This window comes from Triticum aestivum, chromosome 4B (assembly GCF_018294505.1).
Source record: "Triticum aestivum cultivar Chinese Spring chromosome 4B, IWGSC CS RefSeq v2.1, whole genome shotgun sequence".
NCBI lineage: Eukaryota > Viridiplantae > Streptophyta > Magnoliopsida > Poales > Poaceae > Triticum > Triticum aestivum.
In genome coordinates, this window is record NC_057804.1 from 399572673 (window position 1) to 399644513 (window position 71841).

The 71841-nt window shown below is 45.8% G+C and overlaps 3 protein-coding genes and 1 long non-coding RNA gene across 6 annotated transcripts; 3 read left to right on the forward strand and 1 right to left on the reverse strand.

Annotated features, from left to right (window-relative positions):
* Nucleotides 1–5270: 5270 nt before the first annotated feature.
* Nucleotides 5271–13312, reverse strand: LOC123092347 (collagen alpha-1(I) chain). Of its 3 annotated transcripts, none has more exons than XM_044514114.1 (2): nucleotides 12402–13312; nucleotides 5271–5516 (listed from the first exon to the last, which is right to left on the reverse strand). In XM_044514114.1, the coding sequence occupies exons 1-2, from the start codon at nucleotides 12923–12925 to the stop codon at nucleotides 5486–5488; spliced, it is 555 nt and encodes a 184-aa protein (XP_044370049.1). In that variant the 5' UTR covers nucleotides 12926–13312; the 3' UTR covers nucleotides 5271–5485. The 3 variants fall into 3 exon arrangements, with proteins under 3 accessions (XP_044370049.1, XP_044370048.1, XP_044370047.1); XM_044514113.1 differs by lacking the exon at nucleotides 5271–5516 and adding an exon at nucleotides 7334–7732 and having other exon boundaries at nucleotides 12402–13207; XM_044514112.1 differs by lacking the exon at nucleotides 5271–5516 and adding an exon at nucleotides 9867–10173.
* A 126-nt stretch (nucleotides 13313–13438) lies between these two features.
* LOC123092348 (uncharacterized) lies at nucleotides 13439–18321 on the forward strand. The gene is made up of 3 exons (XR_006444486.1): nucleotides 13439–15911; nucleotides 15986–16138; nucleotides 17870–18321. It is a non-coding gene; the product is annotated as an uncharacterized lncRNA (long non-coding RNA).
* Nucleotides 18322–19113: 792 nt separating this feature from the next.
* Nucleotides 19114–24531, forward strand: LOC123092349 (GDSL esterase/lipase At4g16230). Its single transcript, XM_044514116.1, has 7 exons — nucleotides 19114–19848; nucleotides 19934–20064; nucleotides 20408–20653; nucleotides 20783–21050; nucleotides 21158–22461; nucleotides 22873–23155; nucleotides 24313–24531. The coding sequence occupies exons 1-5, from the start codon at nucleotides 19593–19595 to the stop codon at nucleotides 21385–21387; spliced, it is 1131 nt and encodes a 376-aa protein (XP_044370051.1). The 5' UTR covers nucleotides 19114–19592; the 3' UTR covers nucleotides 21388–22461; nucleotides 22873–23155; nucleotides 24313–24531.
* LOC123092350 (probable enoyl-CoA hydratase 1, peroxisomal) lies at nucleotides 22040–24531 on the forward strand. The gene is made up of 3 exons (XM_044514117.1): nucleotides 22040–22461; nucleotides 22873–23155; nucleotides 24313–24531. The coding sequence occupies exons 1-3, from the start codon at nucleotides 22040–22042 to the stop codon at nucleotides 24412–24414; spliced, it is 807 nt and encodes a 268-aa protein (XP_044370052.1). The 3' UTR covers nucleotides 24415–24531.
* Nucleotides 24532–71841: the final 47310 nt, after the last annotated feature.

Sequence of the window (71841 nt, forward strand, 5' to 3'; positions counted from 1 at the left end):
ACGAGAAGTGACCTCAACTCCAAGAAAGTAGTGAAGCTTCCCAAGATCTTTGACCGCAAAATCAGCACCAAGAGAGCAGACAAGAGCATCAGCAGCATACTGAGAAGAGCTGACAAGGATAATATCATCAACATATACCAAAAGATACATAGTGACTTCTGGCTTCTGTAGAAGAAATAACGAAGTGTCAGCAGTAGACGGCACAAACCCATGAGCACGAAGGGCAGAGGCAAGGCGGGCATGCCAGGCACGAGGAGCTTGCTTCAAACCATATAGTGCTTTGGAAAGACGACAGATATAGTCAGGACGATCAGGATCAGAGAAACCAGGCGGCTGTTTCATATAAACCTCTTCCTCCAAAAATCCATGTAGAAAAGCATTCTGCACATCAAGTTGACGAAGTGACCAACCACGAGAAACAGCAATGGAGAGAAGAAGCCGAATAGTGGTAGGCTTGACGACAGGACTGAAGGTGTCCTCATAGTCAAGACCATGACGCTGCCGAAAACCGCGAGCAACAAGTCGCGCTTTGTAACGCTCAATAGATCCATCCGAATGCTTCTTCACTTTGAATACCCATTTTGAGTCAATAACATTTACCCGTGGTGGTGGAGGAACGAGAGTCCATGTCTTGTTACGAAGAAGAGCATGAAACTCCTGCTCCATAGCCTCTCGCCAATGTGGAATGCGCAGGGCAGCCTGATATGAGCGAGGCTCAGAAGATGGATCCGCAACAGCAGCAGCCAAACAAGCAGCCAACCAAGCAACCGTACCATCCTTACGTTCCTTAGGTTTGAAAATGCCACTGCGACTGCGTGTATGTGGTCGGGACACAGGAACCACCGAGGTCGACGGAGCAGCCTGCAACGGGCTGGAGGACGGCGACGTTGACGAGTCAGCCGGTGACGAGGAGCCAGTCACGGTAGCCTCGGACTCGGTTGGCGAAGAAGGCCGACCCACCGGCGAAACCGGCAGAGCAGACGAAGCAGCTGGCGACTCCGGCATCACAGACCGGGCCGATGGCGAGCTCGGCATAGTGGGCCGTGGCGCGGCCGGTGCCGCGGGCCGATCCGCTGATGAAGGCGACGTGAGGACCCGAGCCGCGGGCGAAGACGGCGTGACGGGCCGAGCCGCAGGCGAAGACGGCGTGACGGGCCGAGCCGCGGGCGACTCTGCGGCCGCTGGCGAAACGGACCGAGCAGTGGAGATGCTCGGCGCGACGGGCTCGTCGGGTGACCATGCATGGGCACGCGAATCGATGCCATGCAACATAGGGCGATCGACGTGCCCACCAGAAGACGACGATGATGATGGTGAATCCTCCAACAGCTCCAAACGAGCTCCACGTCCGGTTCCTGCACCATGGTTAGGTAACAGCAAAGGAGAGTATGCAACATCATCAAATTGGTCAGAAGCAACAGATGATGAATGCAGGGATGGTGGTTCGACAGTGGACACAGGAAGGTTGGCAAAGGGAAAAACATGCTCATCAAACACGACGTCCCGAGATATATAGACACGATTAGTGGGAACATGAAGACATTTGTAACCTTTATGAAGAGAGCTATAGCCAAGAAAAACACACTTCTTAGAACGAAACTCAAGCTTGCGCTTGTTATATGGACGAAGATGCGGCCAGCAAGCACACCCAAATACCTTGAGAAAGGTATAATCAGGTTGTTCATTAAGGAGAACCTCAATGGGAGTCTTCATGTTTAAAACACGAGTAGGAGTACGGTTGATGAGAAAGCATGCAGTGGTGAAAGCATCACTCCAAAACCGAAACGGAACAGATGCATGGGCCAAAAGAGTAAGACCAGCTTCAACAATATGATGATGCTTACGTTCGACTGAACCATTCTGCTGATGTGTATGTGGACATGCTAAACGATGAGCTATCCCAAGCGACTGAAAGAAAGAGTTGAGGTTGCGATACTCGCCCCCCAGTCTGACTGGACATGAACAATTTTGTGCTTGAGAAGACGTTCAACATGTTTTTGAAACTGAACAAAAATATCAAACACATCAGATTTGCGCTTAATAAGGTAAAGCCAGGTAAAGCGACTATAAGCATCAACGAAACTGATATAGTAATTATGACCACTGACAGAAGTTTGAGCAGGACCCCATACATCTGAAAACACAAGTTCTAAAGGATGTTTCACCTCACGACTGGACTCCGAAAAAGGAAGTTGATGACTCTTCCCCTGCTGACAAGCATCACACACTGCTACATCTTTATGACTAGACAAACTAGGAAGCTCATGACGATGCAAAATATGACGGACAATAGGTGTGGCCGGGTGACCAAGACGAGCATGCCACTGTGACGGAGAGACCCGAACTCCACTGAAAACACGAGCGACACCAGGATGCTCCAGACGGTAGAGGCCCTGGCACAACCGCCCACTAAGAAGAATGTCCCTCGTGCCCCGATCCTTAATAAAAAGATCAAAAGGGTGAAATTCACAAAGAACATTATTATCACGTGTGAGTTTAGGAACTGAAAGAAGATTACGGGTCACAGATGGAACTCGAAGAACATTGCGAAGCTGAAGACTCCTATTGGCATGTCTAGTGAGAAGAGATGCTTGACCAATATGAGAGATGTGCATACCTGCTCCATTGGCGGTGTGGATCTTGTCGGAGCCATGATAGGGTTCACGAGTGTGAAGCTTCCCCATCTCGCTGGTTAGATGCTCTGTCACCCCAGAGTCCATGTACCAGTGTGGATCGATGGAGTAGGACTGAGTGTGTCCCTGTTGCTTCTGCGGCGCGGGACGATCAGCCATGGCGACCTGACGGGCATTGTTGCGTGTATCTTTGTCGTCATTGCCAAGATCAAGAAAGCTTCGCTGGAAGCGCTTATGACACTTGGAGGCCCAGTGCCCATCGCGGCCACAAAGCTGACACACACGTGGACCGCCAGCCCCCGGTAAGGTCGCAGTAGGTGGGGGGGCCGAGGCGGGCGACGGTGGCAGCCCCAAGGGAGACCGGGGTGATGAAGAAGAGCGGCCACCCTTGGTGGCGGCGTTGGCCGAGAGGGAGCCAGTGCCCCTGGTGCGGCGAGTCTCGACCCGTTGCTCAGTGAGAAGGAGCCGAGAGAAAACCTCGTGTGCCAGCATGGGTGTCGAGTTGCCCCGCTCGTTGATGATCTCGACTAAGGCATCATACTCCTCATCAAGACCATTGACAATAAACGAGTTGAACTCGGAGTCGGTGAGGGGCTGTCCAATGGAGGCCAATGTGTCGGCGAGGCCCTTGACCTTGTTGTAGAACTCAGTGGCAGTGGAGTCAAGCTTCTGACACTCTCCAAGCTGACGACGGAGTGCAGAGACACGAGCCTGGGACTGCGCTGCAAAGGTGCGCTCAAGGATGGTCCAGGCCTCATGAGACGTCTTCGCGAAGACAACAAGGCCGGCAACTGCCGGCGAGAGCGACCCCTGGATGGAGGAGAGGTTCGCCTGGTCCTGCCCCGTCCAGACGCGATGGGCCGGATTGTAGACCGGACCGTGCATGCTATCTACCAGCGCGGGTGGGCAGGGAAGCGATCCGTCGACGTAGCCTAGCAGGTAGTGACTCCCCAAGAGCGGGAGAACCTGCGCACGCCAGAAGATGTAGTTGTCGGCGGAGAGCTTGATGGTGATGAGATGACCGAAGTGAAACGGCGGCGGCGAAGACAATCCCATCGAGGAGGCTGCCTGGGGTGCAAACACCATGGAGGCAGCCGGAGGCACCGAAGCCGATGCGGGAGGAGGTGGGACCGCAGCCAGGGCGGGCGCCGCAAAGCTCGCGGCCGGTGCGGACGCCGCAAGGCCCGCGGCCGGGGCGGACGCCGCCAACCCCGCCAGCGGGGCAGTGTGATCCGCTTGCGGCAGGAGCGGCGGGACGACGCCTGCGGAGTCCGCAGCGGACGGCGGCGCCGCGGTGTGGACCACGAGGTCACGCCCAAGCGAGGGCGCCGGCGGCGTGGAGAAGACGGAGCCGATGCTCCTTGTCCCGATCGGAGCCGGAACAGAGACGACATCGAGCGGGAGGTTGAGCAGAGCCGCAAGAGAGGCCGGGAGGAAGCCCGCAGCAGTGGAACCGGTGGTGGCGGCGCTCGACATGGCGGCGGCGCGATTGGTGGCGCGGCGGCGGCGGTGAAGGCGGCGGCGGCTGCGGCGGCGGTGCGGGTATTAGGGTTTAGAAGCGGAAGCGATCGTAACCTAGCGTGATACCATGTAAGACAATAAGTTTTGGGGAACCAGCACACAACCCTCTAGGGGTGGCTTATCTCATTATATATAATGGTTGTGTTACAATATGTACCATATACGTACATAGGTACAGAAGCTATACATAGTCTAACAAATGGCTTGGTCTCCGGGATCACTACTTTCTCCCTGCATGCAAGGCAAACACGCCTGTGAAAACCCATCCAGAGCCTGCGAAGGGATCGTGCATTCTTCTTGCTGTGTTTAACTAAACACCGCTCGCAACTGGCACACGTACGCGTAGACGGGGAGCGGAGATGGACGATGATCCACTCCGAGTTCCCGGCAGGCACGGCGTCGATAGCGGACTGGATGGTCTTGAACTCGTCGTTCGGGCCGACGATCACTGTGCGCTTGGCGTCGAGCTTGGAGGTGAGGAGGCGGCCGTTGACAACGTCGTTGCTCTTCTTGGCGAATTTGGAGTGAGCGTCGCAGATCGGCAACAAGAAAACATCCGCCGCTACGAGGAGGCAGGAGAGGATGGGGAGGCTATGCCAGATCATCATTGGATGCGTGGGTTCTACAAGAATAGCTAAGCTATTTCTTAGGGCAAGGGGAGGAGGCTCTTAACATGGTGCTCTGTTTATGGCCACTCGCTGCTCGATAGGCAATGAATCGGCTAGGAGGGAAGGCGGGGACATTTTTGAAGCTATGCATGGTTATTAAAACTGAAAAGAGAAACTGGCTTTCGTTGGGACGGGCTTGTCCATCTATTATCTATCCTACTATCCTTATAAAAAACTCTCAAAAAAACCTACCCCTACAAAAGCATGAAAGAGGAGATCCAACTCAGCTTTTCAACCGTCTAATCTAAAATCTAACGCTCCAAAGCATCCTAATGTTGAGTACTAGGGGCATTTCTAACCAATCCCCTAAAAATAGTAGAGTATCCAGCCGAGTAAAATCTTAGTGGAGCATATATACACCACTAAAATTTTGCCAGACCTAGTCGATCCCTTATATATAACGGAGTAATTTTTTTTATTTCCATTTCATTTTCGGCCACCGAAACACACTTCTTTACTTCTTTATTTCATTCAATTGCATTGGAGTACACAATTCACCAATTCTTCGCCACGAGAGCAAGACCAAAGAAAAACAAGAACCAAAAATAGACATATTGAAGGATACCCAATTTCCCTAACTGCTCCCACTAGTTGGATTAATAATTTATATATATGTCTTATAGAAAAATCTTCTCTATGTCTTCATTGTTGATCTGCAACTTCTCAAACTTGAACACTTCTTTCTTCTTCGATCCTAAAGAAGTAGAAGTTACTTCGCATCAGATCTCTTGTCTCATCTCTAGCTTGAGTTCTAGCAACGAGTGCATGAACATCTATCAATTTTCGTGCTATCAATAGATTGATTTATTCTTCCTCCCAATAACAAAACTTGCATTCATCCTAGACACACTTTGAGCAAACAATGAGCTACCGAAATTGCGCCAAATCTGACGGAAAAAAGAATCAAAACAAGCATATACCCCATCATTTGTGCACTTGAAGAACACCCATCTGGGATGTTGCGGCATCATAGAAACTCGGCGCACCACCTGCCGTGGGCAGTCGTCGCATTGTATGACCGACAACCGCAGACCGACGAGCTGCTGGGCCAGCCCAAGCCCGGGCGATGGCCGGGGCCTGCCTCTGCCGGCGAGCCGCCGACGGGAGAGATTTGAGTGGCTAGAGGAGGAGCCGGTACCTGCATGCGGCTCGGAGGCATTGTCAGGGTTGTGCGGTCCGCTTCCTGACCAATCCATGGCAAGGCGCAGCAGCCGCTGGCCGGAAACGCCAAATTCGGCGGCGACAGGAGCAGTCGTAGATCCATCAGTTCTTCGCTGGCTACCGGACGAGGAGGCACAAATCGAAGTGGTAGAGAACAGCGGCAAAGCCTATAGAGCATCCGTAGCGGCGAGCAGGTGCTGGCGAGGGGTGGAAGGGGCGACGCTGGCATAGATGCAGCGCGTGAAGGAGAAGGAGGCAATGGAGGAGGGACGCGGCTTTTACTCATCCGCCGAGTGGTGGAGTACATATATGACGAAAGTTAGTGCCGGAGTGAAAATTATATGGAGTTTAAGGGATCGGCTAGATTTCTGTTAGAAGAGTAAAACCGTATTTTTAAAGCCTGTTCGGAGACTCTCCGTTCTCCAAGTCTGCTTCAGGAGTTGATGGAGCTGTAGCTAAAAATGACAGAGCAGTGAAAAAGGAGCTTCACAGATTCTGAGATTTCAGGAAACTGGAGGACCGCCGAACAGCTCCTTACTCCGGCGACGTTTCGTTGGTGCTCAATGCGGTTTCTATGTTGGGGACGCCGCTCAACGCGCCTCCGCCCATGCGGTTGCGGCCGGTCCAGGCGACGCCACCGGCAGAGTGAGACCGCCAGCCCCGCCTATGCACGCGACGTTGCCGCTCCCCGCCGCCTCCCCACTCGACGCTGCCGCTCCCGACGCGCCTTCGCCCACGTGGTTGCGGCCGCCCCACAGGACACCACTGGCACGACGAGACCGCCGCCCCCCGCCGCCAGCCTCGCCTATCAACGTGACGCTGCCACTCCCCACGCGCGGCTCTCTAGCGCCGGCTGTGTCCCACTACGGGGAAGATGCACCCGACGCGGGATCTGGATGCGCTGGCTGCCGAGGTCGACCCTCAGCCACAAGCGCCTCGACGAGGACACTGAAATCTCTCCTGTGAGCAATCATCAATCTCCCACTATGTTCTTATTCCTCCATTGTCAATGATATGCCACGGTTTAGAAATTTGGCTGGTTCATGTATGGTGTAGCTGTGTTGTTGTGTATGACCAAAAAGAAGAGTCGTATAACCTTGTGAAATCCCTATGCACTTGTCTGTACAACCTAATCGTTTCTAATTACCTGTTTTCGAAGTGCAAAACGCAGGACATCCAAAGTTCAGTATTCTGAACTGAAACTCGGCAGTCTTACTAGAAAGAAATTCACACATAATTATATAGAAACAAGTTATACAAAAGAAGTCACCAGCAAGATCAGCTACAGTTTTAGTGAAAATCTTGCATGTGGGTATTATGGATAGAATTCTTCTTGGCAGAGACCGAGTACTTGGCAGTGTAAATAAATAAATGGGTAAGCGTTGAGAAGGTTTCATACAATTTTTTTTTGGAACGAAGACGCCAACGGCATCCGGCTTTAAATTAATAAAGCCAACAGGCAGCACCAAAGTTCACATAGGTAGTCAAACGACAGGCCAACATATCGACCAAAAGATAAAGCGAGATAGTTCAGACAACATCAGCACGCAGGCTGGCAGGTCCTCAGCACGCAGGCTCGCATAATGGAGAGGAAACTAGCTACTAGGGATTAACAAAAGGGCCGAGGAAGATGGCGATACTTCAATCAGGTCCAGCCGCTTGTCTAGCTTCCATCTGGATGTCGCGGATCTTTTTCATCGTCTGGGTCATACGCTCCTCATCACGTGGTTTCCCCAACGGAGCCCAAGTCTTCAAGAAAAGATAGCATTTGTACAGAATATCAGCAGGGTGAGAAGGGAACTTCTTCTCAATCGTCATCTTGTTACAGATAGTCCAAATGGACCAGAGTAGCGCCCCAACGCGTCTCCAAGCTATCCGGGCACTAGAGCCGTGTTGCGAACCTAAGATATGTAAGAGGTCGGCACCCGAAGCCGGGTTCCAATTCTGTTGAAAGGCAGTACGCACTGCGCTCCACGTGAATCTGGCTAGGTGGCAGTGGAAAAAAGCGTGGTTAGCGTCCTCAGTGCTATTGCACAACACACAAGATCCATCGGATGGGCCATTGCGAATCGCCACATTATCCGCCGTTGGGAGGCGGTTCTGAAACATCTGCCAAAGGAAGATTTTTATTTTCAACGGGATTCCGGCCTTCCACAACCCCCGAGCTATGTCCAGCACGTCCCCCTCGGTAAGCTTGGTGTACAGAGACTTAACCGAGAACGATCCCGAGGAAGAGAGCTTCCAAAATACCACGTCCGCACCCTGGCTAGTGGTATGCTGTCCAATCATGTCCAAAATCTCATTCCACTTGACTTCCTCGTGAAGGAGAAGCGCTCGGAGAAAGTTAACTGAAGGGGGTGAGGTCCGGAGTGCCTCACCCACCATCAGCTCCATGTTTGCTGCAACTTGGAAAGCTGCGGGGTGGCTCTGCCACAGCGGAGAGGTACCAAGCCAGGAGTCCAGCCAGAAACAGGTGGACTGACCGTCTTGGACCTGAAACTTTGCTCCCAAGGTAAACGCTGGTCGCACTGCTTGGATCCCGTTCCAGGATGGGGAGCCGGAGCGTTTGGCCGAGAAAACGGTGCTAGTCAGAAAATACTTAGCTTTCAGGAGATCAGCCCAGAGACCCGACTCATTTTGGGTTAGTCTCCACCACCAACGTGACAGGAGGGCTACATTCATGAGTTTGGAATTTAGGATCCCCAAACCGCCGAATTTCTTTGGACGACAAACCGAGGCCCATTTGACAAGGTGGTATTTCCGCTTGATTCCCGTTCCTTCCCAAAAGAAGCGGGAGCGGGGCGTGTCTAATTTAGCGGGAACCCCATCCGCTAACAAGAACATGCCCATGGTAAACATTGGAAGAGATGATAAGCTAGCATTGGTGAGAATAAGTCGCGCCGCGGAGGACATGAACCTCCCATGCCACGGGCTCACTCTGCCCGCGACCTTTCCATATAAAGGTTCCCACTCCTTAATGGAAAGCCGGCTATGCAACACTGGCAGGCCTAGATATTTGATTGGTAAGCTCCCTAGCTTGCAATTTAGATCGATATTTGATTGGCAAGCTCCCTAGCTTGCAATTTAGAAGATTTGCCACTCTCACACTCTCATGGTCGTCCATCCCCATGGTTATGACCTCGCTCTTAAGGAAATTGATTTTGAGCCCGGATAGAAGTTCAAAGGCAAGCAACAGCAGCTTGATTGAGGCTATGTTGTTGTTGTCAGGCTCAAAAAGAAGCATCGTGTCGTCGGCGTACTGAAGGTGCGTGACCCCTCCCGAAATCAGGTGAGACACCAACCCTTTGATGTGCCCTGCCAAGCGAGCCTTATGCACCATCGCAGATAGAGCATCCGCAACAAAATTAAAAACGATCGGGGACAAGGGGTCTCCTTGTCTGAGGCCTTTTTTGTTGCGGAAGAATCTACCCACCTCCCCATTGATAGAGACAGACGTTTGTCCACAATTGATCAGGTTCATAATACGGTGGACAAAACCAGCGTCGTAACCTTTTTTAAGGAGGACCTCCCGTATAAACTCCCAGTTTACACGGTTGTAGGCTTTCTCAAAATCGAGCTTGAGCAGCACCCCTTGCTGTTTTTTCAGTTTAAGCTCATGGACGATCTCGTGAAGGGCGATAGGGCCCTCTAGGATGTTTCGTCCTTTGAGAAAAGCCGTTTGGCTTCTAAGGATGACCCTCTGCGCCACGGGTGCCAGGCGGGTCGCATAGGCCTTGGCACAGATCTTAAAAGGCACGTTAATCAGCGTGATTGGTCGAAAAAGTTTGACGCAATCAGCCCCTTTAACCTTTGGAATAAGGCTAATAAGCAACCGTTCCTAGCGCAAACCCATTCACGATTTCAAGGAAAATGGGCCGGAGCATTACCGAAAAAGGCTTTCGCCCCGCTTTATAGATAAAGCAAACCGCCATAGAGCACACATACAGACTCAGGTCCACACACACACACCCAAGTCTCACAACAAGGTACAAAGGTTCTGCTGAGGGCAGAGCTCAACAAGCCCAGAAATAAAAAACCAGAAAAAGCCGGAAGAAGGAAGCCCCTAGTCTGGTTTCGGGGGCGGCGGCGGGGGCGGCGGCGACAGACGAACAGCCATCGAGCGAAGGTCGGCGATGAAGGCGGAGATGGCGTCGCGGTCGGGGGAGGGGGGGGCTAAGCGGCCGCCAAAGCTGCAAGAAACCCGAAAGTTTGAAGAGAGTGTCAGTAGCCCGCGAAGAGGAGTGCGCTGAATCACAAGCTTATTGCGGATCGTCCAGAGGGTCCAGGCGAGGACCCCAATCTCAAGCCACCTAATGTGGCGAGAAGACAAGGGGGACATCTGGAGTTCGGCAAATAAGTCTGGGAAGTTGGTGTGGCACCAATTTCCACCGACCGCTTCGCGAAAGTAGCTCCAGAGGAACTGATCGGACACGCAGGAGAAGAAAATGTGGTTCGAGTCTTCGGGGACCCCACAAAGCGGGCAGATGCCAGTACCCGGGCCATTTCGCTTGCGCACCTCCACCCCGGACGGGACCCGACCGCGAATCCGTTGCCACATGAAGATACGGATCTTCAAGGGCAGGTGGATAGACCACACCGTCAATAGGGGGAGGGGGCGGAAGAGGGGGCAGAAGAGGGGGCGAAGCATTGGCCAAAATTTACAGAAGAATTCGACAGGCCAGCCGTCAGGGCCGGGGGCTGTGCCTTTCTTCATGCCCATCAGGGCGGCGTCAACTTCTTCCGGGAGAAAAGAGAGCGCCCAGCTCTCATTCTCCTGCGGATCCCACAAATCCTCCCGGATGCAGAGTTTTTTCTCATCAGTCGTACCCAACAGACCAACAAAATACTCATAAATGTGGCAGGCAATGTCTCCCTGAGAGAGGAGGAGGCCCTGGTCGGACTGAAGGCGAAGGATCGAACTCTTACGCTTCCTACCGTTAGCATAGGCATGGAAATAGGCCGTGTTAGCGTCACCCTTGGTCACCCACTTTATGCCGCCCCTACGACGCCAATATTCTTCTTCCACACGCAGAATCGCGAGTACCTTGTGCTCAAGATCTTATCTATGAGCCCACTCAGCTTCCGAAAACTGTCTAGCATCGGCTTGAGCATCTAGGGCCGCTATCTCCTCGATCAGCCTGCCGCGCTCACGCTTTGAGTGACTACCAAAATTGGCACCCCACCCACGCAGGAAAGTGCGCAAAGCAGCCCCTGCCGCCGACCAGCACTCTACTGATCCCCTTTGGGGTCCCTGCCGGGCCAGGATCTTGGCCCAACGGTCTTGCACCATCTGGGTGAAGCCCTCTGCTTCAAACCAGGCAGATTCAAAAAAGAAATGTTTACTACGCTGGGCTCTCTCCTCCCCTGAAGAGAAGATAAGTGGAACATGGTCCTATCCCATACGAGTTTCTGCCACTAACGTACACAAAGAAAAAAGGATCTCCCATTCAGGGGTGAAAAACACCCGGTCCAGCACGCTACGAACCGGGGCTAACTGCTTGTTGGTCCACGTGAACCTGGCCCCCGTCCGGGCCGCTTCACGTAAGGCAGCAGCCGCAATGGCATTGTTGAACATGGACACACTTGTCCAGTCCACCCGGTCGTTGTTCTTATCCGCACCCGAGTGGATCAAATTAAAGTCACCGCCCACCACCAATGGCAGGTTAATCGCGCGCTTGGCCCCAACCAAGGCCGTAACTTCATCCAAAAAAATCACCGATCGAGCGTGATCAGCAGGGCCATACACACAAACCACTACCCAAATAATTCTAGAAACGGAGTGCCTAATCATGGCGGCGACAAAAAACGAGCCCTGATCCCATGACAACACCTCACAAATATCCTTGTTACAGCCCATCCCACCCGAGTGACCAGAAGATGCGAGCCAATGCCAATCAAAACGATTGAGTGGGTCGAAAGCTAACAGGTCACGATAAGAAAAATCCGCTTTGATAGTCTCTTGTAGCGCAACCACATCGATTCGTTCTTTAGCCATGTATTCCCTAAGCTGTGTTCGACGTCCCTCGTGACCACAGCCTCTAATGTTCCAGAAAAGGTATCGCATTGGATCAGATTATACGATTACGTAAACGGACCCCCCGAGAGGTTACCGCCTTGGCCACCCGTTTCCGAGCCGGAGCACGGCTGGAAGAGGGAAGCATTGAAGCATCCCTAGCTTCTGCTTCCTCAACGGGGCAAGAGGTGGGTCCATCCCCTGTTGGATCCACCCCTGACGAGGGCGCAAGCACGCAGCGAGCCGCCGCCGCTGCCAGAGCCGCTTGCACCTCCTCTCGCGCACGGACTAAAGATAGAATCTCACCATGGGGGAGAGAAGAGGCCACCCCACTTTCATCCAAAATTCGCGACAAATGTGCATCTGAGAAAGCGTTCAGAATTTTGTAGGAGGGAAAAGGATTACCTGAGACCTCCAGGTTCTTGTCGGCGATGCGGAGCTGAGCGCTCTCCAGGGAAGAAAGATCTCCCAGCTTGGCCTTGGACCGAGCGCTCGGGGCGTTGTGGCACCGGGGTCGCCTTGGAGCGCTTCGCCTTCGCGCCCGCTCCCACCGACACCAGCACCTCACCCAGGTCGCCCCGCAGCTCCTCCGATGCCGCGGCCGCACACGCCTTGGCCGCCGGCTTCCGCCCCGCCGGCTTCTTGGGGGGTCTGCCCGAGCCGCCCGAGCCGTGGCGCCCAAAGGGAGGGGTCGGGGCCGAGTCGACGTTGAGCACACATCCCGCCTCCCCGCCTCCGTTTGCCACCGGAGAGGCCATGAAAGCACCCCCCAAGTCACCAGAGAGCTCCGGCTCCACCATGGTAGCCAGGGATGGCGAACCGAGGTGAGAGCCGTACTCATCAAAAGAGGCAGCAAGCGTCCTGACCAGCGGAGAGACACTAACAGTAGTGTCATGTGTAGCCACGGCCCGCGCGCCCTCACCAAGCATCCCCCAGTTTGTCCCAAGTCTCTGTATCACAGGAAGTGTTGTGCATGCTTTCGTCCAGATCTTCTTCTTGGCCGCCCATCACCGTGTCCTTGGTCACTACCGCTCCGCGCGTACCGCCTGCCCGCTGCTTGGATGGCACAATACCACCCCCAGCCAAATTGGGGCCAGAGGCTGCATCCCGCGGGCGCCCCGACTGATCTGAGGGAGGGGGAGGGGGATTCTTGTCAGATGGGCCAGCTCCCCTCGGGCCGCCTTCCCAGTTCTTTTTGGTAGTCGTTCCACCTCTACCTTGATTTGGTAGCCCTCCCCGTTGAACCACACCTCGACGAAGCCATTGAGCTTGTCAGGCGACTTGCATGCTAGCTTCATCCTCACTGGCCCCAGCCTTATGAGGGATAGCTCATCCACAACAATGGGACGACCCAGCATCTTAAGGCCTTCCATCAGACGCTCCACACTGCGATGTTTCCTGGGGATGCCATGGAGCCGAACCCACGTCTCTGGCATGCATATAGGCTCCACCTCCTCATACAGAGACTCCCGCACCCGAGCGGTTATGTCATTGATAGAGAGGAAAAGTTTGCCGCTGGATTTGGCCATATGGAGCAGATCAGCCGAGGGGAAGACAACTGAGAAGTCATTGTCCCCAACCTGGGCCACCTGCCAGTCCCAATCCCCGGCGACCATATGCTTAAGCTCTTGTTTGAGGACACGGGGCGTGAGCAGGCCCGGATCCGCTGAGATGATGGCTGAATTGTCTGGCTTCAGATCCGCACCTTCGACCAACTCCTCGTCCTCCTCGAACTGTAGGCAAAAGAAGCCCTCCCCCGAGATGGCACTTCCCATGATCTGGAGGTTCAGGGCCTTCCCCATCGTCGGGCACGCAACCGAGACGTGGCCCTCCTCCTTACACAGCACACAAAGTGGGTCAAACTTGCACTTGGACTGGTAATGGCCCAGGCGACCACACTTGAAGCATTCCACATCAGGGATCTCTTCCACCAGAATGGGCGCATCGGCCGAGCCTTTGGGGCCAGCCGGCAGGGCCACCGCGAGCGGCGCAGTGCTGGCGCGAGGCTTCTTGGCCAGTGGGTCGCCATGGTTGGGGAGCGGCGCAGATTTCTGCTCCAACTCTCTGCGCCTGCGCCCTTCCTTCTTCAAACGCTTCCGCTCTTATTGCTGGATCCACCAAGGGGGAGGGGACCCCAATCCCCCTCACTCCCTCCTTGCGCGGCCGCGGATCCGCGTGCATCACGCGCCTCACGGCCGTCGCGACCACCCTGCCGGCCACCCATGGCGCTGTTGGCCTTCTCACGGAGCGCTTTCTCCCGCCGCAGCTCCGCGTCTTGCTCCCCCGCCACCATTGGACGCTTGTCCGCTCGTCGATCCCCCATCACCGCCGCCGCAAAGGAAATGGAAAGAGGAGGGGGAGGGGAAAGAATGCGAATGGATCTCGCAGTGTGAGACAGGCGCCGCACCTCGCGAGTAGATGCGGGAAACCCTAAAGACAGGTCGCTGCATCCCTTGCGGAGCCATATATAGCCCCGGCGCACACGAGGTACACGGGCTGTCCCAGGCCCACTTGGGCCCTCCCCGCATGCCCTCGGAGGCCCACTAGAAGGGACCGGGCCATACTGACCCCGAGACGGCACCACAGCGAGCGGCCCAGTTGAGCCCACCTGGTTCCCAGGCCCACCCGCGGAAACCCTAGGCGACGCAGACCCCGATCCCGTCGCCCGGACGCCCTCCGCCGTGGGCGGCGCCGCCGCCGCCACCGCGCGGGAGGGAGGAGGGGGGCCAAGGCCGGCCACTCCTCCACGGCCCCAACCCCAAAGACGGGCTCGCCAGTGCTGCCGCAGTGCGCGCACGGATAGCACCAGCCGCCACCCCCGCCGAGTCCCTGCTCTGCGGAGAGCCCGTCAGCGGGCACCAGACCTGAGACGCCACCGCACGCGAACCACCTCCACCAGGAGCGAAACACCGGCGCCGCCCTGCGTCCCCAGACGACAACCCTGCAAAAGCAACAAAATCACTTACCTTGGGACCCGATGGTGCCGCCAGGACGCCGCTCTCGACCACCTCATCCTCACTGTCCGAGCACTCCGAAGCGAGCGCCCAGAACCTTCCACCACTCACGACCGGCTCCACGCGGAGAAAAGGAGCCGCCCGCCTTGCGGGTGACCGCTTGGGGGCCCGCCGGACCACCTGCCACCCCGCCGCCGGAGAGACCGCGTCGGGCCGCGCCTCGTCGCCCTCCCTGTCGCCAGAGCCACCGCGTAACGGTTCACTCATTTCAAATCTCTAATAATATGGAAAAATGAAATAACACCACCCTCTCTCCGTTTCATACAATTGCAATGTGCAGAAGCACTGTTCAAGAAAAAGGGAACCCAACTGCCTATAGTTCAGGCCAGCCTCTGATATGTCTTTTTGCTTGAGTTAACTGGCACCGGAATCTGGATGTTTTTCAAAGAGTTATCGTTGTCCAGCTCATTCAGAGATTGTGTTTCTACTGCAGCAAACTTCCTATCTTCTGTACTTCCAAGCTCCAATATTTCTGAACTAGACAATTAGCTGCTAAGTGTGCTGCACTTGCAATATTTATTCTCAAACTAAAATTCTACACCAATGTCATTTTGTGTTTTTTTTCCAAATTATGATGCTATTGTTTCAGCCATTAATATTGAAATGTGTTCCCAAAGCATATTTGATATTTAACTGTGCTTTGGTAAGGTGCCAACTGCTACTGGACAAGTTGATACAGAGATACTTATCAGTGATGGTCAACAGCAAATAAGAGAATTGTTTCCATCTCGTGCCATATATTTGCGTTGTATCAGTATCTAAACTGCTCCTTTGTGCAGGTAACATAGGCAAAAATTCAAGTATCAAAGGAACCTATGGCTTTTGGTATTCTGTTAGGAAAATTCTCTTTTGTAAGAAGGCCAAATCTTTTCCCAGGATTTTGTGACCATGTATAGTACTGGTAATGTTGGTATATGTGCAGTCTTATATCTTTATAATGTTTGGTTAACATTTTTGTAGGGCACCATTTTGCAGGATATTGAAGTAAAGGACAACTTACCGCTTCCGGCCACCCCACACACCGCAGATTGCCCCGACAACTCATCCCCACGCAAGAGCCGCCCTCGGCCGCAAGCGGAACATCCCTCAATACCAAGCGACTCGACGAGGACACGGAGGTCCTTTCATGTGAGCAACCTGCAATCTCCTACTATGTGCTTATGTTCTAGCATGCATTGTGATTGATATGCTATGGTATATAAATTTGATTGGTTGATAGGCATAGTTGTGTTATTCTGGAAAAGGTTACATTGCATCGGATTGCTAAGAATCAGTAATCTCAACAATTATAAGCTCCTTGTCGATGTTGTCCTGGAGGGCCAAACTCAGCAACCTGGTGTATGACCAAAAGAAGAGGATAAACTTGTGAAAATCCCTATCGATTTACCTGCAAGAATATGGCATTTCAAATGTTCAACATATGGTAACAATAGAACTGCTGATGGTCTGTAACTTCTGCACACTGGCATGTGACTTTGTGCTCCTGCAGGGACATAATTAAGCTTTCTATAGTCCTCTGAGGGGGCAACATTTAACTATTTCTCTAGTCCGGATTAATCTGAACCTCCCTGGAGAGGTTCTCCCAGCGAAAGTTTTGCTTCGCTCGATCCTCCCTTCCTAGTGATTGAATCGTTTGCTATGAGGGGTCCTCCACATATGAAGTTAGGCTCATATTGGCGTTCATTTTCTTAATTATCCACTGTTGATATGTATTGAGATCTTCAAATCTTTCAAAGGGGGTGTACCGAAGCATAACCCCTTACATATAAAGGGAAAATAATTTTACTTTGTGCCTGTGTGATTAGCATTCCTGCATATCTTATGTCTGTGATCAAATTCCCAAAATGGGTGATCGATGCTATCAATTCTCAAATGGCCCACTTCTTGTGGGGGAATTTGGGTGATCAACACAAATACCATTTGGCCAACTGGGGGTTGATTACTAGGAAGAAAGAATTTGGGGGGTTAGGGATCCCCAACATAAAAGAATTTAATATGGCCTTGCTAGCTTCATGGGGAAAAAGATATTTGGATAACTCTAAAACAGGTTGGAAGAAAATAATTTTACATAAATACAGAGTGAATTCTCCTAATCTCCTCTGGGCAAAAGGTAAGGTGGGCTCTACCTTCTGGAAGAGTGTCATCTGGGCCTTGTCTGCGGCCAAAACCTTTTACAGGTGGAAATTAGGAAATGGTGAACTCATCAGTTTCTGGCATGACACGTGGGCAGGGGATTGTTCCCTTAAGGTGCAATTCTGGAACTTATTTAAGATATGTAACCAGACTGAATGCACCGTTGCCCAAGTGTGGGACGGTAGTGATATGAAAATGACGTTTAGAAGATGTGTTGATCAGGCGGGTATGGATCTCTGGGAGGAGTTAATTACATTGATTAAACAATACCCTCTGCTAGATGGAGTAGATACACCAATCTGGTCTCTAGAACCTAATGGTTTCTACTCGGTCAAATCGTTTATACACGGATTAACTTTGGTGGGATAGCTTCTGCTATCGGTGACAAAATGTGGAAGATTCTGCGCCCACAGAAGATCCATGTCTTTCTTTGCCTGTGTGTTTATAACAAGATTCTTACTAGGGACAACTTAGCAAAAAGGAGGCAGGTGGATGACCCCTCTTGTTTATTTTGTGCTGAAAATGAATTTGTCCAACATCTTTTATTTGATTGTGTTGTGGCTCATCAAGTGTGGGAGTTTATCTCTGAATTCTTTGAGATTGAGAGGACTTCTAGTTTTGAAGTTATCTTTGCTTTCTGGACATAAGAAAAATGCAGTGTTGAATTTGGTGATATCTCCATCCTTGTGGAGCTTGTGGAGACTGAGAAATGAGTTCTGTTTTCAGGGGCGCAAATGGCGATATGTGGAATGCATTCTTGCCAAGCTAAGTTGTTATCTACATCAATGAAAAGTTCTTTGCGACGGTGCACAAGCGACACTGCTGCAGCGCTGCATCCTCCTGTTGGACAAGCGACGTGGAGAGCTACTTCGAATTGCATGGAGATGAACAAAAGGGACCAGTGAGAAAAGATGAAGACAAGTGTTTCAGTTCAGCGAAAAAAGATCATATATGCTGGCTCGTTTTTCTTGTTCTCATTTTGGCTCTGTAAACAAAGCTGGATATGTATTAGGATCTACCTGGTGGTGAGAGAACTTCTGCTTTCCTTCATGTTGGCTGTAGGAGGTAGTTAGGCCTTTCTCTGATGTGTGGTCGTCTGAACTGGATGTACTGGCCGTTTTCTGCTTCATTATATAAAATGGGGCAGGGGGGAAACCCCTTTCTTTTTTAAAAAAAAGGGGAAAATACATAACCCAAAAAGGGAAAACACCACTTGCCCTCTGAATTGGATTGCCTGCACCAAACGATGCATGTTCACCTGCGATTGACCCTCTGACAGGCCAACCTCGATGCTTCTTGCTTGGTTTGGCATACGACGTCTGCAATCGTGCATCGACTTCTCAACCCTTTGAGAGGAAAAAAACAAAAAAAATCCTCGACAACAGACGAAACTTTCCTGCCAACCAGCTTTAGAGCAAGTACAATAGAGCTTAGTCAGCGGGCTATAAGGAATAAACTAGTATATTTCTGCTTAGTTGCAAGAAAGAAAAAAGGGGAGAGAAGATAAGCGGGCTCTTCGTGAAGAACCAGCTCTAGCACGTGCTCCTAGGCACTTTATGAGAATGAAAGGTGGGCCGTATAATAAAAAAGTAGTACACTTTTTTTATCTACTATTGTATATCTTAGCTATAAGATGGGCTGTATATGACATGGCACTGGCTTATAGCCAGCAGCCGGCTATACTATTAACCATGCTCTTACAATCGATTTATCGCGGCGCATCTCGTGTGAAATCACGAGACGGGACCAATCAAGCCTCATGCCGTGACGATGCAGTGAATACCGTGGCAGCGATCTCTCAAGATTTGAGTTCCGAGGGTAGAGGTAAATGCAGCTGCAGCCTGTGTCCTGAGAAAAATGAATGCACATAGGACTAGAATTGATTGACGACACGCCACTGCAACTGCAAAGATCTAATCTCATGATATTCGCTGAACCCTGCCCAAAATACGGTGCGGCACGGACTCGTCTCCCTCTCCGGCGGCAAAAGTTTCACGGGTAGCCGCGGAGGCTTGATAAACGAGCAGCCATTCATTGCCAAGATGCAAAGGTTCATGCAAAAACAATGCCATGTGAGTTTTTTATATGTGCGAAAGCCTTCAGAGGCCACACAAATCTTCTCTCCTTGTTTATTCGTGTTTCTTGCCCTTTCTTCTCGGTTTCAAACCTCGTCCGTGGGATTGGATTTGTCATTTGCGGCCTAATTGGCACTCCAAGTCACTAATCGTGCCATTTCGCTTGATCACGGTTTTGTCGGTTCGTCTCCACTCTCTCATTCATTCATGTACTCCATCGGATTATGCCTCTCAGCGGAGTAGTATATAAAAAGGCAAGCAACGGTTATCTCCCCTCGCCATCCTCAATTGCAACATTGCCTTCAGTACTGCTGCCGTAGGATTTTTTGACATTTTCCCGCTCCTAGTCCTAGCGTGACATTGCTCGCTCACGGATGAGCCCCTCACACGAGCTGCAATCAGGCATGGCATCCCGTTTTACTCTACTGGCGTGCATCGGCGCGCTGTTTGCCGGCACCGCTGCTGTTCCGCCGGCAACATTCGTCTTCGGCGACTCGCTCGTCGACGCCGGCAACAATAACTACATCGCCACGCTGTCCCGGGCGAATTATGCCCCCAACGGCATCGATTTCGACGGCCACCAGCCCACCGGCCGGTACACCAACGGCCGGACCATCGTCGACATACTAGGTGATAAACATTTCGCATCTGAATTTTACTGTCACGCTGCCTCTCTTCTCTATTTATTAAAGAAAAAACTTTGGCACGATTTCAGGGCAAGAGATGGGGCTGGGAGGGTTTGTGCCGCCCTACATGGACCCAAACACCACCGGCGACGTCCTGTTCAGAGGCGTCAACTACGCGTCCGGCGGCGGCGGCATACTCAACCAGACCGGGAGCATCTTCGTCAGTATACTTACTACTAAACTGCTCGCTTTTTGTGTCGAGATCCTTCTTGTTTCCGCTTTTCATCAACATGCCCCGCGTAAGCTGCGATCATTGCTTCCGCATGAGGCCTTCTCCGATAGCTTGCCTTGTGCGTGATCTAGTAATAGAGACTTGTAGTTAATCCATGTCGCAGCACATTTCATAGTTGATGTAAATTTTCAGTTCCGGCAGTAATCTCTCTTTTGTGAAACGACGATTCCGGAAGGATAATCGCGTCTTAGATGATTTTTTCCCCTTGAGCGCTCAAGTACAACAAAACGCAAGGTCTTTTATCGAGTGGTAAATCGTGAAATTTGGGCAGGGTGGGCGTATAAACCTGGATGCGCAGATTGACAACTACGCCAAGAACCGGCGCGACTTGATGACACAGCGCGGGGAGGTGGCAGCGGTGAGCCGGCTGAGGGGCGCGCTCTTCTCGGTGACCATGGGCTCCAACGACTTCATCAACAACTACCTCGTCCCCGTCCTGTCCGTGCCGGAGCGCGCCGTGACGCCGCCGGAGGCCTTCATCAACGGCATGATCGCCAAGTACCGGCAGCAGCTCATCGTACGTGCATGCCATCCCATTCCCAGCCTTATTAGCTCGTTCGTCGCATGCATGCATGATCACGTCAACAGCTTCAGTTGGTCGTGATCAATTAATTAGAGTTTGCTTACATAGTCGCATTGGGCGCAGAGGCTGTACCTTCTGGACGCCCGGAAGATCGTGGTGGTGAACGTGGGGCCGATCGGCTGCATCCCGTACCTGAGGGACATCATGGCGACCGGGGCCGGGGCCGGGGCCGGGGCGTGCGCCGAGTTCCCGAACCAGCTGGCCCAGTCCTTCAACCGCAAGCTGCGCGCCGTGGTGACCGAGCTGGGCGCCGGCCTCGGCGGCTCGCGCTTCGTCTACGCCGACGTCTACCGCATCGTCTCCGACATCATCGCCAACTATAAGTCGCACGGTACCATAATATAGCCCATATGACATCAAGTCATCAAGAATGATCAGATGGAGAAACAAGGGTGTTTATATATGTGACTCGGCGTTGGGTTGATTGTCTGTGTGTAGGGTTCGAGGTGGCGGACTCGGCGTGCTGCTACGTGGGCGGGCGGTTCGGCGGGCTGGCGCCCTGCGGACCCACGTCGAGCTACTGCGCGGACAGGTCCAAGTACGTGTTCTGGGACGCGTACCACCCCAGCGACGCCGCCAACGTGCTCATAGCCAGCCGCATCCTCGACGGCGACCCGGCGGACATCTCACCTGTCAACGTGCGCCAGCTGCTCTTCGACGATGCTTAGCTTGGAACCAATCGTATAGTGCTTACTGTATCTCAGAGCTAGGTAGAAGATAGCAGCCTGACCGCGCGCTGTCTTGGAAGGTCTCGGTCCTATTTGTTCAGTTTGCCTACCCCATTCTAGCCACGCTTCATCTGCGAGGTGTGTCTGTCTACTTCTACTAATAAAAAGAAGAAGAAAAAACGAAGCCGTAGCCGTTGATGATTGCAGTATTGTCGAGCTCAATGGATAATCGATCGCGTGCGACAAATTGTGATCCGATGAAGACGTGCGGTTTAGGCTGTGACGCCGGCGTTTCCAACCAAACCGAAATTGCAGTTCTTTTTGTTTTGTTTTGAGGGAAAGAAATCAGAGTAGAAGCGAAACCATACGCACGGCACGTAACTGACACATGCCACGCCACCAACCTTATCAGTCCTTTTTTTCCTTTTTTTTAGGAAAAAAAACCTTATCAGTCCTTTTTTCCGGAGAAAACAAAAACATCCAAGTAGCACTAGTATTTATCAGAACCGCCCTGAGTCTTCAGTTCGGTGCAGCACTTCGCAATTTAGAGCAGTTCTCAAAAGTCAAAAGGTCGCTTGCACAAGCACACGGTCCCAAGCTACGATCGCTCAACCAAATCGAGACGCTAGCCCGATTTCACCCGCCCAGCTTGATGGGGGCCACTTCGCCGGACTCCGGCGACCTCATCCTGGTCGAGCCGGCGAGGCCGGGGTCCAAGGTCGCCGTGGTGACCATCAACCGCCCCGATGCGCTGAACGCGCTGACGCGCTCGATGATGATCTCCCTGGCCTCGGCGTTCCGGCGGCTGGACGCCGACGACGGCGTGGCCGCGGTGGTGCTCGCGGGCCGCGGCCGCTCCTTCTGCGCAGGGGTGGACCTCACGGCGGCGGAGGAGGTCTTCAAGGGCGACGTCAACGACCCCGCCGCTAACCCCGTCGCCCAGATGGAGCTCTGCCGGAAGCCCATCGTCGGCGCCGTCGCCGGGTTCGCGGTCACCGCGGGCTTCGAGATCGCACTCGCCTGCGATCTCCTCGTCGCTGGCCGCTCCGCCAAGTTCCTCGACACCCACGCCAAGTGAGCTACCTCTCCTCACACGCTTCTTCATCTCATTTCTGCACGGAAGTAAATCCAACTTGGCTGGTCCTCAATCTGTTCAGTTTCTCAGTAGACGGTAATTAAAACTTCGTACTACTAGTTGAGCTGGAAAATCTCACTCGAACTCAATATATCCATGCTAGTGAAATTCTTGTGTGGGCAGAGCAAATGAAACACAAGATTTGCTGCAAATATTTTGTACTCCTGCAATTCAGTATGGGGAAATTTTATACATTCGAGTTGCTAGTGTTCAACACATATGTTTGTACTACCTGAAATTGGGCGTGTCTGCACTGTCCTACAACTTACAAACCCTGCTCATGCCATTGCCGTTTCATCTGTGCGCTTTGCTTGTTGTCTTCTAATCAGCCTTTGTCCAATCTGATGTAGGTTTGGGATATTTCCTTCTTGGGGTCTTTCACAGAAGCTCTCTCGTCTCATCGGGCCAAACAGAGCACGACAAGTGTCACTTGCTTGCATGCCTGTCACTGCTGAAATGGCTGAGAAGTGGGGGCTTGCTAACCACATTGTGGAAGATAGTCAGGTGCTGAGTAAGGCCATAGAGGTCGCCGAGGCCATTGTGAAGAATAACCGCAACTTGGTGGTGCTATACAAGTCAGTTATAAATGATGGGCTTCAGCTGGACATGAAACATGCCCGAGCTCTTGAAAAGGTGCGAATTTATGAAGTGCATGACACAATTACGTATCCATGGCTTAACTTACAGCCAATATTTGTTGTTTTGATTCTCTATGGTGCTCAAATTATGAAACTCTGAGGTGATCTTGTGAATGTTAGCAACAGTGTGTTAATGAAAAACCAGGCAGAATTAGATTGATTTGGTACACTAGAAATTTGACAGAATATCCATAAAACTGCTTTACAGTCTTAAATCCTCTTTGGTATCAACGGCCATGCATTCTAGTTAATTTGTGTTCCTGATTTTGGTAGCCCTTGTTGGGATTTGAAACAGGGAAAAAGAAAATGAAATTTATTTGTTGCTATTTATGTATTCAGCTATTGCACCCTTGTTGCCATTCTTGCAGTAGAATGATATTTTATCAATCTTCTCTGGAAACCATTGTAATACATCTTTTGAACAGATAACAGACTTTAAGGTTAACCTACTACCTCCCATAATAATGATATGATTCACAAAGGACACTAGAAGTCTTCGGTCAATAGCAGGGATGCAGGCGGGCGTCCCGCATATCCCGCATAAGTAGGAAAATAGTGCAAGCTAAGCTAAATCCGGGTGAGGAAATTATAGTTAAGTTGATCTGTTTATACTACGAGGCGGAGCGGATCAGGTGCCGCTCTGCAGCCCTAGTCAGTAGCATCAAGGGTACTTCCGCAAAAGAAAAAAGAAAAATCATCAAGGGTAGGGTGATATGCATTCTTGGGGAAGTTTTTTGCCTGGTAGGGGTCATCTTAGATAAGTTTGAGGAAAGCAGGCCATGGGTCATTCGGGAGACAGAAATGCTCTCTTCATTTGTCACATGGGCACTAAGATGAATTTGTCGAAATTCATACCAATCCAGTTCGAGCTGTAAATGCTTCAAGGATCTCTTTAGCAATCCCAGCTTTGTTTTGTGCAAACTTTTAACCGATATATGGTCATGAAGAACTCGGCAGATCATATGTTAGCATCCACAGTATGTATGTTCATTGTACATTAGAAATAGTGTTCTTAGAAACGTATAAAGTCTTAATTTGATAGGGGCAAGCATTCTAGCTGAAAGAAACGGAAATTGCTCTTATTACTGTTTCCAACTTTCAATACTCAGTGAAGACATACCTCTAATGTTAGCATTGGTGCTATGGTTTCAGGAAAGAGCTGTCAACTATTACAATGGCATGACAAAGGAGCAATTTGCAAATATGCAGAAGTTTATACAAGGCCGGAGTTCTAAAGCACCATCGAAGTTGTAGATGCGGTGCTCTGTGTGTATGTGCCTTTTTATTATATGGCTCCTTTTATTATAAAGCTTGTGGAAATGTCAAATTGCTACTCCTATTACTGGAAGACCCACGTTGTTTTACTTTGAAGTTTCTACTGTCATCACATTCCCCCCTTTTAGCTGCAGTAATGTTATCCGACATCTGACAAACGTCAGCTGGGAGGTAGATGACAGGTGAACACTTTCTTCTGGCAGTTTCGAATGATGGCAATTTTGAACAGAAAATGTGTTTTTCTGAAGAAGCTACCAGAAGAGATTTGTGATTAGGAACCTGGTTGATGTTGAAGATCCTCCCCGGCAACGGCGCCAGAAATTCCTTTTGATGTCTGCTAGAACTACGTCGGTATTTCCCCAAAGAAGAAGGGATGATACAGTATAGCGACGATAGGTATTTCCCTCAGTGAGAAGATTAAGGTTATCGAACAAGTAGAAGAACCTTCTCACACCACGTAAACAGCACCTGCACACAAATAACAAATACTCGCAACCCGACGTGTTAAAGGGTTGTCAATCCCTTTCGGGTACGACGCTTCAAGATAGGCAAATAACGTGAGGTAAAAAAATGGTAGATAGGATAAATAGATCGCGGAACAAATAAATTGCAGCAAGGTATATTTTTGGTTTAATAGATCTGAAAATAAATACAAAGGAAAATAGATCGCAAAGCCAAATATGATGAAAAGAGACCCAGGGCTCGTAGGTTTCGCTAGTGGTTTCTCTCGAGAAAAATAGCAAACGGTGGAAAAACAATTACTGTTGGGATTGATAGAACTTTGAATAATCATGACGATATCCAGGCAATGATTATTATATAGGCATCACGTTCAAGATTAGTAGACCGACTCCTGCGTGCATCTACTACTATTACTCCATACATCGACCGCTATCCAGCATGCATCTAGTATACTCCCTCCGTCTAGGTGTGTAAATCATCTTACGAAAATCAAATATTCCCAAAACACTTAGGCGCGGTGCATTAAATTCTACCTCGTTTCTTGTTTCTTGACATATCAACCAATAAGAGATGTGGGGTGTGCATGCTTTTAATGACTTGAGACTATCAAACACGACATGCAGTGGTTAGTTCATTGCATGCAATGCTATTAATTAGCAAATGAACATTAAGTTCTCTCGTTTTCTCCTCCTCCTTGGTCACGGTGCACAACCTAAGATGACTTACTCACCTAGACGGAGGAAGTATTAAGTTAATGGAGAAATGGAGTAATGCAATAAGAACGATGACATGATGTAGACAAGATCTATCTATGTAGAGATAGACCCTATCGTTTTATCCTTAGTAGCAATGATACATACGTGTTGGTTCCCCTTCTGTCACTGGGATCATAAGATCGAACCCACTACAAAGCACCTTTTCCCATTGCAAGATAAATAGATTAAGTTAGCCAAACAAAACCCAAATATTGGGGAAGAAATACGAGGCTATAAGCAATCATGCATATAAGAGATGAAAGAAGATTCAAATAACTTTCATGGATAAAAACATAGATCTGATCATAAACTCAAAGTTCATCGGATCCCAACAAACACACCGCAAAAAGGCTTACATCATATGAATCTCCAAGAGACCATTGTATTGATAATCAAGAGAGAGAGGGAGAGGGGAAGCCATCTAGCTACTAACTACGGACTCATAGGTCTACAAAGAACTACTCACGCATCATCGGAGAGGCACCAATGGAAGTGGTGAACCCCTCCGTGATGGTGTCTAGACTAGATCTGGTCGTTCTGGACTCTGCGGCGGCTGGAATTGATTTTCGTCGACTCCCCTAGGGTTTCTGGAATATTGGAGTATTTATAGAGCAAAGAGGCGGTTCAGGGGGCACCCAAGGTGGGCACAACCCATCAGGGCGCACTTGGGCCTCCTGGCGCGCTCTGGTGGGTGCTGCTCCCCTTGAGGCACCCCCAGGTGCTTCCTTGGCCCACTGGATGTCTTTTGGCCCACAAAAATCCTTAAGAAGTTTCGCTGCGTTTGGACTCCGTTTGATATTGATTTCCTGCAATGTAAAAAACATGCAGAAAACAACAACTGGCACTGGACACTATACCAATAGGTTAGTACCAAAAATGATATAAGATGACTATAAAATAATTGTAAAACATTCAAGAATTATAATATAATAGCATGGAACAATCAAAAATTATAGAAACGTTGGAGACGTATCAGCATCCGCAAGCTTAATTCCTGCTCGTCCTCGAGTAGGTAGATGATAAAAACAAAATCTTTGATGTGGAATGCTGCCTAACATGTTCATCACATCTCTTTTCTTTATAGCATGGACATATGGAGTTTTATATGATGCAAAGCAATAGTCTAGTTTTGACATGAAGACTTTAATACTCAAGCATACCAACAAGTAACCATGTATTTCAAAATATCAAAATTAAAGCAAGTTATCCCTAGCCCATTATGCTCAATCATTGATCCATTCATGAAACATACTTGAATATTAGCTACACCCAATGCTCAAATACGATCATAGTGCCCCTTAGTTGGTGCTTTATAAGAGAAGATGAAGACTTAAATTCAAAATAAAAATTGTATAAGTAAAAGAAAGGCCCTTCGCGGAGGGAAGTAGGGATTTATAGAGGTGCCAAAGCTCAAAGCTTAAATTGAGAGATAAAAATATTTTTGAGAGGCATATTTTTCCCACCAACAAAAACAACTTAGAGATCTTAATACTTTCCATGCTAGATACATCATAGGCGGTTTCTAAACAGAAAATAAAGTTTATTCCCTTTTCCACCATTACTTTCACTTTCCATGGCTAACCGTATCCACGGGTGCCCTCCATACCAACACTTTCCAAGAAATTTATTATTTGACAACATAAAATAAATTCATTTTTCATTTCGGGACTGGGCATCCCTAATATCTTTGTTGTACTCTCGTGCAATGACAAGTGAATAAACACTCTTCATGAGAATAACACATCTAGCATGGAAAATATTGATGATCCTTCACCGGCTCGCGAGCGGTAGAGCACACAAAAGAGAAATTTATTTTGAAAATTAGAGATGGCACATGCAAATTTGCTTAGAACGACATGAAAATACCGCATATAGGTAGGTATAGTGGACTCATAAGGCAAAACTGATTTAAAAGGTTTTGGATGCACAAGTAGTGATCATACTTGGTGCAAAATGAAGGCTAGCAAAAAGATTGAGAAGCGACCAACCAAAAAGTGAAAAATCTCGTACCCAAGCATTAAGCATAAGTAACACCGAATAATGCACCATAAGTAAGATATAAATTTCATTGTATAACTATTGACTTTCATGCTTTCATAGGGAATCACAAACCATAACATCAATATTCTTACTAAAGCACAATTACTCATCAACATGACTAAGGATGGCAATTTTATCCATGGACATGGATATCCATGGATATCCGACCCGAATGGATAGGGTTTGGATATGCTTTTGTGTCCATGGGCGGCGCCCAAACCTGACCCGATTGTTTGTGGGTAGGGCATGGATATAATCTTGTACCCATGGATATACCCAAACCCGACCCGATAGTATGACTTAATGGGGAAAAAAATCTTCTATACTTGCCCCACGTTCACATGTCCACTGCAATTTTACACTTTTTTTTATCTAAAACATGCATAAGAACTTACACAATCCCCATCGTAACTTTTATAAGTTGATAGTCAATCCCCTCCGTAACATACTCCAACACCCCTTCCCTTATTTTTATCTCCTTCTTAAATGACTCGTCATTCTCATCTGTTAGAAAAATACTAAATGATCTTAGGTTGTTACTGGATGTTGATTTACCATAAGTGAAGCCTAGCCTGCCATGAGTTGAAGAATGGAAGAGTTTATGTTAATATTGTGTTAAGTCTTATTTATATGTCTCGATAGGACCAAATGGATATCCAGTGGATATGGATATCCATCGGATTTGGACATGGACACAATTTTTCACCCATGGATTTTTCCATGGGCGGCCAAAGACTGTCTTCATGGATATGAATATGGATTTGATATTGTTCAACCCGATCCAAACCCGATCCATTGCCATCCTTAAACATGACTCACATATCATATCATCATATCTCAAAACCATTACTAAGAATCAAGTTTATTTTGTCCAATAATCTTCATGAAAGGTTTTATTATATCTTCCTTGTATATCTATCACTTTGGGACTATTTTTATATGTTGCTTTTGATAAGCTCAAACAAATATAAGTGAAGATCATGAGCATAATTTTTCTTTCTCTCAAACTAATCTAAGTGAAGCAAGAGAGAATTTCTTAAAACTTTATGAACTTCCAAATAAATATAAGTGAAGCATGAGAGCATTTCTTCAAAAATAACAAACCATACCGTGCTCAAAAAGATATAAGTGAAGCACTAGAGCAAATCCATGGCTCTAAAAATATAAGTGAAGCACATGAGCAAGCATAGCATAACTTTTGGCTCTCTCAAAAAGGTATGTCCAGCAAGGATTCAACACTTAAAACATAAAGCAAAACAAGCAAAGACTCATATCATACAAGACGCTCCAAGCAAAACTCATATTATGTGACGAATAAAAATATAGCTTCAAGTAAAATACCGATGGTTGTTAGAAGAAAGCGGGGATGCCACTCGGGGCATCCCCAAGCTTAGTTGCTTGCTACTTCTTTGAATATTATCTTGGGGTGCCTCGGGCATCCCCAAGCTTAGCCTTTTGCTAATCCTTATTCCTTCATCCATCGTAAGATCACCAAAAACTTGAAATCTTCAATCACACAAAACTCAAACAAAATCTTTGTGAGATTCGTTAGTATAAGAAAGCAAACCACTACTATAAGCACTGTTGCAAACCTATTCTTATTTTGTTTTTGCATTATATATACTGTATTCTAACTTTTCTATGGCAAAAACTCATCAAAGAAAATCATAGAATCATCAAAACAAGCACACAAAGCAAAGAAAACAGAATATGTCAAAAATAGAACAGTCTGTAGCAATATGAATATTTCGAATATTTCTGTAACTCCAAAAATTCTAAACTAAATTGGTGGACATGAGCAATTTTTCTACTAATCTTCTGCAAAAATAATCAACTCAAAATCATTCTTATGTTAAAAATGACAAATAATCTCGTGAGCACAAAAGTTTCTATTTTTCAGCAAGATCAAATCAACTTTCACCCAAATCTTCCCAAAGGCCTTGCTTGGCACAAACACTTATTAAAACACAAAAAACACAATCATAACAGTATCACAATTGTTCTAACACTCAAGAAAAGAAATCAAAAAGCAAAAATAAATTTTATTCATTGGGTTGCCTCCCAACAAGCGCTATTGTTTTACGCCCCTAGCTAGGCATAATGCATAGGATCTAAGTGTTGTCATATTTGATTCTAGATCCATAAGTGCCCTCATGAATGATTCATATGGTGGCCTAATTCTTTTTCTAGGGAAGTGTTCCATTCCCTTCCTTAGTGTAAACTGAAATTTAATATTGCCTTCTTTCATATCAATCACGGCACCAATAGTACGCAAAAACGATCTACCAAGTATAATTGGACAAGACGGATTGCAATCAATGTCAAGAACAATACAATCTATGAGCACATAATTTCTATTTGCAAGAATACGAACATCATTAATTCTTCCCATAGGCTTTTTAATAGTAGAATCCGCCAAGTGCAAATTTAAAGAGCATTCTTCAATGTTGGTAAGACCAAGCACATCAAATAAAGATTTCGGAATTGTAGAAACACTAGCATCCAAGTCACACAAAGCAAAACACTCATAATTTTTAATCTTGACTTTGATAGTAGGTTCCCACTCATCATGCAATTTTCTAGGAATTGAAACTTCTAATTCCAACTTTTCTTCAAAAGCTTTCATCATGGCATCAACAATATGTTTAGTAAAAGCTTTATTTTGTTCATAAGCATGGGGTGAATTTATCATGGATTGCAACAAAGAAATACAATCAACCAAAAAGCGACTATCATAATTAAAGTCTTTGTAATCCAAAATAGTGGGCACATCACTGATTAAAGTCTTGACCTCTTCAAACCCACTTTTATCAAATTTTTCAATAAGATTTTCACCCGCCGAATCATAGGGACGCCATCTAACTAAAGTTGACTCTTCTCCAGTGCCTATTTCATCAATCTTAAATTTACTAAACAAAGAAATAATAGAAGAAACACCAATCATTTTAGATCATCATTTTTATCTTCTAACGAGATTGGTTTGGCAGCCATTTGATTCACTAAAGTAGCTTGTGCATCGGATATTTTTTCCAGCAAACTTTCAGCAAAAGCGTACTTAGATTGGAGATTGCAAACTTCTCTACTAATATCATCAAGTTGTTTTGTTATAGCTTCTAACACAACGGAGTGTTCCTTAAGTTCTTCAGTAAAATATTTATTATGCTCAAATTGTGTAGTCATATATTCCTTAGTACTTTTCTCAATTTCAAGCAAAATATTTGGATAAGGAACATCATAATATTTTCTTTGAGACATCATGACGACGCAAACAAGAACGCACACAAAAACAGATCTGACGAGAAAATGGCGAACGAAAAAGAGGGCGAATAAAACGGCAAAAAAAATTGTGAAGCGGGGGAGAGGAAAACAAGAGGCAAATGGCAAATAATGTAAATTGCAAGGAGATGAGATTTGTGATTAGGAACTTGGTTGATGTTGAAGATCCTCCCCGACAATGGCGCTAGAAATTCCTTTTGATGTCTGCTAGAACAACGTCGGTATTTCCCCAAAGATGAAGGGACGATTGAAGGAAATATGCCCTAGAGGCAATAATAAAGTTATTATTTATTTCCTCATATCATGATAAATGTTTATTATTCATGCTAAAATTGTATTAACCGGAAACATGATACATGTGTGAATACATAGATAAACATATAGTCACTAGTATGCCTCTACTTGACTAGCTCATTAATCAAAGATGGTTATGTTTCCTAACCATAGACATGTGTTGTCATTTGATTAACGAGATCACATCATTAGGAGAATAATGTGATTGACATGACCCATTCCGTTAGCCTAGCACTTGATCGTTTAGTATATTGCTATTGCTTTCTTCATGACTTATACATGTTCCTGTAACTATGAGATTATGCAACTCCCGTTTACCGGAGGAACACTTTGGGTGCTACCAAACATCAGAACGTAACTGGGTGACTATAAAGGAGTACTACAGTGGTCTCCGAAGGTACATGTTGGGTTGGCGTATTTTAAGATTAGGTTTTGTCACTCGGGTTGTCGGAGAGGTATCTCTGGGCCCTCTCGGTAATGCACATCACTATAAGCCTTGCAAGCAATGTAGCTAATGAGTTAGTTACGGAATGATGCATTAGGTAACGAGTAAAGAGACTTACCGGTAACGAGATTGAACTAGGTATTGGATACCGACGATCGAATCTCGGGCAAGTAACATACCGATGACAAAGGGAACAACGTAGGAGCCAATATGAACATCCAGGTTCCACTATTGGTTATTGACCCGAAACAGTTCTAGGTCATGTCTACATAGTTCTCGAACCCGTAGGGTCCGCACGCTTAAGGTTTCGATGACAATTATATTATGAGTTTATGAGTTTTGATGAACTGAAGGAGTTCGGAGTCTCGGATGAGATCGGGGACATGACGAGGAGTCTCGAAATGGTCGAGACGTAAAGATTGATATATTGGACGACTATATTCGGAGTTCGGAAAGGTTCCGAGTGATTCGGGTATTTTTCGGAGTACCTGCGAGTTATGGGAATTCGCCGGGGAGTATATAGGCCTTATTGGGCCATACGGGAATAGAGGAGAGAGGACTAAAGGAAGGAGGCCTGCGCCCCCCCCCCCTCTGGTCCGAATTGGACAAGGGGCGCAGCCCCCCTTTCCTTCTTCCTCTCCCCCTCTTTCCCCTTCTCCTACTCCAACAAGGGAGGTGGAATCCTACTAGGACTAGGGAATCCTAGTAGGACTCCACACTTGGCGCGCCCCCTCCTAGGGCCGGCCTCCTCCCCCCTTGCTCATTTATATACGGGGGCAGGGGGGCACCCCATGACACACAAGTTGATCTACGGATCGTTCCTTAGCCGTGTGCGGTGCCCCCCTCCACCATATTCCACCTCGGTCATATCGTCACGGAGTTTAGGCGAAGCTCTGTGCCGGTAGAACATCATCATCGTCACCATGCCGTCGTGCTGACGGAACTCATCCCCGACGCTTTGCTGGATCAGAGCCCGGGGATCGTCATCGAGCTGAACGTGTGCTGAACTCGGAGGTGCCGTGCGTTCGGTACTTGGATCGGTCGGATCGTGAAGACGTACGACTATATCAACCGCGTTGTCATAACGCTTCCGCTTACGGTCTACGAGGGTACGTGGACAACACTCTCCCCTCTCGTTGCTATGCCATCACCATGATCTTGCGTGTACGTAGGAAATTTTTGAAATTACTACGTTTCCCAACAGTGGCATCCGAGCCTGGTTTTATGCGTAGATGTCATATGCACGAGTAGAACACAAGTGAGTTGTGGGCGATACAAGCCATACTGCTTACCAGCATGTCATACTTTGGTTCGGCGGTATTGTGAGATGAAGCGGCCCGGACCAACATTACGCGTACGCTTACGCGAGACTGGTTTCACCGTTACGAGCACTCGTGCTTAAAGGTGGCTGGCGGGTGTCTGTCTCTCTCACTTTAGTTGAACCGAGTGTGGCTACGCCCGGTCCTTGCGAAGGTTAAAACAACACTAACTTGACAAACTATCGTTGTGATTTTAATGCGTAGGAAAGAACGGTTCTTGCTAAGCCCGTAGCAGCCACGTAAAATTTGCAACAACAAAGTAGAGGACGTCTAACTTGTTTTTGCAGGGCATGTTGTGATGTGATATGGTTAAGACGTGATGCTATATTTTATTGTATGAGATGATCATGTTTTGTAACCGAAGTTATCGGCAACTGGCAGGAGCCATATGGTTGTTGCTTTATTGTATGAAATGCAAACGCCCTGTAATTGCTTTACTTTATCACTAAGCGGTAGCGATAGTCGTAGAAGCAATAGATGGCGTAAACGACAACGATGCTACGATGAAGATCAAGGTGTCGCGCCGATGCCGATGGTGATCACGACGGTGCTTCGGAGATGGAGATCACAAGCACAAGATGATGATGGCCATATCATATCACTTATATTGATTGCATGTGATGTTAATCCTTTATGCATCTTATCTTGCTTTGATTGACGGTAACATTTTAAGATGATCTCTCACTAAAATTATCAAGAAGTGTTCTCCCTGAGTATGCACCGTTGCCAAAGTTTGTCGTGCCCAGACACCACGTGATGATCGGGTGTGATAAGCTCTACGTCCATCTACAACGGGTGCAAGCCAGTTTTGCACACGCAGAATACTCAGCTTAAACTTGACGAGCCTAGCATATGCAGATATGGCCTCGGAACACGGAGACCGAAAGGTCGAGCGTGAATCATATAGTAGATATGATCAACATAGTGATGTTCACCATTGAAAACTACTCCATCTCACGTGATGATCGGTTATGGTTTAGTTGATTTGGATCACGTGATCACTTAGATGACTAGAGAGATGTCTGTCTAAGTGGGAGTTCTTAAGTAATATGATTAATTGAACTTAAATTTATCATGAACTTAGTACCTGATAGTATTTTGCTTATCTATGTTTGTTGTAGATAGATGGCTCGTGCTGTTGTTCCGTTGAATTTTAATGCGTTCCTTGAGAAAGCAAAGTTGAAAGATGATGGTAGCAATTACACGGACTGGGTCCGTAACTTGAGGATTATCCTCATTGCTGCACAGAAGAATTACGTCATGGAAGCACCGCTGGGTGCCAGGCCTGCTGCTGATGCAACTGATGACGTTAAGAACGTCTGGCAGAGCAAAGCTGATGACTACTCGATAGTTCAGTGTGCCATGCTTTATGGCTTAGAACCGGGTCTTCAACGATGTTTTGAACGTCATGGAGCATATGAGATGTTCCAGGAGTTGAAGTTAATATTTCAAGCAAATGCCCGGATTGAGAGATATGAAGTCTCCAATAAGTTCTATAGCTGCAAGATGGAGGAGAATAGTTCTGTCAGTGAACACATACTCAAAATGTCTGGGTATAATAATCACTTGATTCAACTGGGAGTTAATCTTCCTGATGATAGTGTCATTGACAGAATTCTCCAATCACTGCCACCAAGCTACAAGAGCTTTGTGATGAACTATAATATGCAAGGGATGAACAAGACAATTCCCGAGCTCTTCGCAATGCTAAAAGCTGCGGAAGTAGAAATCAAGAAGGAGCATCAAGTGTTGATGGTTAACAAGACCACTAGTTTCAAGAAAAGGGGCAAAGGGAAGAAGAAGGGGAACTTCAAGAAGAACAGCAAGCAAGTTGCTGCTCAAGAGAAGAAACCCAAGTCTGGACCTAAGCCTAAAACTGAGTGCTTCTACTGCAAGCAGACTGGACACTGGAAGCGGAACTGCCCCAAGTATTTGGCGGATAAGAAGGATGGCAAGGTGAACAAAGGTATATGTGATATACATGTTATTGATGTGTACCTTACTAGAGCTCGCAGTAGCACCTGGGTATTTGATACTGGTTCTGTTGCTAACATTTGCAACTCGAAATAGGGACTACGGAATAAGTGAGCACTGGCCAAGGATGAGGTGACGATGCGCGTGGGAAACGGTTCCAAAGTCGATGTGATCGCCGTCGGCACACTACCTCTACATCTACCTTGGGATTAGTTTTAGACCTGAATAATTGTTATTTGGTGCCAGCGTTGAGCATGAACATTATATCTGGATCTTGTTTGATGCGAGACGGTTACTCATTTAAATCAGAGAATAATGGTTGTTCTATTTATATGAGTAATATCTTTTATGATCATGCACCCTTAGAGTGGTCTATTTTTGTTGAATCTCGATAGTAGTGATACACATATTCATAATGTCGAAGCCAAAAGATGCAGAGTTAATAATGATAGTGCAACTTATTTGTGGCACTGCCGTTTAGGTCATATCGGTGTAAAGCGCATGAAGAAACTCCATACTGATGGACTTTTGGAATCACTTGATTATGAATCACTTGGTACTTGTGAACCGTGCCTCATGGGCAAGATGACTAAAACACCGTTCTCCGGTACTATGGAGAGAGCAACAGATTTGTTGGAAATCATACATACAGATGTATGTGGTCCGATGAATGTTGAAGCTCGTGGCGGATATTGTTATTTTCTCACCTTCACAGATGATTTAAGCAGATATGGGTATATCTACTTAATGAAACACAAGTCTGAAACATTTGAAAAGTTCAAAGAATTTCAGAGTGAAGTGGAAAATCATCGTAACAAGAAAATAAAATTCCTATGATCTGATCGTGGAGGAGAATATTTGAGTTACGAGTTTGGTTTACATTTGAAACAATGCAGAATAGTTTCGCAACTCACGCCACCCGGAACACCACAATGAAATGGTGTGTCCGAACGTCGTAATCGTACTTTACTAGATATGGTGTGATCTATGATGTCTCTTACTGATTTACCGCCACCGTTCTGGGGTTATGCTTTAGAGACGGCCGCATTCACGTTAAATAGGGCACCATCAAAATCCGTTGAGACGACGCCTTATGAACTGTGGTTTGGCAAGAAACCAAAGTTGTCGTTTCTTAAAGTTTGGGGCTGCGATGCTTATGTGAAGAAACTTCAACCAGATAAGCTCGAACCTAAATCAGAGAAATGTGTCTTCATAGGATACCCAAAAGAAACAGTTGGGTATACCTTCTATCACAGATCCGAAGGCAAGACATTCGTTGCTAAGAATGGATCCTTTCTAGAGAAGGATTTTCTCTTGAAAGAAGTGAGTGGGAGGAAAGTAGAACTTGATGAGGTAACTATACCTGCTCCCTTATTGGAAAGTAGTTCATCACAGAAACCGGTTTCTGTGACACCTACACCAATTAGTGAGGAAGCTAATGATATTGATCATGAAACTTCAGATCAAGTTTCTACTGAACTTCGAAGGTCTACCAGAGTAAGATCCGCACCAAAGTGGTACGGTAATCCTATTCTGGAAGTCATGTTACTTGACCATGACGAACCTACGAACTATGAGGAAGCGATGATGAGCCCAGATTCCGTAAATGGCTAGAAGCCATGAAATCTGGGATGGGATCCATGTATGAAAACAAAGTATGGACTTTGGTTGACTTGCCCGAGGATCGGCAAGCCATTGAGAATAAATGGATCTTTAAGAAGAAGACTGACGCTGATGGTAATATAACTGTCTATAAAGCTCGACTTGTTGCGAAAGGTTTTCGACAAGTTCAAGGGGTTGACTACGATGAGACTTTCTCACCTGTAGCGATGCTTAAGTCTGTCCGAATCATGTTAGCTATTGCTGCATTTCATGATTATGAAATTTGGCAAATGGATGTCAAAACTGCATTCTTGAATGGATTTCTGGAAGAAGAGTTGTATATGATGCAGCCAGAAGGTTTTGTTGATCCAAAAGGTGCTAAAAAAGTATGCAAACTCCAGGGATCCATTTATGGACTGGTGCAAGCATCTCGGAGTTGGAATAAACGGTTTGATAGTGTGATCAAAGCATATGGTTTTATACAGACTTTTGGAGAAGCCTGTATTTACAAGAAAGTGAGTGGGAGCTCTGTAGCATTTCTAATATTATATATAGATGACATATTATTAATTAGAAATGATATAGAATTTTTGGATAGCATAAAAGGATACTTGAATAAAAGTTTTTCAATGAAAGACCTCGGTGAAGCTGCTTACATATTGGGCATCAAGATTTATAGAGATAGATCAAGACGCTTAATAGGACTTTCACAAAGCACATACCTTGATAAAATTTTGAAAAAGTTCAAAATGGATCAGGCAAAGAAAGGGTTCTTGCCCGTGTTACAAGGTATGAAGTTGAGTCAGACTCAATGCCCGACCACTGCAGAAGATAGAGAAAAAATGAAAGATGTTCCCTATGCTTCAGCCATAGGCTCTATCATGTATGCAATGCTGTGTACCAGACCTGATGTATGCTTAGCAATAAGCTTGGCAGGAAGGTACCAAAGTAATCCAGGAGTGGATCACTGGACAGCGGTCAAGAACATCCTGAAATACTTGAAAAGGACTAAGGATATGTTTCTCGTATATGGAGGTGACAAAGAGCTAGTCGTAAATGGTTACGTCGATGCAAGCTTTGACACTGATCTGGACGATTCTAAATTGCAAACCGGATACGTATTTTTATTAAACGGTGGAGCTGTAAGTTGGTGCAGTTCTAAACAAAGCGTCGTGGCGGGATCTACATGTGAAGTGGAGTACATAGCTGCTTCAGAAGCAGCAAATGAAGGAGTCTGGATGAAGGAGTTCATTACCGATCTAGGTGTCATACCTAGTGCATCGGGACCAATGAAGATCTTCTGTGACAATACTGGTGCAATTGCCTTGGCAAAGGAATCCAGATTTCACAAGAGGACCAAGCACATAAAGAGACGCTTCAATTCCATCCGGGACCAAGTCCAAGTGGGAGACATAGAGATTTGCAAGATACATACGGATCTGAATGTTGCAGACCCGTTGACTAAGCCTCTCTCACAAGCAAAACATGATCAGCACCAAGACTCCATGGGTGTTAGAATCATTACTATGTAATCTAGATTATTGACTCTAGTGCAAGTGGGAGACTGAAGGAAATATGCCCTAGAGGCAATAATAAAGTTACTATTTATTTCCTCATATCATGATAAATGTTTATTATTCATGCTAGAATTGTATTAACCGGAAACATGATACATGTGTGAATACATAGACAAACATATAGTCACTAGTATGCCTCTACTTGACTAGCTCATTAATCAAAGATGGTTATGTTTCCTAACCATAGACATGTGTTGTCATTTGATTAACGAGACCACATCATTAGGAGAATGATGTGATTGACATGACCCATTCCGTTAGCCTAGCACTTGATTATTTAGTATATTGCTATTGCTTTCTTCATGACTTATACATGTTCCTGTAACTATGAGATTATGCAACTCCCGTTTACCGGAGGAACACTTTGGGTGCTACCAAACGTCACAACGTAACTGGGTGATTATAAAGGAGTACTATAGGTGTCTCCGAAGGTACATGTTGGGTTGGCGTATTTCGAGATTAGGTTTTGTCACTCGGATTGTCGGAGAGGTATCTCTGGGCCCTCTCGGTAATGCACATCACTGTAAGCCTTGCAAGCAATGTAGCGAATGAGTTAATTACGGAATGATGCATTACATAACGAGTAAAGAGACTTGCCGGTAATGATATTGAACTAGGTATTGGATACCGACGATCGAATCTCGGGCAAGTAACATACCGATGACAAAGGGAACAACGTATGTTGTTATGCGGTTTGACCGATAAAGATCTTCGTAGAATATGTAGGAGCCAATATGAACATCCAGGTTCCACTATTGGTTATTGACCGGAAACAGTTCTAGGTCATGTCTACATAGTTCTCGAACCCGTAGAGTCCGCACGCTTAAGGTTTCGATGACAATTATATTATGAGTTTATGAGTTTTGATGAACCGAAGGAGTTCGGAGTCCCGGATGAGATCTGGGACATGACGAGGAGTCTCGAAATGGTCGTGATGTAAAGATCGATATATTGGACGACTATATTCGGAGTTCGGAAAGGTTCCGAGTGATTCGGGTATTTTTTGGAGTACCGAAGAATTACGGGAATTCGCCGGGGAGTATATAGGCCTTATTGGGCCATACGGGAATAGAGGAGAGAGGCCTAAAGGAAGGAGGCCTGCGCCCCCCCTCTGGTCCGAATTGGACAAGGGGCGCAACCCCCCTTTCCTTCTTCCTCTCCCCCTCTTTCCCCTTCTACTCCAACAAGGGAGGTGGAATCCTACTAGGACTAGGGAATCCTAGTAGGACTCCACACTTGGCGCGCCCCCTCCTAGGGCCGGCCTCCTCCCCCCTTGCTCCTTTATATACGGGGGCAGGGGGGCACCCCATGACACACAAGTTGATCTACGGATCGTTCCTTAGCCATGTGCGGTGCCCCCCTCCACCATATTCCACCTCGGTCATATCGTCACGGAGTTTAGGCGAAGCTCTGCGCCGGTAGAACATCATCATCGTCACCACGCCGTCGTGCTGACGGAACTCATCCCCGACGCTTTGCTGGATTGGAGCCCGGGGATCGTCATTGAGCTGAACGTGTGCTGAACTCGGAGGTGCCGTGCGTTTGGTACTTGGATCGGTCGGATCGTGAAGACGTACGACTACATCAACCGCGTTGTCATAACGCTTCCGCTTACGGTCTACGAGGGTACATGGACAACACTCTCCCCTCTGTTGCTATGCCATCACCATGATCTTGTGTGTACGTAGGAATTTTTTTGAAATTACTACGTTCCCCAACAATGATGCAGTATAGCGACGGTAGGTATTTCCCTCAGTGATGAGACCAAGGTTATAGAACGAGTAGGAGAACCTCCTCACACCACGTAAACAACACCTGCACACAAATAACAAATACTCGCAACCGACGTGTTAAAGGGGTTGTTAATCCCTTCCGGGTACGGTGCCTCAAGATAGGCAAATAACATGAGGTAAAAAAGTGGTAGATAGGATAAATAGATCACGGAACAAATAAATTGCAGCAAGGTATTTTTTTATTTTTGGTTTAATAGATCTGAAAATAAATGCAAAGGGAAATAGATCGCAAAGGCAAATATGATGAAAAGAGACCCGGGGGCCGTAGGTTTCACTAGTGGCTTCTCTCGAGAAAAATAGAAAACGGTGGGAAAACAATTACTGTTGGGCAATTGATAGAACTTTGAATAATCATGATGATATCCAGGCAATGATCATTATATAGGCATCACGTCCAATATTAGTAAACTGACTCCTGCCTGCATCTACTACTATTACTCCATACATCGACCGATATCCAACATGCATCTAGTGTATTAAGTTCATGGAGAAATGGAGTAATGCAATAAGAACGATGACATGATGTAGACAAGATCTATTTATGTAGAGGTAGACCCCGTCGTTTTATCCTTAGTAGCAATGATACATACGTGTTGGTTCCCCTTCTGTCACTGGGATCAAGCAGTGTAAGATCAAACCCACTACAAAGCACCTCTTCCCATTGCAAGAAAAATAGATCAAGTTGGCCAAGCAAAACCCAAATATCGGAGAAGAAATACGAGGCTATAAGCAATCATGCATATAAGAGATGAAAGAAGACTCAAATAACTTTCATGGATAAGAACATAGATCTGACCATAAACTCAAAGTTCATCGGATCCCAACAAACACACGTAAAAAGGCTTACATCATATGGATCTCCAAGAGACCGTTGTATTGATAATCAAGCGAGAGAGAGAGAGAGGAAGCCATCTAGCTACTAACTACGGACCCGTAGGTCTACAAAGAACTACTCACACATCATTGGAGAGGCACCAATGGAAGTGGTGAACCCCTCCGTGATGGTGTCTAGATTGGATCTGGTGGTTCTGAACTTTGCGGCGGCTAGAATTAATTTTCGTCGACTCCACTAGGGTTTCTGGAATATTGGGGTATTTATAGAGAAAAGAGGCGGTTCAGGGGGCACCCAAGGTGGGCACTACCCACCAGGGCGTGCCTGGGCCTCCTGGCGCGCCCTGGTGGGTGCTTCTCCTCTGTGCTTCTTGGCCCACTAGATTTCTTATGGCCCAAAAAAAATCCTCAAGAAGTTTCGCTGCGTTTGGACTCCGTTTGATATTGATTTTCTGCGATGTAAAAAACATGCAGAAAACAGCAACTAGCACTGGGCACTATGTCAATAGGTTAGTACCGAAAAATGATATAAAATGACTATAAAATGATTGTATAACATCCAAGAATGATAATATAATAGCATGGAACAATCAAAAATTATAGATACGTTGGAGACGTATCAGTTTGTTACGGCGACAATGGCGGAGGAGATCCCATGTATGGCGGCGGATACCAGCGGTAGGAGGACACTAGCGATGGAGGCGACGATCCGGAGACCTGGGTCGATAGAGCTGGACAGTGCGGGCGAAGGGTTTTCGGAGAAGTTTCCAAATTTTTTGACCCGTGGTATATATATCCAGACTCTGTCGGTGAGACCGTGTGGAACAACTCGATGAGACCGAAGTATTCTAATCGGTTGCACCAAGGTTGAAACCTAGATCAACTTAATGAACTCGGTGTGACCGAAAGGAATGGTTCGGCCAGACCGAGATGCATCAAGATGTTTTGAAAGTTTAAGTCTATGACAAATCGGTGGCTCCGAGTGCTCCTCACCTAGAGGGTTCGAATCTGACTTAGATCAAACTTTGTGATGTAGCATGAATAGAGTTTGAGATGAGAAAAGCATAGATTTCTAGAGGGAGTACTTAGGCAATCTTGTCCATCCATTTGGCAAAAGAAAAGACCAAACAATCAAAACAACAAATGAATGTCCTTGAATGGAGAAAAATTATGCAATCAACATGCTCACACAATAAGATAGCAAATGAAATATGTGGCAAGCATGCACAAACACTCTAGCATCTATCAAGCAATTGGCAATGACTAGGTCATCTATATATGAGTATATTGACTTAGGATTCAAATGAGAACATTTGATCATAGGTCATACTCATCGTTTAAGAACAAGTGGGGTTACCACTTTTACATAAAAGCATTGTTGTGTTCACACCATTAGAGTTGCTTTAGCTCAATTCCTAGAGTAAAGCTCCCCTAGATGTGATATCCCCTTTTAGAGGGATAAACTAACCTTGGGTTTTGTCGATGATGACTTCATGTAGATGTTGAAGATGTGGATGCTCAAAGTTGATGTAGATCATTTGGAGCAATCCATTGGAGTGAGTTGCACTTTCAATACCTACATGGGCTAGTCCCACAAGGAACAAGCAAGGATATCCATAGACATAGAGTGAAGTACACACATGATGATGGCCATGAAAGCATTAAGTTACCTTGTCCCTTGACTTACTATCAAGAGGGTTTGTGACTCCTTGAACTAGTGCAAGATGTGGAAGTTGATTGCACTTGTTCTTGCCAATATGAATATGAGTGAAGTATGTTGGCGGAGTCACCCTCAAGAACTCTCTAGTTCTTCTTCGGATCCACATCATCTTGATGGGAATCCTTGGGGTTGTAGATGTACTTGATGAAGTTGAACTTGAGGTAGACTTGGGAACCCACTTGACAAAAGCCTTTGGAGTATCTTCAAATGTATCAATCTCTTCTTGAAGCATGTCCTTGCCTTTTAGCTTGTGGTCTTGTGGTGGAAGATCATCTTGAGCTTATGTCCCCTTGAAGGAAGTAGGATCATACTTCTCTTGTTGAGGGACAAACTTTGTCTTGGGGTATTGATCTTCTTCCCAGTCAACTCCATTGGCATTGAACTTTCGTTCAAAACCAACACCTTGATTCTTCCATTGCCTTCCCTGATTGCGTACAATTTCCTCAAATTGCTTACTTCCGGCAAGGCTCTTGTAAACACATTTCTCTATAATTCCCTTCAATAAGCTATTTTCTTGCTCAAGTGTAACTTGGCTAAGAGAGTCATTAGTGGAATCAGTAGAACTACTAGATGCAACAATATTGGATTTAGCATGATTATTGTTACTACTAGAAGAAGAATCTTTCTTACTCTTGTTGCTAGATTTTACTTGTGGCATGTAAGTAGACAAGAGTAAACGCTTGGCAATGTAAGAAGAACTTTTCTTCCGAAGATCATCATTGATGGCCTTTAAGAACCCATGTTCTTGCTCTAGGTTGATCTTCTCGAAGCGTAGCTTCTCATGAGTTTTTAAAAGTTCTCAATGATCTTATAAAGTAGTCTCATGAGCTAACTTAAGAGTGTTTAGTTCTTTACTTAGACGCTCAATCTCCTTCTTATCATTGTCATTTGTTTCATCTTGATTAGCATGATTAATAGCAATTTCATCATAGTTTTCATCACTAGCATTGTCAACAAGTAAATCATCATCACCTAGCAAGTCATCTTTATCACTGTTGAAATCAAAATGCTCGGGGTGTGTGATGTCTACTACACAACTTGTTCTTGTAGACTCGTGTTGGGACTCCAAGCGTAGAGTTCTATAGGACAGTAGCAAATTTCCCTCAAGTGGATGACCTAAGGTTTATCAATCCGTGGGAGGTGTAGGATGAAGATGATCTCTCTCAAACAACCATGCAACCAAATAATAAGAAGTCTCTTGTGTCCCCAACACACCAAATACAATGGTAATTTGTATAGGTGCACTAGTTCAGCGAAGAGATGGTGATACAAGTGTAATATGGATAGTAGATATTGGTTTTTGTAGTAAGAACAATAAAAAACAGTAAGGTAGCAATTGATAAAACGGAGCACAAACGGTATTGCAATGCTTGAGAATGAGGCCTAGGGTCCATACTTTCGCTAGTGCAATCTCTCAACAATGCTAATATAATTGGATCATATAACCATCCCTCAAAGTGCGATGAAGAATCACTCCAAAGTTCCTATCTAGCGGAGAACATAAGAAGAAATTGTTTGTAGGGTACGAAACCACCTCAAAGCTATTCTTTCTGATCAATCTATCCTAGAGTTCGTACTAAAATAACACAAAGCTATTCTTTTCGATAATCTAACCAAGAGTTCATACTAAAATAACACCATATGATACACATCAACCAACTCTAATGTCACCTAGATACTCCAATATCACCGCGAGTATCCGTGAGTTGATTATGCAATATGCATCAAACAATTTCAGATTCATACTACTCAATCCAACACAAAGAACCTCAAAGAGTTCCCCGAGATCTCTACTGGGGAAACAAAGACGAGAACATGCATCAACCCCTATGCATAAATTACCCCGATGTCACCTCGGGAATCAGTGAGTTGAATGCCAAAACACATATCAAGTGAATCAATATAACACCCCATTGTCACCACGGGTATTCATATGCAAGACATATATCAAGTGCTCTCAAATCCGTAAAAGTATTCAATCCGATAAAACAAAATCTCCAAGGGAAAACTCAATTCATCACAAAAAGATAGAGGGGTAAACACCATATGATCCAACTATATTAACAAAGACCGCGATACATCAAGATCATGACATCTCAAGAACACGAGAGAGAGAGAGATTAAACACATAACTACTGGTACAAACCATCAGTCCCGAGGGTGGACTACTCCATCGTCACCATGGAGACCATAGGGATGATGAAGATGGCCTCCGGTGATGATCTCCCCCTCCGGTAGGGTGCCGGAATGGGCTCCCGATTGGTTTTTCGTGGCTATAGAGGCTTATGGTGGCGGAACTTCTGATCTAGGGTTATTTCTGATGGTTTTTCTATTTATAGAAATTTTTCGTGTTAGTTTCACGCGAAGATGCGCCTCGAGGTGAGCATAACCCATCGGGGCACGGACAAAGGCCCAGGCGCGCCCCGGTGTCTTGTGCCCTACTCCTTTGCCTTCTGGTCCTTACACGAAGCTTCGGGGGTCTCTTTTGTTCCAAAAAAAAATCGTCAAAAAGTTTCAGCTCATTTGGAGAACTTTCATTTCTGCACAAAAAACAACACCACGGTAGTTCTGCTAAAACAGCGTCAGTCCGGGTTAGTTCCATGCAAATCATACCAAAACCATATAAAATTGTTGTAAACATGGCATGAATACTTCATAAATTATTGATACATTGGAGACGTATCAGCATCCCCAAGCTTAATTCCTACTCGTCGTCGAGTAGGTAAATGATAAAGAAATAATTTATGAAGTGTGAATGCTAGCATAGTGCATAAGTTTGATCAATAACAATTTCAATCACTTTTCCTAGCATCATAACAACAATTCTTTCTTATAAAACTTCTCATGTTATAGTGGCAACCAATTCACATGTTAAGTTTCAAACAATGAATTCTCTTGAAACTCAACAACCTATGTTCTCAGTCACCAAGCAATTGTAATTCAACTTATTCAATAGAGTCTAAGTAAGAGCTCCACATACTCAACCATCATATAGTATTCTATGATTGCTAACACTCACTGCATACACATGAGCAAAACGTTTCAACCGGACACATAGAAAGTTAGGGGCTTATAATTTTGCATCCCAACGTATTCACCTCAAGGGTGATGTCAACAATAATAACTCATGCTACCCATATCCAACTGGATATATGTGCCTAGATCTTTCCTCACCACATGATGCTTGCCAAAGGAGAAAAATAAAAAGGAATAGAGAGAAAAACTTTGACTCTTGCATGAAAGTAAATAGATAAAAGTAAAAGACATGCCCTTCACAGAGGGATGCAGAGGTTGCCATGCGCTTATTTGTTTGTATGCTCAACCCCTTAGTGCAAAAGAACGTCATGTTATATTGCCCCTTATGATAGCAACCTTTATTATGTAGTTTGTCGCTTTTATTCTTTGCCATCATAAGTTCATACAACGCTCAATTTTCTCTTACACTAAATGATCTAACACTTTTAGAAGCAATTTTTATTGCCTTATTGCACCGATGACAACTTACTTGAAGGATCTTGTTCAATCCTTAGGTAGGTATGGTGGACTCTCAAAACAAGATTTGGGTTTAAGGGTTTTTGGATGCACAAGTAGTATCTCTACTTGGTGCCGAATTTTTGGCTAGCAAAGATGGGGGGCAAGCACCACATGTTGAAGGATCTATGACAATATAACTTCTATGTGAATATGAACAAACATAAATCATTATGTTGTCTTCCTTGTCCAACATAATTTTGGCATATAATATTTCGATGGGGGCTCACAATCACAAAGGATTTTCAAGATAGTGTATTTGCATGTGAAAGTTCTCTTCCTTATACTAATTATTCGTGAATTTCTTGTATGACCAATATTGTGATTGTCAATCCTCAAAATATTTCACTTTCTAAACCCAATGTGAAGCTACCACTAGGCATGATATGATTTCAACTTCATGACATTCAATTTGTTCAATAATTTACTCATAGGATATAAGTGAAGCACAAGAGTAAATGACAAGCTACTCCAAAAAGATATAAATGAAGATCATGAGCATAATATTTCTTTCTCTCAAATTAATTTAAGTGAAGCAAGAGATAATTTCTTCAAAAATACTAAAGAACACCATGCTCAAAAAGATATAAGTGAAGCACTAGAGAAATTCCATAGAAAAGAGCTTCGTTGACGGGATGTGAATGCCGCTTACCTAGCCTCCCTGGCAACTATTTGAGGACTCTATTTTATTTAAAAACTTTTCAGGTCTAAGTATTTTATTAAAACAGCAAGAAAAATGAAAATAAAATTGCATTCTAAGAATAGCACAACTCATGTGAAGAAGCAAAAACTTAGGCTCAACCGATAATTGTTGAAGAAGAAAGGTGGGATGCCTACCGGGGCATCCCCAAGCTTAGATGCTTGAGACTTCTTGGAATATTAGCTTGGGATGCCTTGGGCATCCCCAAGCTTGACTTTTTGTGTCTCCTTAATTCCTCTTATACCACGGTTTCCCTAAATCTCAAAAACTTCATCCACACAGAACTCAACAAGAACTTGTGAGATAAGTTAGTATAAACCAATACAAAAACCTTATCATTCTCTACTATAGCAAATCACAAAAAATATTATTCAACATTGAATACTAAACGCCTCTTCATATTTAATACTCTTATCCTCAAATAGAATCATTAAACAAGCAAACATATGCAAACCATGCAAACATAACAACAATCTGCCAAAACAGTAGAGTCTGTAAAGAATGCAAGAGTATCAATACTTCTTAAACTCCAAAGATTATGAAAGTCTACCACCGTGTAGAAAATTTATCAGAGGTTATATTGCAAAAAGTTTCAACATTTTATCACATACTGACTTTTCTAGGGAATTTCGCAACAGCGGTAAACTTTCTGTTTTCAAACAGCAACAAGTATACTTGCAAAATCAGCATGGCAAAGGCTATCATTGCCACTTTTATTGAAATAAAATATGCAAAAATTATTATAAATAACCGCAAGAAAATCCTAACAAAATAAAATGATGCTCCAAGTAAAACTCATATCATGTGACGAATAAAAATATAGCCTCAAGTAAGGTTACCGATAATGTTGGAGACGAAAGAGGGGATGCTTTCCGGGGCATCCCCAAGCTTAGTTGCTTGGATCTTCCTTGAATATTAACTTGGGGTTGCCTTGGGAATCCCCAAGCTTATGGTCTTGTCACTCCTTATTCTCCTCATATCGACATCTCACCGAAAACTTAAAAACTTCAATCACACAAAACTTAATGAAACCTTGTGAGATAGGTTAGTATGGTAAAGAGTAAACCATTTCACCTTTTTATGTCAAAGGAAAGATTCATAATTGTTTCCACACAATTCCTACTGTAGCATATCATTTACACAATTTATATTGAGCAATATAAGCCATAAAAACAAGGAAACAAGCAAACTATGCATTGAAAACAGAATCTGTCAAAAACAGAATAGTCTGTAGTAATCTGTACTCAAACCATATTTCTGCTACTCCAAAAATTATGAAAATTTTTGGACCACTTGAGAAATTTGTATATTAATCTTCTGCAAAAAGAATCAACTTAAAATCACTCTTCTGTTAAAATGAGAGTTATTTTCGTGAGCGCAAAAGTTTCTGTTTTTCAGCAAGATCAAATCAACTATCACCCAACATGATCCCAAAGGCTTTACTTGGCACTTTGTTGAAACAAAAACAATAAAACATGATTACTACAGTAGCATAATCATGTGAACACACAAAAATAGTATATAAAAGTGTTGGGTTGTCTCCCAACAAGCGCTTTTCTTTAATGCCTTTTAGCTAGGCATGATGATTTCAATGATGCTCGCATAAAAGATAAGAGTTGAAACATAACAAGAGCATCATGAAACACATGGAAAGAACATTTAAGCCTAACCTACTTCCTATGCATAGGGATTTTGTGAGAAAATAATTCATGGGAACAAGAATCAACTAGCATAGGAAGGCAAAGCAAACATAACTTCGAGATTTTCAACACATAGAGAGGAAACATGATATTATTGCAATTCCTACAAGCATATGTTCCTCCCTCATAATAATTTTCAGTAGCATCATGAATGAATTCAACAATATAGATATCACATAAAGCATTCTTTTCATGATACATAAGCATAGAAAATTTATTACTCTCCACATATTTATTCTCATGAATAGTAGTGGGAGCAAACTCAACAAAATAACTATCATGAGATTGAAAATTAAAATCATGATGACAAGTTTCATGGTTATCATTATTCTTCATAGCATGCATGTCATCACCATAATCATCAAAGATAGCAACCTTGTTATCATAGTCAATTGAAGCCTCATCCAAAATGGTGGATTCATCATTAAATAAAGTCATGACCTCTCCGAATCCACTTTCATCATTATAATCATCATAAATAGGAGGCATGCAATCATTATAACAAATTTGCACATAAAATCTTGGGGGAATAAAAATATAATCTTCATCAAACATACCATCCCCAAGCTTATGGCTTTGCATATCATTAGCATCATGGATATTCAAAGAATTCATACTAACAACATTGCAATCATGCTCATCATTCAAAGATTTTGTGCCAAACATTTTATTGAATTCTTCTTCTAACAATTGAGAAAAAATTTCCGAACCATCATTTTCAAGAAAGATATTATAAAGATTATCAATAATATGGTGCAACCTCAATTCCATTTTTATGTAGTTTTCCTTTATAAACCAAACTAGTGATAAAACAAGAAACTAAAAGCATCAATTGCAAGATCTAAAGATATACCTTAAAGCACTCACCTTCCCGACAACGGTGCCAGATAAGAGATTGATGTCTACCAACTTGTTCTTGCAGACTCATGTTGGGCCTCCAAGCGTAGAGTTCTGTAGGACAATAGAAAATTTCCCTCAAGTGGATGACCTAAGGTTTATCAATTCGTGGGAGGTGTAGGATGAAGATGGTCTCTCTCAAACAACCCTGCAACCAAATAATAAAAAAGTCTCTTGTGTCCCCAACACACCAAATACAATGGTAATTTGTATAGGTGCACTAGTTCGGCGAAGAGATGGTGATACAAGTGTAATATGGATAGTAGATATTGGTTTTTGTAGTAAGAACAATAAAAAACAGCAAGGTAGCAATTGATAAAATGGATCACAAACGGTATTGCAATGCTTGAAAATGAGGCCTAGGGTCCATACTTTCGCTAGTGCAATCTCTCAACAATGCTAATGTAGTTGGATCATATAACCATCCCTCAGAGTGCGATGAAGAATCACTCCAAAGTTCCTATCTAGCGGCGAACATAAGGAGAAATTGTTTGTAGGGTACGAAACCACCTCAAAGCTATTCTTTCCGATCAATCTATCCTAGAGTTCATACTAAAATAACACAAAGCTATTCTTTGCGATCAATCTAACCAAGAGTTCATACTAAAATAGCACCATATGATACACATCAACCAACTCTAATGTCACCTAGATACTCCAATGTCATCGCGAGTATCCGTGAGTTGATTATGCGATATGCATCAAACAATTTTAGATTCATAATACTCAATCCAACACAAAGAACCTCAAAGAGTTCCCCAAGATTTCTACTGGAGAAACAAAGACGAGAACATGCATCAACCCCTATGCATAGATTACCCCAATGTCACCTCGGGAATCTGCGAGTTGAATGCCAAAACACATATCAAGTGAATCAATATAACACCCCATTGTCACCATGAGTATTCATATGCAAGACATATATCAAGTGCTCTCAAATCCATAAAAGTATTCAATCCGATAAAACAAAATCTCAAAGCGAAAACTCAATTCATCACAAAAAGATAGAGGGGTAAACACCATATGATCCAACTATATTAACAAAGTCCGCGATACATCAAGATCGTGACATCTCAAGAACACGAGAGAGAGAGAGAGAGAGAGAGAGAGAGATTAAACACATAACTACTGGTACAAACCATCAGCCCCGACGGTGGACTACTCCCTCATCATCATGGAGACCATAGGGATGATGAAGATGGTCTTCGGTGATGATATCCCCCTCCGGCAGGGTGCCGGAACGGGCTCCCTATTGGTTTTTCGTGGCTACAGAGGCTTGCGGCGGCGGAACTTCCGATCTAGGGTTATTTCTGATGGTTTCTCTATTTATAGGAATTTTTGGCGTTGGTTTCACGCGAAGATGGGCCTCGAGGTGAGCACAACCTATCGGGGCACGGACAAGGGCCCAGGCACGCCACAGTGTCTTGTACCTTACTCCTTCGCCTTCTGGTCCTTCCATGAAGCTTCGGGGGTGTCTTTTGTTCCAAAAAAATCGTCAAAAAGTTTCAGCTCATTTGGAGAACTTTCATTTGTGCACAAAAAACAACACCACGGTAGTTCTGCTGAAAACAGCGTCAGCCCGGGTTAGTTCCATGCAAATCATACCAAAACCATATAAAATTGTTGTAAATATGGCATGAATACTTCATAAATTATAGATACTCTGGAGACGTATCAGTGTGATACCTTGGGGCCTTTAGCCATGACGCATCTTTCAATTCCTTCATTTGGTGACTCAAATATGTCGTAGGAGTTGATTGACACAAGTGCAAGATCGACAACACCTTCATCTTGAGTATATTCAGAGTCGGAGTGATGACTTCTCTCAGAGTGGTGGTCGGAGTCAGAACCGGATACCCATTCACCAACATGAGCTTGGTGTCTTTGTTTTGTGTAGCTCTTTGATGAATTGTCCTTACTTTCTGAATCCTTGCTTCTGCAAGAGGTTCTTCATTCATAACGATCATATCTACCCCTTCTCTCTCTTGGAGGTGATTCTTCTCTTCTACTTCTTCTTTTAGGCGAGTCTTCTATTCTTTTGTAGGGATTAGTACACTCACTGGAGTAGTGTCCGGGTCTTCCACAATTGTAGCAATTTCGCTCACGACTAGACACCTTTTGTCATGGTAGGATCTTGACTTGGAGCTTCTTTATTTGCTTCTACTCTTGTAGAATTTGTTGAAGTTCTTCACCCTGAAGCTCAATTCCTCATTGCGGACTTGTTTTTCACTTGATGTTGCAGGAGCATCACATGAGGCTTTATATGCACCACTAGACTTGTTGTGAAGCTCTTCTTTATCCTTGAGTGGCATCTCATGAGCAACAATTCTTCCAATGACTTCCGTTGGCTTGAGATCTTTGTAATTGGGCATCATTTGGATCAATGTGCACACGGTATCATATTTTCCATCCAAGGCTCTTAGGATCTTCTTGATGATGAATCTGTCAGTCATCACTTCACTTCCTAAGCTGGCAATCTCGTTTGTGATGAGAGCAAGCCTAGAGTACATTTCAGCGACACCTTCACCATCCTTCATTTTGAACTTGTCAAGTTGACTTTGAAGCACATCCAACTTGGATTCCTTGACGGACTCGGTACCTTCGTGCATATCAATCAAAGTATCCCAAATTTCCTTTGCATTCTCAGGACGGCTAATTTTGTTGAATTATTCGGGGCACAATCCGTTGAAGAGGATATCGCAAGCTTGAGCGTTGTATTACAACATCTTCAACGCTTACGCAATTGCTTCATGATTTGGTTCTCTCCCATCGAAGAATTCACCTTGCAAACTGATACGTCTCCAACATTTCTCTAATTTTTATTATTCCATGTTGTTTTATTATCAATGTTGGATGTTTTATAATCATTTTATTGTCATTTTATATAATTTTTTGGTACTAACCTATTGACATAGTGCCAAGTGCCAGTTGCTATTTTCTGCATGTTTTTTACATCACAGGAAATCAATATCAGACGGAGTCCAAATGGCACGCCAATTTATGATGATTTTTTATGGACCAAAAGGAAGAAGATGGGCCCTGGTTGCACCCGCGGGGAGTCCCGAGGAGGAGACAACCCACCAGGGCGCGCTAGGAGGCCAAGGCGCGCCCTGGTGGGTTGTGCCCACCTCGGGTGCCCTCGGACCGCCTCTTTGCTCTATAAATACCCAAATATTCCAGAAACCCTAGGGGAGTCGACGAAATGTTCATCCAGCCGCCGTAGAGTCCAGAACCACCAGATCCAATCTAGACACCGTCACGGAGGGGTTCACCACTTCCATTGGTGCCTCTTCGATGATGCGTGAGTAGTTTCTTTGTAGACCTTCGGGTCCGTACTTAGTAGCTAGATGGCTTCCTCTTTCTCTCTTGATTATCAATACAATGGTCTCTTGGAGATCCATATGATGTAACTCTTTTTACGGTGTGTTTGTTGGGATCTGATGAACTTTGAGTTTATGATCAGTTATATCTTTTTATATCCATGAAAGCTATTTGAGTCTCTTTGGTCTCTTATATGTGTGATCTCTTATAGCCTCGTATTTCTTCTCCGATATTTGGGTTTTGTTTGGCCAACTTGATCTATGTATCTTGCAATGGGAAGAGGTGCCCGGTAGTGGGTTCGATCTTATGGTGCTTGATCCCAGTGATAGAAAGGGAACCGACACGTATGTATTGTTGCTACTAAGGATAAAAAGATGAGATCTATATTTGCCGCAATAGATAAACGGATCTCGCTACATCATGCCATCGTTCTTAATGCATAACTCTACTTTCTCATGAACTTAATACACTAGATGCATGCTGGATAGCGGTAGATGTGTGGAGTAATAGTAGTAGATGCAGGGAGGAGTCGGTCTACTAATCTTGGACGTGATGCCTATGTAATGATCATTGCCTGGATATCGTCATAATTATTTGAAGTTCTATCAATTGCCCAACAGTAATTTGTTTACCCACTGTTTGCTATCTTTCTCGAGAGAAGCCACTAGTGAAACCTATGGCCCCCGGGTTTTCTTTCTCATATGCCTTGCGATATACTTTTTCCTTTCATTTATTTTTAGATCTATTAAACCAAAAATACAAAAATATTGCTGCAATTTATTCTCATTTATTTTATTTGGCGTTCGATCTATCAATCTACTACAAATTTACCTCACGTCCTTTGCCTATCTTGAGGCGCCGTACCCCGAAAGGGATTGACAACCCCTTTAACACGTCGGGTTGCGAGGTGTTGTTATTTGTGTGCAGGGGTTGTTTACGCTCCTACTGGTTCGATAACCTTGGTTTCATATCCGAGGCAAATACCTACCGCCGCTCTGCTGCATCATCCCTTCCTCTTTGGGGAAATACCGACGTAGCTTCAAGCGACATCAAAAGGAATTTCTAGCGCTGTTGCTGGGGAGGATCTTCAACATAACCATGTTCCTAATCACAAATCTCATCTCCTTGCAATTTACATTATTCGCCATTTGCCTCTTGTTTTCATCTCCCCCACTTCACAAAAATTTGCCATTTTATTCACCCTCTTTTTCGTTCACCTTTTTCTCGTCAGATCTTGTGTTTGCTTGTGTTACCATGTGCCTTCTTTTTGCTTGCATCTTTGCTTGCTAAAAGTTTATGGATCCTCATCCACTTTCCAATCTCTTTAAGAGATCCAATTATGTTGAACCAATTGCTAGTGAGTTGGGTGCACTAGATTATCTTTATGAAGTTTTGCTTGAGATTCGTGAATCTGAAAATTGTGATGAAGAAATTTATGAAGTGATTCATGATAGCTCTTTGAATGAAAAGCATGATTGCAATGATTTTACTATAAATTCTATTAATGTCAATTATGCTAATGATATGCAAAACCCCAAGCTTGGGGATGCTAATTTTGATATGTCCACTACTTATTGCAATGATCATGATTGGGGTGATTCTTCTTATGATCTTGAAAATTTATTTAATCCCCGTGATGAATATGAGATTGATAATAGTGTTTGCATTAATACTGAAAGTGGGTCTGGAAGAGTGTCAACTTTAGATCCCACTACTTTGGAGAATGTTCAATCTTATGAAATGTTTGATAAAAGTGGGTTTGGAGAGGTCATGACTTCAGTTAATGTTAATCCCACTATTTTGGAAGAGTGTCAACTTCACATGCATGTGGATCATGTTGAGAATATGTTATGTGATAGCTATTTTGTTCAATTTGAGTATTATCCTACATGCAATTATTATGAGAAATGAAAACATGGTTGTAGAAATTTTCATGTTACTAAATTATCTCTCGTCATGTTGAGATTGCTATTGTTTCTTTCTTCTTCCGTGCATATGCTAGATGTTTCTTGCCTTGATAATTTGGTTGCCTACAAAGTGCCTATGCATAGGAAGTATCTTAGACTTAAATGTGTTTGTCACATGTTTTATGATGCTCCTTTTGTGCTTCAATTCTTGTCTTTCATGTGAGCATCATTGAAATCTTAAGCCTATCTTAATGACTATAAAGAAAGAGCTCGTTGGGAGGCAACCCAATGAATAAAATTTATTTTTGCCTTTTGCTTTATGTTCTTGTGTTTTAATACAATTATGCTACTGTTATGATTATGTTTTTTGTGTTTTAGTTAGTGTTTGTGCCAAGTAAAGCCTTTAGGATCTTCTGGGGTGATAGTTGTTTGATCTTGCTGAAAAAGACAGAAAATTTGTGCTCACAAAAATAATTCTCACAAATCACAGAAAAGAGATTTTGCCCTGATTCTTTCTGCATAATATTAATATAAAAATTACTCTGGTCTTCCTAATTTGGTAGAATTATTTGAGTTACAGAAGTATTCTGAAGTTCCATATTACAACAGACTGTTCTGTTTTGACAGATTCTATTTTCTTTGTGTTGTGTGCTTATTTTGATGGCTCTATGCTTTTCTTTGATGAGTTTTTGCCATAGAAAAGTTGGAATACAGTATATATAATACAAAAAAAAATAAGAATTGGTTTGACATAGCACTTATAGTAGTGGTTTGCTTTCTTTTACTAACGGATCTCACAAGGGTTTTGTTGAGTTTTGTGTGATTGAAATTTTCAAGTTTTGGGTTATCTTACGATGGATGAAGGAAGGATAGAAGAGCCTAAGCTTGGGGATGCCCCAGAATCCCAAGATATTATCCAAGAATGAGCAACCAACTAAGCTTGGGTATGCCCCCGAGTGGCATCCCCTCTTTCTTCTAACGACCATCGGTATTTTACTCAAGGCTATACTTTTATTCGTCACATGATATGTGTTTTGCTTGGAGCGTCTTGTATGATATGTGTCTTTGCTTGTTTTATTTTTGTTTTTAAGTCATCAATCCTTGGTTTACACACCTATTTGAGAGAGCCAAAATTATGCCATGACTTGTTAGAATTGCTCTCTATGCTTCACTTAAATTTTTATGAGCAATGGACTTGCTCTAGTGCTTCACTTATATCTTTTTGAGCATGGTGTGCTTAGTATTTTTGAAGAAATGATCTCTTACTTCACTTAGATTTATTTGAGAGTTAGAATTTTTTTGAAGAAATTCTCTCTTGCTTCAATTAAATTATTTTTAGAGAAAGAAAATATGCTATGCTCATGATCTTCACTTATATTTGTTTGAGCTTATGAACAACAACACATGAAAATTAGCCCCAAAGTGATAGATATCCAAGAAGGATAAAGAAAGAAATAAAAAAATGTCGTGAAGATCATTGGACAAAATAAACTTGATTATTAGTAACAGTTTTGAGATATGATGATGTGATATGTGAGTTATGTTGATGAGTAATTGTGCTCTAGTAAGAATATTGGTGTTAAGGTTTGTGATTCCCTATGCATGCACGAAAGTCAATAATCATGCAATGAAAATTATATCCTACTTGTGGTGCATTATTCGGTGTTAATTATGCTTAATGTTTGCTTATGAGATTATTCGTTTCTTCGTTGGTCGCTTCTCAATCTTTTTCTAGCCTTCATTTTGCACCAAGTATGACCTCTAATTGTGCATCCAAAATCCTTTAAACCAGTTTTGCCACATGAGTCCACTATATCTATCTATATGCGGTATTCTTTTGCCGTTCTAAGCAAATTTGCATGTGCCATCTCTAATTTTCAAAATAAACTTCTCTTTTGTGTGTTTGTTTCGCCCGCGGAATGGTAATGGGTGGCTAATATTTTCCATGCTGGATGTGTTATTCTCACGATGAGTGTTTATTCACTTGTCATTGCAGAAGAGTAAGGCAAAGGTTTTAGGGATGCCCAGTTCCGAAATGCAAAAATGAATTTACTTTCTGTTGTCAAATAATAATTTCCTTGGAAAGTGTTGGTATGGAAGGCACCCGTGGATACGGCTAACCAAGGAAAGTGGAAGTTATGGTGGAAAAAGGAATAAACTTTATTTTCTGTTTGGGAACCGCCTATGATATATCTAGCATGGAAAGTGTTGGGATGCTTTGAGTCGTTTTCATTGGTGGGATGGATACACCTCCCAAAATGTTTTTATCTCTATTTTTTCGCTTTGAGCTCTGGCACCTCTACAAATCCCTACTTCCCTCTGTGAAGGGATTTTCTTTTACTTTATGCAATTTTTATTTTTGAAATTGAGTCTCCATCCTCTCTATAAAAGCACCAACTAGGGGGCAATATGATCGTACTTAAGTATTGGGTGTAGCTAATATTTGAGTGTGTTTCATGAATGGATCAATGTTTGAGCATGATGTGCTAGGGACACTACAAAAAAAGACACATCTGTGACTTTTTGGGCCGAACGAATTTTTTTCTGTCATACTTATGACACTTCTATGATGATAATTGTGAGAAAACCCAATATCATCATAGATGTGGTGGGCTCCTACTTCTATGACAAAAAATCATGACAGAAAATGGGCTTTTTGTCCTGGGCGGGCCAGAGACGCGGCTGCATGACATTCTTTGGGCCGTCCATGATGGAAAAAACCGTGGTAGAAGCGAGGGCGAGGAAAATATCAGGGTGTTCCCGGTTACGGTTGGTGGTCGGGCCGGGCGATGCACGAAGGTTTGCGCGTTTCTCTCGTACACGCACACATGTGGGTGCAAGGCGTTGGGCTCTAACTAAACCCGAGCGAGGCGTTTGCCTACTGAACTCGAGCGATTGCACTGCAGGCTACGCGTTACTGAACCCGAGCGATCAATCGATGGCTGCTAACTGAACCCGATCGAGTGATTCCTTCGCTGCTGCTGCTAAGTGAAGCCGATCGATGCTACCTCTGGATGAATATTGAGCGTTGCAGGGGGTTTGGATGAACAGTGAGCGGTGGGGGTGGATGAACAGGACCCCGTGGTGTTGCCTCTAGATGAACAAGACCCCGATCGATCGAGCCGGTTGGGGCTGGATGAACAAGACCCCGTGGAGGGCTGGATGAATAGGACGACCCCATGGAGGGCTGGATGAACAGTAGACGGTGGAGGGGTGGATGAACAGTAGCCCGTGTAGGGGTGGTTGAACAGGAGCCTGTGGAGAGGGGTGGTTGAACAGTAGCCGGTGGAGTAGCGCGCGGTGGAGGCTGGATGAACAGGAGCCCGTGGATGAACAGTCACAGGTGCAGGCTGGAGGAGGTCGACGGTGGATGAACAGTAGCCCGTGGAGGCTGGAGGAGGTCGACGGTGGAGATGAACAGTATCCCATGGAGTCCTGTTTTGCGGTACGCCACACCCCTCCCGATGAACACGACCCCCGTTTCGACCGTAGGGCTCCAACACAAGTCCGTTTCGTCCGTTTTGCGGTACGCCACACCCCTCCCGATCAACAAGACCCCGTTTCGACCGTAGGAGGTCCAACACAAGTCCGTTTCCTCCGTTTTGTGGTACGCCAGACCCCTCCCGATGAACAGGCGAACGTGACCAGTCGAACACAAGGTTGTTTCCTCCATTCTGCGGTACGCCAAGCCTTGTTTCCGTCGGCTATTCCGTCCAAGCCGGTTGGCTCCCACGCGTTCTATTGCCTCCCGATGAACACGACGCATTCCGTTGCCTCCCCATGAACACGACGACGACGCAGTTTCTTTGTTCCGACCCAGCCATGTATACGAGCCCTGGCCATACGTATGCGCGAGTAGGCGTTCGAGACCCCGCCCGTATGTACGTACGTGGCCGTATTTTCTTTCTTGCACACTGGCCGATGTACGTATGTGTACATGCTACGTGCGTGCCTCTACTATGACACGTGCGCGCCTCTACATCGACCAGTATGTACGTACATGTTTGCAACCAGAATGACAATGCTACGTGCGCTTCGACCAAGTGGGTCCCGACTATCAGGCACTTCCTTGCGTGCAAAGATGTAGCTAGTGGGTCCCAGCAGTCAGGGGGGCGAATCTTTTTTTTGCCCGGACGCACTTCCTTGCGAGCGAAGATGTAGCTGGTTGGTCCTAGCAGTCAGGGGGAAATGTTTTTTTCGTGAAATACGGTGGCCCGTCCGGTGGGTCCCTGCTGTCAGGTGGAGGAATAATTATTTTGCGCGTAATAAGGAGGCACTTCCTTGCGGCCACCGTGGACCCAGCTGTCAGCCTCTCCACGTACAGTACTCTTCCGATGGAAGTCGTTCCTTGACCACATTGACCACGCCGCGCGGAGAGCACCAGGGCGGTGGACGACGGTGAGGTCTAGGAAGGGGACGACGCGGAGCCGGGGAAGACGCGTCAGTGGAAGCCTGTGCGGAGAGGAGTACGAGGGTTCACTGGTTCGGCTGCGGTGTGAGGCTGCCGTCACCGCAGGGCCTGGCCAGTGGTGGGAATAGTAGGGGGCGGTGAGGCCTCCGCGGCAGCACAACCGGCCACGGGAGACAGGAGCATGCGGCACGACTGGCGCTGCTTTGGGCGGCTGGAGCAAGAAGACCAGAGGTTGAAGAAGCACTACGTCCATTGGATGGACATCATATGGTCACTGGATCTAGAATCGTTCATATTGACTAAGTTGATAAAGCCCTCCGTCCCCGTCAAGTTAGTAGGCCTACAAGTCAGCCTCCTACCAAGGTGGGTCCCAGCTAGCAGGGGGAGTATTCATTTTTTTGTGCGTAATAAGGAGGCACTTCCGATGGGTCCGAGCTGACAGCTAGAGGAACGTTATTTTCAAAAATACGGTGGCCCGTCCGGTGGGTCCCAGTAGTCAGGGGAAACGTTTTTTTGTGAAATACGGTGGCCCGTTTGATGGGTCCCTGCTATCAGGGGGAGGAATAATTATTTTTTGCGTAATATGGAGGCACTTCCTTGCGGCCGCCGTGGACCCAGTTGTTAGCCTCTCCACGTACAATACTCTTCTGATGGAAGTCGTTCCTTGACCACATTGACCACACCGTGCCGAGAGCACCAGGGCGGTGGACGACGGCGAGGCCTAGGAAGGGGACGATGCGGAGCCAGGGAAGACGCGGCAGTGGAAACCCGCGCAGAGAGGAGTGCGAGGGTTCACTTGTTCGGCTGTGGTGTGAGGCTTCCGATGACTCCCGTTTGTTGACCACATTGACCACACCATGCCGAGCGCACCAAGGCCGGTGGATGACGGAGAGGCCCAAGACTGGAATGACCCGGAGATGGGGAAGATGCGGCAGTGGAATCGCAGATGGAGAGGAGTGGGAAACTTGACTGGTTTGGGTGCGCGGCAGCACTGCCACCCACGGGAGACAGGAGAAAGAACAAAGGTTGAAGAAGAAGCACGGCTGTTGGATTAACATCCAACAGTCCAGCTGCTAGAATCATTTGTTGATTAAGTTGACAAAGCCCTGTGTACACGTCTGCTTAGTAGGCCCACAAGTCAGCCACCAAATCTGCCGGGTCCTAGTTGTCATCAGGAGGAATAGTTTTTTCGCATAACAAGGAGGCACTTCTTTCAGTGCAAAGATACAGCCGGTGGGTCCCAACTGTCAGGGGAAGGAAACAACTTAATAAGGAGGAACTTTCCTTGCATGCGACCATGGACCTTGTGGGTCCCAGCCATCAGGCTCTCACGTACAGTCCTCTTTCGATGACTCTCGCTTGTTGACCACGCTGCACCGAGCGCAGCGAGGCGGTGGACGAGGTGAGGCCCTAGACTGGAATGACCCAGAGATGGGGAAGACACAGTAGTGGAGTCGCAGATGGAGAGGAGTGGGAAACTTGACTGGTTCAGGTGCGGGGTGGGCCTACACTCGGCAGAGAATAACAGGAGGTGCAGAGTGGAGGGATGGCCTCGCCGTCGGCGGGGTATCGTTTCGATGTGAGGCACGCAAAACAACGCTGCTGGATGCCGGAGGCTGGAGCAGGCGGTCCCGGCAGTGCTGGGGGAAGAAGACGAGAGATTGAACAAGAATGCCGGTCATTGGTTGTAAATCCAACGCCTTCCTTTTATAGACCTGTTCGTATATTATTGAAGGGAAAACATAGGTTCAGTTTTGCATTCTTATAGAAAAAAAAGAACTGAGCTGCGCGTCGTCTTGAAAAAACAAACATAACTTGGGCTGCTGATGTTATAGACAAGCTAGGTTGGGAGGCCGAGAGGTCGCTTGATCCAAAAAACGTTGAAACATGTCGTGGGCTGACCATGTTAAAAAAATGAGACCAACCCAAGGGCTAACCCTCGTTGGCATTTTTTTATAGGAGGAACTCCGTGTGCACCACACGTCCAAGCGGGACTTGAACTCGGGTGGGCTGGCAGCAACCTCAGCTGCCTAGCCAACGGGTTAACGGCCCGTCCTCGTGGGCTGCCCATGTTAAACAACAAAACCTAGGCCATGGACCTAGTGGGCCCGGGACTGTCAGCCTCTCGATGAACAGTTGTCTCCCGATTCCTCTTGTTTTGTTGACCATGTAGGGAACGACATACGGCGCTGCCACGGTGACAGGACCAAGGTGGAGGACGACGTCGAGACCGTGGACCGAACAAACCGGAGCGGGTAAGACGCAGGCGGAGGGGAGTACGAGGGTTGACTTGTTCAGATGCAGGGTGGCCGGTGGAGCTCCTTGGTATCATTGTCTTCTTTCATGTTGGCGTAGCAGGGGTTGATGATGGTCTCGGCGAGGTCAACCACGGAGTCCTTCTCCTTCCCGCTGCTGATGATCTTGTATTGCTTCTGGATGTCGACAAGCTTGCTGCACCAGATGGCTGAATCGTCGCGTTCTTCCTTCTCTCCACCGTAGCGAAGGTGCAGTCGGTGCTGCCGATGAAACGGACGAATGCTCCAGAACCTCTGATGGCCCTACAGCAGTGGTAGACGAGAACCTTGTCCCGCACGCATACCTGGGCGACCACGATCGGCTAGTCCCTGTCAGGAGACAAATGGATGGGCACAAGGTCTAGTCCTGCGACCTTGTGCGTTCTCGTCCTGTAGGTACTGCTTGAACTCGGCGAGGCAGAGCTTCACCGAGTCCGGATCGTTGGTGTACATCACGTTCAACTTGGTGCCACCATTGGACTAAACGGAGAACTCAAAGGTGAACTCCTTGCTGAAGTCCATATCTAGCAGGCTCACCCCTTGGATCGCCATTGGAGTCACTTCAAGTGAACGAGTGAGTAGGAGGCAGCAGCAGTTTGTTTTTCAGCTCTTGGGGAACTGGATTCAACAGTAAACTAAGTGTGTATAGGCGACAACAGTTACGACCCCTCCCTCACCCACTGCACGCCCTACAGAATATGCACCATTGGCGCGTTCAAATGCCTTCATTAAGAAACCTATTCCGGCCACACACGTCGGTTCATGAGCGAGTCTATATTGGTACTGTAATAAAAAGTGTTAGTGGTCAGTTTACTTAAATTTAATTAGCTTTAATTAAAATGTATTCCTAAAACAAGCAATGCATTGGTTCGTTCTATCAGTGCCACAGGATCAACATGCACAACAATTAGAATTATTATTCTCAGGACGCACATGATCAACACATTTGCCGCACTTTCACACAGACAATACTGGCAAGTTTGAACAGTTTATTATGGTTGCTATCCTCTGCATCATCATGTCGTGTTTCCCAGCTTGCAAGATTCAGAACCAACAAATAAGATTCAAATAATAAGTACAACGAAGATGCCTACACATCTCATTTATTCCCAGCTTCCAAGATTCAGAACCAACAAATAAGATTCAAATAATAAGTACAACAAATATGCCTACACATCTCATTGATTCCCAGCTTGCAAGATTCAGAACCAACCCATTAGAGCCTTTTGATAAAGTGAATATCGGGATTAAATCCATCTTGGCTAGCCGTGTCATACAACCCAAGAACTTGGCGAATGCTCTTGACCATCACAACATCTGTAGTAGAGTATTCCTGTTTGCACAGATAAGAAAAGCATGGATTTAGGACTCTAGCAGCCGTAGAGATGGTTGTACAAACATTGGCCTTTTCTTTTGGCCACCAATTCTATCTATGTTCCTGATGCGTCAATCTTTGATGCATCCCTTGAAATTACTATAATAGTGGCACTAGTTGAAGCAAACTTTATTTCCAAAACGAGAAAAGATTGCGATAGAATAGCTTTATTTAAAAAATACAACATTGGCACAGCATGACAAAGCATAATCATGTTGATAAAGGACAGTACTGACTGGTGTGAGGGGCCCTATGCCACCACGATTCGATCTGGTGAACCTGCAATTCCACTCAGATGAGGTGAACCTGCAGCTCCATGATTCAATTCATGCGCCTTTTTCTGCAGTTCACCTGAAATGAAGCAAAGATTGCATCATTCAGCTAGCAAGAAGTACTTGCTCTCGTGAGCTGGCAGGTTCTTCTTTAGTAGTTGCACCGAAATTGAGCAACATTAAGGTTGGCTGTCCTGCTCATGTAAGGTGCAACTATAATTTGCTTATCCTTTTGTGCAGTTCCACTAAAATAAAGTGCCATTGTGGTGACAGTGACGACTCATCTTGCAAAGGCTAATAAAATGTTGCACGAGATTACCAACAGAATTTGACGGAGATTTTGGGAACTCCAGTCACCATTTTGTGCAGTTCTACCAAAATTGAGAGATGTTGCCCACGTGACATTTTAGTTGAACTACACAAGACACTCATTCCAAAAAAAGTGTTTTGTGCAGTTCACCAAAAGGCCACAATAGCACCAAGGTGAAATGGATATCCCTATCTGCACAAAAAGATAGAAAGTAAACAATTGCTGGTCAATAAGAATATACGAAACATACACGAAATGAAAAGAAGCATCTTAATTATGTTCATGGCAATCAAGCAAGGACAGTAGAAATTTTAAAACATCAGTAATGCTTCATGTTACCGGAAGCATTACGATCAACTATGACATTCGTCAAATATGGGATTACTTTAATTGTGGCATTGCTTGTTTACTAGATACAGTAAATCAACAGCAGCTAAAGAGTTGGTTTAAGGGCATGGGACCATGGGGACACCAGGTCACTCAGCAGCGTAAAGAAGCAACTTACTTATCATACTTGGGAAAACAACACGAGTACCATTTGTTAACATAGTTTAATTGCATCATATCACTGGAGGCATTAGATTAACAATAACACTGGTTAGACATGTCCTTAAGGTAACCGTGTGATCGCTTCATTTTACATGCGCCCTTATATTAACAACAACAAAAGGTTGGTATAAGGACATGCGACAGTGGACGCATTAGCACAATGTACCTACAAAGAGGCATAAAGTGGTGATGCCGAGTTTGTTCATGCTCTGTGAGGGCAGCAAATCTAATCCTGGAGAACTTTTACTATGTGAGGGCAGCAAATCTAATCCGGGAGACCTTTTACTATGCGACGGCAGCAAATCTAATCCTGGAGACCTTTTACTATGTGAGGGCAGCAAATCTAATCCTGGACATACTCTGTTGACTTGTCCACCAGCCGCCACTTTCTATCCATTTTTCAACTAATAATAGATATGTTTCTTATCCAGTTTGTACTAAGTTTCCCATTATTTACCTTTTCAACCAAGAGACCGGTTGGGTATCCGGTCTCTACTACTTTCCCCCTGTTATTTCCTCTTTGAATCAAGTCCTAGATTCATGCTACGACTTTCCCCCTTTCTTCGTTGTTGAACCAAGTCCTAGATTCGAATGCATGAAGTAGCTTTACCTCTAATAATACTAAAAATTTAGGTGGATTTGGAAGAGCTGATGGAAGTAGAAAAAGATGCACATGCAAACACATTGGGAGCTGGGGCAGTAGAGCAAGGCCGCTTTCGAAGAACTTGTACCTAAGGTTCGTTGGGATGTCGATGGCGGCAGGTCCGGTCTGTGCACAATACGGCAGGGAGGAAGAAGGGTCGGAGGACCTCCCGAGACGGCGATGTGTCGGAGAGAATAGCACGGGCAGAGGATTGGGCCCCGCCGGCAGCTGTGGGTTTCCTCCCTCAGCGGCGATGACCGCGTGAACGATGCACCTTTTAGTCCTCTACACAGACCGGCTGAAGGGCTCCGGCTGAATCTGTGACCAGCAGTGAGCAGAGAGAAAATATCGCTACAGCTGTCTTCTTTAGATTTGGAGAGGATGAGAGAATGAAGAGAGCAACCCTAGTAAAGCAAGCGCTCATGCCCCTGCGTACATATATAGTGGAGTGATTATGTTTTTCTCTCCACAACAAGCGTTTCAATTTGTGTACGTGGCATTAAAGAAAAGAAACTCTCTATGTAAGGTGACTACTGTATGACTCCTACTTACTACTAGTAGTACCAGTATTGTTCACTTGTGCTCCCCGACCCTCCATTCATTGAACAACCCCACGGGTGAATAAACATACAGTAAGTATTTATATAGAACGAACAAGCTCGAACTATTTTCGCGTAGTTAAAAGTTGAGGGCGGGGCTTTTCCCGGGCAGTACGCGCGGCAGTTTTCGGGTAGGCGGCTTGACAGAGAGGCGAGGAGGGTGAGCGAGTGGCGGATTCTCAAACTTACTGCTGGAAAGGTCGGGCTGTGCGATTTGACGGCGCGTTACTGCTGGAAAGACTTGTGATATGACTACTCACTATAGTCATGAATTACTGGCGCTTCGACCGGGGTGATGCCCCCCTTTCGTTCCGCACTCTAATCTGGTGCATGACATGTCGACCCGAATGCTGGCTCTCCCACATGTCGGTGAAGTACGTAGTAGTAAGAAGGAGCAAAGAATGATGCAGTATATACTACTACTACTCAGGTCGGAGGAGTGCGAACCACGGCAGCCCAGTGAACCAGCAGTGCGAACCACGATAGCCCAGTGAACCAGTAGTAGAAAACAATGTGGTGATATGGCCATAAAAAACAATGTGCTATGGTCCACACTGTAGCATCTACAGTACTACCCATCTTTGTTTGGATCCCTGAGTTAGAGCTAGTTTGGGTTGAAATAGCCTCAAATTATCAAAACAGGAGGGGTTAGTTTGAGCTAGTTTGCTCTAACTCAGCTAAAAGAATAGCCCGGTGGAGAGGTTCTAATTGGCTTAGTTATCCTCGAGCCCACTAAAAGAGAACTAAAAAAATCTCCCCTGCCCGCACCAGATTGCTCCCCCCCTCTCGCACGACTCCTCTCTGTTCCCCATAGGGCCGCCCGCCCAAGCACCGCTCACCCTCTCTCTCCTCCGGCCGCCCTCTCCTTCCGGCCTCCGCCGCCCTACTCCGGCCGTCCTCTCCCTCCGGCCTTTGAAGGTCGCCCCGCTCCCCCTTCACCGGTCATTTTTCTCCCTCTGTCGTGCGCGGCGGCGGCGCATCTACCAGGGAGGTCGCGAGAGGGGTGAGTTTGTTCGTTCCTTCTCTGTCTCACAGCCATATCATTGATCTTGCTCTCTCTAGCGCTAATTCTGATTTGGAAAAGTACATCTTGATCAAACTTGGTATAGATTTGTGGTGCACGCATGGAATTGTTTGATGCTGCTTGTGAAGGTAATAAATCTTTCTAGAGGCCCAAAGATTCAGTTCACCTTTCTAGGTATTTCAGTTTCAGGCTTGTATTATTTCTGGAGGCCCAAAGATTCAGTTCACCTTTCTAGGTATTTCAGTTTCAGGCTTGCATTATTTCTAGAGGCCCAAAGATTCAGTTCACCTTTCTAGGTATTTTAGTTTCAGGCTTGCATTATTTCTAGAGGCCCAAAGATTAAGTTCCCAGTCGGCTGCAAGCGACCCTGCTACCCATGCCGGTGTCGACCTCAACTCGCAAGGGCCGGCATCGGAGGGGTTCCCGGGGCTTGGGCTCTATAGAGCCTTCCTCCAGAGTGACGATGGTGAGCTCCTCCCATGGTGCGTGAGGGGCTCCGGGCTCCCTCCCTATCGTGAATGACTTCCGTGATGAGTTAGCTCATGCTTTGTTTCATGGAGTATTTTTTTGTGAATCTTGATTGCCGACTTGTATGTTTAAGTGGGATATCTCATTTGTATGGACAAAGTAAAAACTATCATGTTTTGCATGCTTGATTTGTAAAGATGGTTTGCTTATGTCAGTTGTGAGCGGGAGGAGGCCACACAAGAGCCGGCCACACCAAATCCGGCAGGAAATAGGGTCCAAAGTAGTCAAATGATTGAGAAAGAGCATTTATTGTCAATCTAACCCTGCCATCCATACACCTCTTTGGTTTAGAGTTAGTTTAGGGTTAGTTCAGGGTTAGAATCTAACTCTAACCTCTAACTGAGTTAGAGTTCTCCTCGTCTCGGTTCATCGCCATCATACTTTCCCCATTCCTGTGTTTTCAGTATCCTGCGAATCAAAGAGGCCCTGTTTTTTGCGGGAAAAATCAAAGAGGCCCTTAGACCGGTTTAGGTCCGATCATTTTTTGTAAACATGTTATGTCCAAAATTTAATGAACGTGCTCCGATTTCTACGAAGATAATCCGGTTTCATGTAGTAATTCATTTATTTATTTATTCTTCTATGGAGGGTTTGCATGTAATTCGTGAGGTCTAAAATGTAAAGTACCCCGGCATATGCTCCGAGTCGTGCATGCACTGCGACCCAGATGCTCTATGTCCCACATGTCGGCGAATGGGAGCACGTGGAAATAGCCTAGGAGTACATATAGGAGGATAAATGCGTGAAAAAATATGTACTATGAAGCGTAGCTGCGGTTCAAAAAGAAGACCTAAAGTGATGACAACTATAGGTCGCACGCACCCAACTAGTGGTACTAGACATACGACTAATTTTTCCCTCAAAAAAAAGAGGTACGAGTTCTCAGTACTCATATTCTATCAACACGAGTCCCATCTGATAACAGCATCCGTGCTACAGCTAGCTCTCCTTCCTCGTCTCTCTCTTCTAATTCTAAACTCGGCCGACGTCCGGTGGGCGGGGTGGGTTTACTCAACTGCGGCCCCACCTCACAGTGAAAACATTATGACTGGAATAAAAATGCCATATACTCCCTCCGTTCCTAAATATAAGCCTTTTACTATTTCAAATGGAACACAACATACAGATGTATGTAGACATAGTTTAGAGTGTAGATTCACTCATTTTGCTCCGTATGTAGTAGTCACTTGCTGGAATCTTTAGAAAGACTTATATTTGGGAATGGAGGGAGTACTATACTAATAAAACATTAAGGCCACGAGGCGATGCAGTGCTGGTTACAGGAGGCAAGAAGAAGAGATGCATCCATCTACGATGTCCACCTCCTCAACTCAGGGCGCCGGCCCACCGAACGGCGCCTAAGTAGCAGCGGCTTTCGTGGCTAGGTTGAGTGCTTCTGAACAATGGCCTCCAAAGATTCCATCCGCTGGAAGAAGGCCAACGTCTTTATGTCCTTGCTTGCCTTGTAGTGGACCATGTAGATGATTTCCTCATAGACGTGGATGTGCAGGTCGACGTTTTCCTGCATGGCGACGCGCTGCGCGGCGAGTGCGACCTCAAGGTGCACATTCTTCGTCGCGACCTCCAGCACCTGCAGGGCCACCAGGGCTTGAAAGAGTTCGTCATCATGAAGGCCGATGAGGGTGGCAGGCAATGAGGAGCCTGGGGGCGCGGGCTGAAGCGGTACAACAAGGTCGTCTGCGTGCTTCTGGACGGCGGTGAACTTGCGGATGGAGTTGACCATCATGTCGTCCATGCGAGAGGCGAAGCCGGCATCGGCGAGGGCTATGATGCCAGCAGTAGCCATCACCGTCTGGAAACGCTGTGCGGTGCAGGGCCGCAGGCCGGCACCTTGGATGATTTGGCACAGCCGACTACCGCTCGCGTCCATTGCCTCCACAAGTGCTTGTGGCTTCTGGTCACTTGGTCTTGGATTGGAGTGAGCAGTGTTGCGTAGAGACTTAGGAGTAGATGGATTGGAGTGGTGGCGCGCCTTTATATGAGAGTCCAAACTCTGTTGCATTCACATCGTGCTGGCTCTATTATGCTTCTCCAATTAATTCCCTTTGCATGTAATTGAGGATGCATCATTGACCGTTCAATGTCTCGGGAACCGCTACCCTCTCCCTCCTTGGCATTCAAGCACCTATGGAGGCGACTGCCATGCGCGTTTATCGCGTGTCAGGAGACACCTATCGACAATGAGGTGCCTATGGTGACTTCGTAAATTTCAAGATGATAGTGCCGTGTGTGTGTGCGTTCATAGGGGTGAGTGTATGCGCGTGTATATGAGCGCTTGCGTCTGTACTGTGTAAAAAAAACTCGTAAATGCGTGTCAAAAAGAGACTAGTTAGTATACTCAATATTGTGCACCTCGGAGAGGAAAATGAGAGAACTACATATTTATTTACGGTGCAGATTCACTCATTTTGCTCCATATGTACTCCGTCTTGGTGTAGTCTAGTCACTTGTTGAAATCTCTAGAAAGGCAAATACTCCTTTCTGGTTTACAGGGCTATACTAGCAAGTAGTAGTACGTACTAGTACAATAGTGGGCTCACATAGCAATTTTGTCTCATGCAAGAGCCTGGCTATATGCGTGCTCCAATGTTCGCAACTGCCACGTTCGGGTTGCGCTTGGCTCTTCGCCTTTTTAAGAAGACGAACAATGATGTTACTACTACTGCTTCTACAGTGTCGAATCCACTGCTGCATGTCCGTCCACTCCGAGCGGGAGGGATAGCTTGTTGTAGTACTATAAGCAAAAGCATGTCCTCATTTGCGAGCAACCGCGCGCATGGGCGAGGGAGAAGGCATGTAGTAGTAAAATCAAGCTTCTCCTCATTGTACGAGTTGACGCGACACATCATAGAACTTGGCCCACATGCTTGCCTCTAAACTTGGCTGAAAGACCCGCAGTGTACAATATATTTGCTGCAACCTCTAACATTTACCCACCACAAATTAAAATATATATTCCTGTCTTGACCAGATGAGCGTGCAAACTACAATCACCAAGATGACAGGTAGGGCCAAAAGACTATTTTAATATTTTTCAAAAACTTCGAGACGGCCACATAGCATGGAGCCAACCCCAACGATTTTAAGCTTACAGGCACGATACATGCTATCCTAGACTACTCTACACATGAAACTGCCACACGAGCGCCCGGGCTGCGGTTGGCTCTTCGCCTCTTCGGGAAGTCGAACAATGATGGAGTACTACTGCACTAGAGGAGTACTACAATATTCTTCTGGCCATCTGACACCGATTGAACTCCTGCATGTCCACCGTGTGCGGGAGGGAGAGCGTGTAGCGAAAGCTTCTCCTAGTCTTGCCAGCCACCACGCTCATGGGCGAGGGAGGGACGCTCCTGCCTTTGCGTGTATGATAGGTGGGCCTGACAGGTGGGTGGCCAACCTGTCATACAGCCAAAGGCAGGTGCAGTTAAGTCCGCGAGGGAGAGGATAATCAAACTTCTCGTTGATGTACGAGTTGACGTGACACATCAAAGCACTGCACTCAATATATTTCAATAATTTGCATTTATCGATGCATTAATTACAACGCATGCATGCATGCCGTGACTCTCCTTTTGATACTTGCATGTGTTGATTTAATGCACCTTGAAGTAGTATAAATATGTGACGGTAAAGCTTTGTAATGCCCCGGCCCAAGCGAGAGATGGTTGTGCACGAGGAGGGCGAGATCATGCAGACAGAACATGACCCGATGATGGAGCTCTCTAAGGTCTCGATGGACCTCACCGTGCTCCACTGCCCCTTGTGCCTCTGCCCCTTGACGTCTCCAGCGTATGAGGTTTGAATACACCTCGTCCGTTCGGCTGATTGAGCAAGGTGCATGTTTCTTGATTGATGTGCTATTCGATTGATTTCTGCAGTGCAAGGGAGGGCAGCTGGCCTGCGCGGACTGCCGCGTCGAGTGCCCCGAGAACCAGCGGCAGTGCCAGCAGTGCGACCATGGCGGTGGCTTCGCTGTGCTGAACATGGCGGTGGATGCCGTCCTTTCGTCGGTGAGGGTGGAGTGCCCGCACGAAGTTTGTGGGCTCTACGTCACTTACCACAAGCTCGCCGATCACCAGAGCGTGTGTCCACTCGCGCCCTGGAAATGCCCCGTGCCTGTCTGCGGCTACGAAGGCCCGCCACCGGCGCTCTACCACCACATCAGCACCGCACATCCGATGCCCGTGCACAGGATCCAATACGGCAAGGTGCTCCAACTTCAAGTGCCACTGTCGGAGCCACGGCTCTTGCTGTTCGCGGAGGAGGACGGTCGCGCGTTTTTCTTGGTCGGCGGTGTGCTCGACATCGGCGCTCCTATCACCGTGTCGGTCGTCTGCATCAGAGCGGGGGCGTCCCCACTACCACACTACGTGGCCAAGCTGTGGGCGAACGGCCCGCCGGGGGAGTCCAAAGGCATGAACGATGTCGTCAAGGTGGAAATGGAGGTGACAAGCAGCAAGGATCTCGGCGACGCTGCCGTGCTGGAGCTGACCTTCTTCGTAGCTCCGCCCAAGCTGCTGACCGGGGCTAAGCTGGTGTCCCTCCACATTCAGATTGACAAGCTCACATCCTAAATGTTTCTACACTGCCTTCTATTTGTCTTAGTAATATTCGAATATAGGGATTACCTCGGTCTACTTTATCTTAAGAAATGGTGGGTTTTGGTGGCGATGCAGCAATTACTTTGACATCAGATCAGTAATTTCCAACAGTCGAACGGATTTTTTGTGTCTGTTGGATATAAAGTCCCTTTGGGTAAGAAGTACTACTTGTTATCAAAATGGATAAAAGGAGATGTATGTATACGTATTTTAGTTCTAGATATGTCCATTTTTATCCATTTTGATGACAAGCACTCCCTCCGTTCCACAATACATGCCTTCCATTTGTCAAAATATAGATGTATCTAGACATGTTTTAGTATATAGGTACATCCATTTTTGGACAAATGGAAGTCAAGTAGAGTAGTATTTTGGAACGGAGGGAGTATATGCTTGTTTGTTCACGAAGTGTTTCATACTTGTGCGAGTTGATGCGACACATCAAAGTAGTACTACTGCTAGTAGTACTCCCTCCGACCCTAATTTCTCTGCGCATAAGTCGAGGCACAGATACCAAGCAGGGCTTGGTTGTGTTGGATAACTCACCGGACTGCGCACCAGGCAGACGAAGCTCGTGTCGTGTTGGTGCCGTGTGCGGCCCGCACATTAACCAAAACCTTGCGCCTCCAGCT

Excerpts from the sequence above, each read along its gene's own strand:
- LOC123092347 (XM_044514112.1), bottom strand. The coding sequence starts at position 12,925 with ATGCTTGGTGAGGGCGCGCGGGCCGTGGCTACACATGACACTACTGTT. Across the intron at positions 10,174-12,401 it reads CAAGAACCTGGAGGTCTCAG|CTTTGGCGGCCGCTTAGCCC; the intron begins GTAATCCTTTTC and ends GGTTTCTTGCAG.
- LOC123092349 (XM_044514116.1), top strand. The coding sequence starts at position 19,593 with ATGAGCCCCTCACACGAGCTGCAATCAGGCATGGCATCCCGTTTTACT. Across the intron at positions 19,849-19,933 it reads GACCATCGTCGACATACTAG|GGCAAGAGATGGGGCTGGGA; the intron begins GTGATAAACATT and ends GCACGATTTCAG. Across the intron at positions 20,065-20,407 it reads ACCAGACCGGGAGCATCTTC|GGTGGGCGTATAAACCTGGA; the intron begins GTCAGTATACTT and ends AAATTTGGGCAG.
- LOC123092350 (XM_044514117.1), top strand. The coding sequence starts at position 22,040 with ATGGGGGCCACTTCGCCGGACTCCGGCGACCTCATCCTGGTCGAGCCG. Across the intron at positions 22,462-22,872 it reads TTCCTCGACACCCACGCCAA|GTTTGGGATATTTCCTTCTT; the intron begins GTGAGCTACCTC and ends AATCTGATGTAG. Across the intron at positions 23,156-24,312 it reads ATGCCCGAGCTCTTGAAAAG|GAAAGAGCTGTCAACTATTA; the intron begins GTGCGAATTTAT and ends CTATGGTTTCAG.